The sequence below is a fragment of the Benincasa hispida genome, chromosome 12 (assembly GCF_009727055.1).
Source record: "Benincasa hispida cultivar B227 chromosome 12, ASM972705v1, whole genome shotgun sequence".
Taxonomy (NCBI): Eukaryota; Viridiplantae; Streptophyta; class Magnoliopsida; order Cucurbitales; family Cucurbitaceae; genus Benincasa; species Benincasa hispida.
This window is the reverse complement of record NC_052360.1, coordinates 36,281,240-36,353,328: the sequence shown is the minus strand read 5'-3', so window position 1 is coordinate 36,353,328 and position 72,089 is coordinate 36,281,240. Positions and strand designations below refer to the sequence as shown.

Below are 72,089 nucleotides of genomic sequence, written 5' to 3'. Positions count from 1 at the left end.
AGAAATTTAATATATATCAAATATATAAAACAAAACTTAATTTATTAATTATAACGAAGACAGAAAAATCGATATACCTTTAGGATCTACCTTTAAAGAGGAAAACGATAGGAGCTCATGCTGATAACGTGTTGTGAACTTAAGGAGCGCAGCAGGAATACGAATACCAATAAAATATAATATTAAAATAAAATATGAATTAAGGAATTTCTCTAAAATATCTACTTTCTCTAATTTTTATGGATTTTGTGTTTACATGGATTCTAATAATGTATAATGTTGAGACACATGGACAACACTTTAGGAAATGAAGTCATGACATATGATCAATGGACATTAAGCATGAACATCTAATGGGTATCTATTATCATAATATTTATAATATTCACACTTTTTTTTAAATAAGATTGCAATTTTCTTACACTTTATTTAATTTTTATTTTTGTTTTTGAAAATTAAGCCTATGGATTCTCCTTCTATCTCCAAATTTCTTCTTTTACTATCTACTTTTTATCAATGATATAAAAAACAAAGTCAAAATTAAAAAATTAAAAAATAGGTTTTAAAAATTTGTTTTTATTTAGAATTTGGTTAAGAATTCAACCATTGTTCTTAGGAAGATGCAAATTAGACTTAATTTTCAAAAACAAAAAATAAAAAACAAAATGATTACCAAATAGGACCTTAAAATTTTTAAGTTAAATTGCACATATAAATTTGGGTTACTTTAAATAAAGAAAAATGAGTCAACTTATTTATAAATACAATAAAATGCCACTATCCATCCGTGATAGATCAGACATCTATTAGTGTCGGTGATAAATGTCTATTGTGGTCTATCACTGATAGACTGACATTTTGTTATACTTGAAAATATTTTTAGTACTTTTACCATTTAAAATAATTATCCCTTTAAATTTTTAATTTTTAAAGCATACTTTTTTTTTTTTAAGAAAGTTTTAAAGCGTTCTTCGATTATATTAAGCTATGTTAATAGATATTATAAGAAAAGGTTGGCCAGCAGAAATTAAAATTAAAGTATATTTCGCACAATTGCTCTAAGTTTATTCAATTAGCGCTCTAAAATTTGTATTACACAATTATTTCAAATCATTATTTCTTAATCCAATCAATATTTATGTCAATGTCATAAAAGTAAAGATGTCTGTGGAAAGAATTTTTTAGCATTTAATCAAATATCTCAAAATGTATTTAATTAACACTTCATTTAATTTTTAATCACTTTATTTAATTTGATACAATCTTTAAAATACTATAATTTACATAATTTAAAATTTATGTCAAAATATTCATATATTTAACATATGTATGGTACTTGCAGCTAACTATAATATAAGTTTTAAGAAAGAAGAATCTATTTAACTAATTTTGTTGATGAAAAATACACTCTAATCAATTATAGTTGTTAAAAATGAACATAGTTCAACGGTAATTGATATATACTATTTTCGTTGAGGTTAGAAGTTTAAATTTCAAATGTTGTACTAAAAAAAATCAATCATTAGTCAAAGATCTATATTGCATAATCATGGTCAATCATTGATTATATTAATGTTTATGATTTAAGATATATTTGTTGAGAATTCTACATTGGAAAAATCAAGAGACCTCACCCTCTTTATAAATAGTTATGTTACTTCTTTCATTGTCAATTGATTTCAGGATGGAACAACATAGGGATTATTAGGAGTGAAAATGGTTTGGTTCGGTTCGGTTGAACTAAACCGAATTTTCTAATATGTGAAACCGAACCGTGCAGTTCGGTTCAATTTTAAATTCGATTTTGGAATTTTTTTAAAAATCGATGTTATATTTTTTTTAATTGAAAAACGATTCAGTTCAGTTCGATTTTGTTCTTTAAATTAAAAACGGTTTAATTTTAAATTCAGTTTTACTCTTTTTTAAAATATATAAATAAATAAATAATAATATATAATATATATATATATATATACTATATAACATATATAAAACGGTTCGGTTCGGTTTCAAATTCAATTCAGTTTCAAAATTTCTTCAAACCGGACGGAGCCGTATTTTTCAATTTCATTGAGTTTTTTGTTCGGTTCGGTTTGATTTTTAAAAACGGTTCGATTGTTGTAGTTTGAATAGCCACCTCTAGGGGATTATTATAGATTTAATCCGTAAAACTTATTTTCATAAATATCTAAATATTTAGATATTTTCATATAAGAAATTTAATGCTATTTTCGGACAAAAATACCCCTTGTGGTAGGCACCGGGAGAGATTGGAAAGAGAAATTGCATTTATTTTATATTTTTTTATATTTACCAAGCATTTTTAATGTTGAACAGAGAAAATGCATTTATTATATTCTATTAATTATTTGAGATTTCTTCTCATTTTTAATCAGAGAGAAAAATATATGAAATATATCTTAATTATACATATCAAGCTATTGATTTTTCTGACGAGTTCATGGTTATTTTAAATATATCTTAGAATATTGTTTTAGATGTTCGCAAATATTTTAACCAATATATAAAATATACCACACTATATAAATCAGAAATTGACTCAATGTTCAACATAAATCCAATATATATCATAAATTTCTTTTATATCACAATATATATAATCTCAATAAATCAAAATTTAACAACTCTGTTAACAGAAGTGTAATTTAAAATTAATTTAACAACTTTAATATACCAATGTATATCACAATATGTTATAAATTCCATTTATATCACAGTATATATCATACATTTGATATTTTCAAATAAACAAAGGTATATATAAATACATATATCAAAGTGTGTATATATGTATGTATGTATATATATATATATATATATGTATGTATGTATGTATATGTATGTATGTATGTATGTATATGTATGTACATGTACATGTACATGTATATGTATGTACATGTACATGTACATGTATATGTATATGTATATGTATATATGTACATGTATGTATATATATATGTCTGGAGTCAAACTTGGGACGGAAAATCACATTAATTTTAGATGTGAAGAAATTTCAATTAATTAATAATCCATAATAAATATATTTAAAGCTTAAATAGAATTTATTACTTATTAGGATTTCTGACTAATTAAATGGAATTTATGATATATATTGTGATATAATTAGAATTTACAATTTATACTATGATTTATGTTGAATGTTGAGTGATTTATATATTGTGGTATATTAACATTGTTAAATTAATTATGAATTACACTTCTATTAGGGAGTTGTTTTTAAATTTTGATTTATTGAGATTATACATACTATGATATAAAAAAAATACGCTATATACTGGAATTTATATTGAACATTGAGTCAATTTTTGGTTTATATACTATGGTATTTTCATACATTGTTAGAATATTTGAAAACATCGAAAACAATATTCTAAGATATATTTAAAACAACTACGAATCCTTCAGAAAAACTAATTGTTTGATGTCTAAATATGTTAAAGGAAAAATATAATCATATTAAATACATTTTCTCTTTCTTGAAAATGAGAAGAAATCTCATATAATTAATAGGATATAATAAATGCACTCTCTCCAACATTTAAGATGCTTATAAATATATAAAAGTATATCATAAATGCATTTTCTCTCTCCAACCGACTACATTGGAGACTAAAAGGTAATTGGATCATAATTTTTGTGTAATTAATCAACTCATTCAAACATTTATGAAAATAATAGAAAATGTTAACATAATTGAAATATAGGTCTTTATTAAGGTGTTATATGTTGTTATCTCAACCACATATTATTTGGTAACAGAGCCCATAAAGTCCAAACAAATATTTGGTCCAATAAAAAAAAAAACTGAGATCCGGTAAAAAAAATTGTGAACTAAAAGAGACACCATCTCGAAAGATCAGTATTACTAAATTGGATATGCTCATCAACTCAAAAGAATTCTAATTATTATTAGGAACATTTTTTTTCTTCCTAATAGAAAATGTATGAACTGCTAATTCAAGGGTTCTTCCTTTTTAATTTTAATAATTCAAAGTCTCATTTATTGAGATCTCAAAACATTAATTTTACAAAAGAAAACATTTATATAGACTATCCAATTTTGACCAAACCTTATGACACATCATAAACTATTCATATGGTACATCATAGGTCACATGGCCACAATGCACTATTTATTGGTCATGTGCCCAACCCAACTATTATTGGATTTGGGTAATTTTCTTTTTCTTTGGCATCAATTTTCAGATTATGAGTTCCAATAATTTAAATTTGATTAAGGTTACTTTTACTCTTACTAAAGTTTAATATTGTACTCTCTCATCCACCAGGGTGCGTTTTACATGCAAATAAATAAGATTTAAATTATTATTGCAGTGTGATTGACGTAATCATTACATGAAAAGACTCAACATTTCACACATTTTTAGTATGAGTACAACAGTTGGGTTAAAAATTTATTTTACTCGTATAATTATAACTTAAATAAAACTTTTTTTTAAAGAGAGAATAATGTATTTGTATCAATAAATTGTTACTAATTTCTTTGAAGAGAGAATCAGACAAAAGATTACATGCCTCAAAGTAAAACATGTTTGGATCAGTTACATTTTGCTATAGTCTTAATATGTCAATGAGAGTTGTTGACCGTTCTATTACATATTAGAGAGTCGAATGAATATTTCTAGTTTTGAATAAGATAAATCTTGTTGTGATAAGAGAGATGGTGAGACAACTTGACTAATTATAATATGGACTTGGATTGAAATTCAAATTGTTAGGTGTGTAGATGACAACATTGAGGGCTCATATTAATCCTCAAAGAAACAATATGAGAGCAATTAATGACAATGAGTAGAGTAAATCAAGAACCTCGAGATAGCATCCATGTAGTCAAATTCATTAATATCTCGTATATATTTTCCTCCTAAAGTAAATCTTTATAGGTTGCAAATGGATCTAAAGTAAAAGGAATATAGATCATATTGAAATGCTTCACTCACTTTAAGGTCAAGATTTGTAGCAAAGGATCGTATCCAACAAGAGCGAGTTGTAAAATGACTTGAAAAAGATCCTTGACGATCTAAAATGCATTTTAGATAGGGTTGAATCCTATTGCCCTATAATGATAATAAATTAATAACAACGATGTATTAATTAATTTGAAAAGAGACCTGAAAGCCATAATCTTGAAAAACAAATATTTAGATAGCCTTAAGTAACAAATATGTTGATTTGTTTACAACAAATGCTCTCCAACCAAAGTATTCGAAAGTCATTTGGTCATTAGAGAATAATAATACATAAAAACATGTTTTAAATTGTGAACAAATGTATAAAGGTATATTGTGGGTAGGCAAAAGATCCCATTGACTTTAATACAAGTGAAAGATTACTAGATTTATATATTAAAGTCTAGTAATTTATAAAATCTTTCATTAAATACTGATAAGATCAACTTTTTTTAGTCAAAATGACCAAAATTCAAATGATGTAATGTGTAATACTTGTTGGATTAACTTTGAAGTTTGATTCCTCATCCTATATATCTTAAAAAGAAAACAATTTTCCCATAGCTAAGATACTTTACTTAAATATTCTTTTCATCTTATAAAAATACCCAATATTCAGCCAGAAAAAAACTCCTTGGGCAGTGTGTTTCAAGACTTTTATACTTTCATCACATTCATTTTCTTTAATTAGACAAAGAGAAAGAAATATGTGTGAGGGAGAGGAGACCAATACAGGTAGATACCCTATCAAGAGAAGCTGGAAGAATTAAAAAAAAAAAAAAACAAAAAACAGAACAACAAAAAGGAAGCAAAGAGACACAGTACTGCCTTACTTTGATTTGAAGTTCATTATGAATCAATGGAAGAAAAGAATTATTTTAAAGAGCAAAATAAAAAGAAGAAGAAAAGCTTGATCTTAAAGAAGAAAGGATCCAATGCAATGAAATGGCATTTGATTTGGCAATAGAGCCACCATTCCAAGCAACCAAACTCCAAACCAACTTGGATTCCAGCCTTTCACTTTGTGTTTGTTTGTTCTTTTTTTTTTTCTTTATTTTTTTTTTTCTGACAGTCCTTTTGTTTTTCTGACAGTTTGTGGTCCCCCACACCCCCCATGTGCTTCCCCTTCATTTCTGCCACCCTTTCCACCCTTCACTTTGCCCCATAATCCCATCTCTATCCCCTAAACTAATTATTTGAGAGGATTTAGTAATCTCAAAGGGTTGAATGTAAAAACATTGAACACTTACTTAAAAAAATATGCATTTTTAAGTAGTTAAAACAATGTGATTGACTATTAATAGATTATAATGTAAAAAGGAAGTAGATTGTGAAAGGTGTATCATATCATCCATGAGTTACTTACTATTACTAATGAAACCCATCCATTAATAACTTTTGCTCTGTGTTGCAACTTGAAACTACTCTCTCTCTCTCTCTCTCTCTCTCTCTCCCCCATTGTTTCTTTCTTCTACCTTCTTCTCCACCAGAGCTCCAAGCTATGCTTTAATCCATCTTCTTCCTATTTCCTGTTCTCTCATACTCTGTTTCTCTTTCTCTATGGAGAAGAAACCCCATTTGGGAAACAACCATTTTCTCCTCATTAATCTCTTAGCCCTCTTCTCAATCTTCCTCTCTGCAGAACCTCAAGAACTAAGCCCTGATGCCCCTGCAATGGCGGCTCTGAAAAAGAGCCTTAACCCAACTGAATCCCTTGGCTGGTCCGACCCCAACCCTTGCAAATGGAATCACGTCCTCTGTTCCGACGACAATCGAGTCACTCGAATCCAAATCGGCCGCCAAAATCTTCAAGGTACGCTCCCTTCAAATCTCCAAAATCTCACTGCTCTAGAGCGATTAGAGCTTCAATGGAACAAAATCTCTGGCCCTTTACCAAGCTTGAGTGGATTAACCTCTTTGCAAGTGCTTTTGCTTAGTGGGAATCAGTTCACTTCGATTCCAGTCGATTTCTTCGCCGGAATGAGCTCTCTTCAAGCCGTTGAGATCGACGATAACCCCTTTTCAGCTTGGGAGATTCCGGCGAGTCTTCGAAATGCTTCTACTCTGCAGAACTTCTCAGCCAACTCTGCCAATGTTACCGGACGGATACCGGAGTTTCTCGGCGGCGAAGACATTCCAGGACTGACGAATTTGCATCTGGCTTTTAATAATCTTGAAGGGGGCCTTCCTTCTAGCTTCTCTGGATCTCAATTGGAGTCATTGTGGGTTAATGGACAAAAGAGTATTGATAAGCTTAGTGGGAGTATTGATGTTTTACAGAACATGACTTCTTTGATTGAAGTTTGGTTGCATTCGAATTCGTTTTCGGGTCCTTTACCAGATTTTTCGAGGTTAAAGGATTTGCAGGTGTTGAATTTGAGAGATAACAAGTTTACTGGTCCTGTTCCAAGTTCTTTAGTGAAATCTGAGTCGTTGAAAGTGGTGAATTTGACTAATAATCTGCTTCAGGGTCCAATTCCTCTGTTTAAAACAGGGGTTTCTGTGGATATGACTGATGATTCTAACAGTTTTTGTTTGTCAGTTCCTGGAGAGTGTGATACACGAGTGAATACATTGCTTTCCATTGTGAAATTTATGGGTTATCCTCAAAGATTTGCTGAGAATTGGAAGGGAAATGATCCATGTGCTGAGTGGATTGGAATCTCTTGCAGAAATCAGAACATAACCATCATAAACTTTCAGAAAATGGGGCTTTCTGGTTTGATTTCTCCAGAATTTGCCTCTCTTAAAGGGCTGGAGAGATTGGTTCTTGCTGAAAATAACCTCACAGGTTCAATTCCTGAGGAGCTTACAACCCTTCCTTTTCTAACTGAATTGGATGTTTCGAACAATCGGCTTTCTGGGAAGATTCCTAAGTTTAGGAGTAATGTAATGGTGAAGACCAATGGCAACCCTGATATTGGAAAAGAAAATAGTGATTCTTCTTCCAAGGGTGCTCCATCGTCGGGAAGTTCGAGTGACACAAAGGTAGTGGGTTCTAATGGTGGTGGAAACTCCAGTGATGGGGAGAAGAAACCTAGTTCCATGATTGGAGTCATTGTGCTTTCTGTTGTTGGTGGTGTGTTTGTTCTGTTCTTGATTGGATTGGTGGTTTTGTGTGTGTATAAAATGAAGCAGAAACGATTTAGCCAGGTGCAAAGCCCAAACGCGATGGTTATTCATCCGCGCCATTCAGGTTCCGATAATGAGAGTGTAAAGATCACGGTTGCTGGATCGAGTGTTAGTGTAGGTGCAATTAGTGAAACACAATATGGTGCTAGCAGTGAGACTGGTGATATTCAAATGGTTGAAGCAGGGAACATGGTGATTTCGATTCAGGTGTTGAAAAATGTCACCAATAATTTCAGTGAAGAGAACATTTTGGGACAGGGAGGGTTCGGAACTGTCTACAAAGGAGAGTTGCACGACGGGACGAAGATTGCAGTGAAGAGAATGGAGTCAGGAGTCATTAAAGGCAAGGGACTAACAGAGTTCAAGTCTGAAATCGCTGTTTTGACAAAAGTTCGGCACCGACATCTTGTCGCTCTTCTCGGGTACTGCTTAGACGGAAACGAGAAGCTTCTCGTCTACGAGTATATGCCTCAAGGTACACTTAGCAGACATCTTTTCAACTGGCCGGAGGAAGGATTGAAACCTTTGGAATGGACAAAGAGGCTGACCATTGCATTAGATGTTGCAAGGGGGGTTGAGTATCTTCATGGTTTGGCACATCAAAGCTTTATACATAGGGATTTGAAGCCTTCAAACATTCTTCTTGGAGATGATATGAGAGCTAAGGTTGCAGACTTCGGTCTTGTCCGTCTAGCACCGGAAGGTAAGGGTTCTATTGAGACGAGGATTGCCGGGACCTTCGGATATTTGGCACCAGAATACGCAGGTACTTGCCTTTGAATTTCTACCATTAGCTTTTGTTTACCACTTGCTTTTTGTAGAAATAACTTCACTGCATTTTCAATCAAGGTTAAGAAGCAGTACACTAATATGTGACTGTTTCATGCTCTGCCATCTATGTCAAAACATCTTCAATGTTAGATACAAAGTAAATCTTCTTCCATGGCTTAGTTAGAACTTAGAATGTACTTCGTTGGTGTACGGCAAATGCGTAGCGACAGATAGAAAGGAAGTGAATGGCCAATGGATCAAACTCTTTTGCCTGCAATTAAGTTTGTTCCGTTGGAATATATCTGCCATTGTTGTCTTTCTTCTTGAATCACCTTTTCATGGCAATGCAAATACTATAGACAGTGCAATAAAGTTAGGAAGCATAGAGTTTGTGCCATGCCTTTCATACAGCCATTGGTCCTTCAAGATTCTGAGATTCTCTAATCTTGTTAGGGTTCTTGAGCCCATTTTTGTGATGACTTGATACTAATGTAAAAGTCTTGTTCTGCAGTTACCGGTCGAGTAACAACTAAAGTCGATGTATTCAGCTTCGGTGTGATTCTAATGGAGCTAATCACTGGGAGAAGGGCCCTTGACGAGAGCCAGCCTGAGGAGAGCATGCACCTTGTAACTTGGTTCCGTCGGATGCAAATCAACAAGGATTCCTTCCACAAGGCCATTGATCCGACCATTGATCTTACCGAAGAAACGTTTGCCAGCATCAACACCGTGGCTGAGTTAGCGGGTCATTGTTGTGCTAGGGAGCCATATCAAAGGCCAGATATGGGTCATGCAGTCAATGTTCTATCATCCCTTGTTGAGTTTTGGAAACCAACTGACCAGAACTCCGAAGATATATACGGCATCGACCTTGAGATGTCATTGCCTCAAGCTCTCAAGAAATGGCAGGCTTATGAAGGTAGAAGTCAAATGGAATCGTCTTCGTCGTCCCTCCTTCCTAGCTTTGACAACACGCAGACCAGCATACCGACACGGCCATATGGGTTTGCAGAATCTTTCACTTCTGCAGATGGGAGATGAAACCTATTTCTCGTGTAAAAGGTCATCTTTTTGGCCTTGCAAGTTCTCATTTACTTCTTGCAAAATAGTGTTTATATGTAATTGTTCTCAACACTTCGATTTCCACCTATTTTTCATGTTTTTAGTATGTGTATTAGTATTTTGAAACAGAAGAGTGTGAAGAGATGGGGAAAAGGGATATTTTGATTCATCTCTTTAACTGTATAACACTTCGGGTGCACTTTTTTAGAATTAAAACCTCCATTCTTTTTCTTTAGTCTCCAAGATTAAGTTTGGTTCTAATAAAAATTTCTCGAGAATAAATGACATGAAAGTATCTGTCATGATGTTTAAAAATTAGCTTAAAAACATTCTCACACAAAGTAAATCATAGAATTTGCAGGTCAGTGCATTTTGTGAGTTTCGTCAAAACATTCCAACATAATGGTATTGGAGATTTGGAGCAAGGTTAAAAGATATTGGAAAAAGTATCTTTTTTATCATTAAATTTTATCCGCTTTCTATTTGGATCTTAAGTTTCAAGTTAGATTCGATTTTGGTTTAATCCTTAGATTTCAAAATGTTACAATTATCGAGATTTGAGTTACATTTTAATTTGGTTTCTAGATTTCAAGATTTGCACTTTTAATCTCGATTTTTCACTAAATACTCACTTTTGATTAATTTAAAAGAATGAAAAGAGTTATAATTAATTAAATCTGACTATTTTTTGCATCACTATTAAAATCAATTTAAATTTTCCCTTCATAATTATTTTAATTTAATTAATAGTCATTAATGCAAAAGAAGAAGTGAGTAGTTAGTGAAAGTTGAAGATAAAAGTATAAAAACTTACTAACCAAATTGAAACAAAATTCAAATCTCAAAAGTAAAATCGTAGCATTTTAAAAATTATGGACTAAAAGCTAAAGGTATGACATTTTGAAACTTAGAGGCCAAATGAAAACTAAACTTTTAATCTAGGACCAAAAAAGTATTTTATCCAAAGATATTTGATGAGATTCAACAATCATCAGAGTCAAACTGGCCAACTCAAATACCAAGGGGGTAGATCTCCATCTAAGATTACTTTCAAATTGAGACTATGTTTACTACTTTTAGAATCATCCAAATAATAATGTTGGAATGGCCTAAAAGGGTGCTATTAGGATTCCCCTAACAAAAAATACAATAGAAGAACTACGTTGCAATATCAAGAGAAATTAAAAGATCAAATCTTTCGAGAGGGTTATCTCTCCCAAAGTCCCATACTCCACAATACCCAAAATCGTTCTCCCTTCTAAGGTGCCCAACTTCCCTTATAAGTAACCAAGATACCATTTTCCAATTACTATTATACCCTTAGTACTATCCTACTAATATTTCCAATACATCCCTTACTAGTAATCTCATAGGTCCCCCTAAGTCAGCTAATGCCCAAATTGCATGGTGGACACCTATTACTCCATAATGTACACATACATGCTCAAACTTGATATACAAAGTCAATGCCTTTGCTCACACACATTCATAGTAAACAAGCACAAGCTCAATCATGCAAAACTAATCTCAACAACCAAAGATATTTGCATGCTTAAAAACAAAAGATCTCCTGTAGAATCCACTCAAAAAGATTCTGTCAGCAACCTAATTTCTATTTGGGTCTTCTTCTACAACTTGGATCTAGGACCAAATCATTACTCAACAGTGTAAATCCAACCATTCAATATCACCTTTCTTTGGAGGCAATGATATGATCCAGAAACAAGTACAATCCAACCATTCAATATCACCCACTACAATTAGTTCAAGACATGTTCCTTGGAACTAACTTGACCATCCAACTAATAAGCAAATACTAATGATGATACCTGTCAACTCAACAAACATTCCTTTTCCTTTACAGGCTATCCAACAAGGACCAAAATTTGCTGCATCCAGATAAAGAATGTACCAATTTGATCTAAACTTAACTTCTGCCTATGCTTTGCTCGTTTCGTTTAATGCTGAGTTGGGTTTCAGCATACTTCCTGTTGAGCAAACATAAACAATCTGCAAGATGGGTTAGTGTTAACATTAATGAATTGAGAAAGATTTGTATGTCCCCCGATGGTTTTGGCTGAATAAGGGACAGAATGGGATTCGTGAGTTTCATTCATGAACGTTGGTAGAAAAAAAATGTGTAATATGATAATTTTTCTATCATCCGACTCTATAAACATTTTTTAACTCGGGAGTAAAACGGGAAAATGTCGGTTTGTACCTATTTGATCCAATGGAACCGACTAAAAAAGGAATCAGACATTCTTAACGGCATATAAGATTTTGTTTCGTAAATCAAATGGCCCAATAAATAGAAGAAGACATAATTTATTGGGCTATTTGATTTAACAGAAACAAATTCCTGGACTGTGCCAACATTGACTAGATAAGCACAGTTTAGGAACAGTTATAAGGACTATGTTAGTTATAGAGCTTACATGACAGACAGAAGCATAAAATGACTATAGTATGAAAGGGATAGTCCTCACAACATTCTTCTTTGCATTACAGAATGATCGTAGACTATCTTCATCAACAATGCCGAGGCTCGATAAATGAACTCCATAATTCTCCATTCTTTTAATGTCTCGTGGAATGGGAGATTGCCAAAGTCCATCCCACCATGCCGGAGGGAGAACAGGGGTAAAAGCACACTGATTAGGCTGACTCGGACAGCTTAAAGGACCTGCAAACCTGTTCCAGATATGCCCCCAGCCAACCTGGTTCTTTAAACCTTCTCTCAGCAAATTACTTTGGTAGCTACTCAAGAATGAAAAGTCTGAACCAGTAGAACTGTTCCCTGAGCATATTTGAAATGTTATGTAAGAAACGGTTGAACAGATGTTCCTCAAAGAAATTGTTCTTTTCCTACATTATCCAACATGTAAAATGAATTAGGGATTTTTTCACAATACCGAGATTGTCAAGATTGTGTGCTGCAGCCAATGCCGCAATTAGCTGAGCATAGGTAGTACCAACACGCCGGTGAGCACCAGATATAACAGCATGCTTGGCACGGGATGCAAGAAAGAAATCCACAAAAGCAACCCATCTTGGTGATGGGCCCCAGTCCTTCACTCTGAAGTCCAATTTATGGAATTCATCGTGCGTTCCAGAGATGTTTCCTCGGAAGTGTTCATAATCAAAATGAATAACCTGAAAATAAATTACTAATAAAATTAGACCGAAATTCTATTTACAAGCGTACAAAATATCTGGGAGGCTATGACTGATCAATTATTTGATTGAGCATTGAGCATGTATTCTGAAAGTGGAGCTAACAACAGTTGTCCAGAAGTGATTCCATTCGAAGAAATGAAATTGCGCAATGTGGCAATTACCTCTGCAAATTCGCCTAAGATGAGCATGATACTTTTTACAAAATTTGGGGTATCTGATACTAAAACCAATCTAGGTTTTGAGACTGTGGTTAGATTAAGCATGGCTTTTCTGATGCACTGCACTGCAGCCTGTAAACCTCTGACAGACCTGAAATATGTATGCACGTTACTTAGTTAAAGGATTACAAAAGTGAGGGAAACTTCCCTATACTACGCGGTATTATGGATACAAATACAACTCCCGTTAATTAATTATAATGTCAGCATTCCTTAAGAATGATGTAAGATCTAGCAACATTGAATATTCTTTATGAAAGAAAAAATCCTAGTGCGAATTTAAGATTAAAGAGTAGGTACAATGGGAGCACTAGAAATTTTCCCCAAAGCTGATTGTACTGGATTTCTATCAATTTAAATGGAATCTATTGGAAGATGACATTCAAGATTGAATTCATAGCTAGTGGCAGTAGAGAGAGAAGGAAATAACAGTAGTTTAGTAAGACCACCTATTCATAAGCATCCGCATGTGCAAGGAAATATCAGGATCAGCCCCACTTTTCAGGACTGAGATCACTGCTTCTTCAACATCCTTTGAAGGAGATATAAGAACTCTCATCAGCTCTCCAAATACATTAGGTCTAGATTCTAAAACCTCTGGCCACCCAAATAAATTAGAAGCAGCAGCCCTCATAGCGGGATGTACATTCTTCAAGAAAAATTGAGCAGCCACTGCATCAGTTGTACCTTGGAACCTGATGCACTTCAGTCAGCATAAACAGAGTACAGATTGAGTACCAGTTTAATGTAAACTGAAAGTTAAACATACCATATGATAGGATGCTCCCATTCCTTCCAATTACTGCATAGAACATTTGTTTGAGCAGGTTTTTCAAAATCATCAATTCGCATAATCAAATGCCTATTGAATTTCCTAACACAACCGTTAAGTCTCCACAAATGCTTGATTTCTTTCAAGGTAAACGTGATATCAGAATAAGAAATGTAGTCACCGAAAGGGAACTTCCCCCTGAAAATAGAAGTAATAACATAACTACTGTAAATATAGAGGGGAAAAATAGAGGAAAAAAGGAGGAAAAAAAATCATGAGAATAGGTCAAGTTCACATGCCCAACTACAACCCTATTCCATAGATATAGCACAGTTTCTTCTGATATTTGTCTGATCACTTCTTTGAAGCTATGCCATCCATTTAATAACATTTTTTTTTTTTTTGAAAGGTATTGTAATTAAAGTGTGGGGTGGGGGATCGAACCTCAAACCACGAGATTTGTAATTAGAGTGCTTAACCCAAAAGTGTGGGGTGGGAGAATCGAACCTCAGACCTCGAGGTCGATAGTACAGTTACTATGCTAGTTGAGCTACGCTCTTGTTAAATATGAAATCTGGTTAATTATAATTTATTATTTATAATAATTTTGATTATTGTTTTTTTTTTGGGAAATTAATGTTAGTATTCCCTTCAATAACTAAATCATAGCTAGAATCTTTTTTTTTTTTTTTTGAAGCGGTATTGTAATTAAAGTGTGGGGTGGGGGAATCAAACCTCAAACCACGAGGTTGATAGTATGAACATTATGTCAGTTGAGCTACGCTCTTGTTGGCCATTTAATAACATTTTAATTGAGGAAAGTTAACGAATTTTTATATACTGTACAAGATGCACTACTAGTTTGCCTATAACTTAAAATGTCAGTGAGAAATAGGAACCGTCATAGACACTAGATGCTTCTAACAACTCGATGCAATTATCGTATTCAAAACCAATATTTAAATAGAAATAAAAAGGCTCAATATACAACCAACATGCCTGGTTTGCCCAATAATCAAGGATCTGTTCAGCATTATACTTAAAGCTCCAGCAGTTAGAATCTTGTACATCTCATTCCCAAAGCCTGCCTCGGAGGATTTGCCCATGACAAAACCATGTTTGCAAAACTGCTCAGGAGGAAGTTGTCGCACTCTTGAAGCACCTACAATGAAAGCTATGTGAGCAATTATAGATCACAAAAAGCTAACAAGTTTTCCACCAGAAAACCATTGTGACAAGGTTTGAAAGTGAAGGAAAAGCCAAAATGGTTCATCACATAATTATCCATGGAAACAAATAGAAGATGAGATCATTATTAAGTTCAAGAAACCAAAAGTCAAGAGGTGGCAATCAAGAAGATTAGCTTTAAAATTGTATTTGAATAAAGATTGTGCATAGACTCAAGCAAGTATCCACACCATCAGACGAAAACCAGTACTAACGTTCCAATGACTATTCTAATTCTAAGGAATGAATTATATGGGTTTCCTCCCTTCTGTATTATTTCATCAGAGGGTACACTACAACTTGAAAGATTCAATACGTTCCAATTTGAGGTCTCAGTACAACTGCTTAGCTTCACAAAAAGTCCTTGTGTGAAATCTTTATTCAATTCAAAGGTAGCGGTTCAAAGCCATTTCACTTGTTTTAAGGCTGTCTGTCTCTTTTACTAACACAGTGGACTACTTAAGAATCCAGTAAATAAACTATTAGTTACTACTGACTATACTAGCTGATAAACTAAAATAGTAAACTAGTGGCTGCAATTAACTACTAAGCATTGAACTAAACCAAACCAACCAGCAATTCATTTTCAATTTACTCCATCGAGTCCTCAACCTCAATTTCAATGCAGCTCAAGGAGACCATTCCTGCTGCTCATACCGAACCATAATGTAATCATGATTACTTTTAACCACACAATAATCTATTATTATCATTATGGGATTATTACCCCCCACCAACCAAGTGATGTGGTCTCTTTGACCTGCCAGAGAAAGAATGATAATGATATTCCGCTCTTCTGCTAATTTTTTTTTTAAAAATATATATACATATAGTAAGAAGCTGAATCTATCATTAAGCACAAGAAACAAAAAAACAGCCCAGGGTTGGGATACAGGGAAAAGTTGATTAAAGACTTTCTTTTGCACCAGTCCATTGGCATCTGTCTTCCTATAAACTTCTAGCCAGGTGAAAAAAATATTCTCTTCCGGAACTTTGACTTTCCAAATTACATTTGGGAAGCCCAAGGTCTTCTCAAGTTTCATCCACTGCCCTTTTTCAACTACTTTCCCCCCTTACTCCCTCGTTCTTCCTCATTCCTCCATTTTGATTCTACTTTCGTCTATTTTCACAGTCCATACCAATATGAAATCAAACCTTCATGAAATGTAGGATACCATCTTCATGACGAGAGATTAATGTAATGGAGAGACTTGAGAGTGGCAATGAAGGAAAGCTAATGGGATTGAAAGAAGATGCAAGAAGACAAACAGATTCATAAGGTATTTTCATAAAAGATATGACATTCTTAATTAAATTAGTGAGCATGGACAAAATACCTTAGTTTTTTATCTTGGACATTGTTCTCAACACCTCCAAATCATCAGTATTTTAAATTCAACCGATTCTCCTAATACACTCACTATAGAACGTATCAGAGGACCATTAGAATGGCAAAAAATCGAAAAACGCCCTCGTAGTCATGGAAAATGAAAACAATCAATTCACTAACCTGGCCTAAGAACCAAAAAGGAACTGATTTCCCGCAACTATTAATTACTATTAATTATTCATATAACTATATGACGATCAACAAAGTGAGTGCAAACAATTATCAGAAAAGAATATAAGGAAACATTACCATTCAAATAAAAGTGATTTTGAATAATTGTTCTTACTCTCAGGCTTTCCTTCCAGACACCATCTTTAAAGGACTCTCCCATCTGCTCCACCGTCGCGCAGGAGCTCCGGCTTCCCTCCATTCCACTCTGAGCCGGAGTTTCCTCAACGTCGTCGCCATTACCAAACTGATCAGAGGTCGATTCTGATTCTCGAGCTTCCAGCCTCATAAGAATATTGAGCATCAAAAATCCAATTGCAGCACCGACAGCGCATAGAACAACGACATATCGCACAAAGGATGAGGATCTCTTCCTCCGGGATCCACCATGTCTCATTCTTCCTTTGATTTCACGATCTGCTGCTAGAGATTCAGATTATCATTCCCCAAACGGAAATATGAATTGGAGCTCAGTGTGAACTTTTTTTTGTAATTCGTGGCTTAATACTTCATGTCTAATCCAGCTTAAAGCTAGGGGTTTCCCGACGGCCAAATCGGAGAGAATTAACTAATTACAAACAAATTATCTTATAAGCATAGTATTAAATGATGGGTTAAAAAATATTTTTAGTCCTAGAATTTGATGAAAGTAATAATTAAACTTGAGTTTGTGACAATTTAGTCTCTGAATTTTTAATTTTGTAATAATTTAGTCTCCAAATTTTAGTTTGTAACGATTTTTTCTCTGAACTTTCAATTTTATAATAATTTAATTCATGAACGTAATAATTTAGCCATTATGACTTATACTTTTAAACTCGTAACCATTTAGTCCCTTACATAAACAAATTTATTAAAATTAGATGTTAATTTTTATTATTTTATGATATAGAATTTATATTTTATAAAAAAAATATCAAGTTTCTAATTAGTTTATCATTTTATTTAGACAAGAAATCTCATTATATCTTCACATTAATTTTTATAATAATGACTAAATTGTTACAAATCTTAAAGTACAATGACTAAATAGTTACATAGTAAAGTCCAAAGACTAAATTGTTACAATATTAAAAGTTCAGAGACTAAATTGTTTCAAACCAAATTTCAGGGACTAAATTATAACTTTTATAAAAATTTATGGACTAAAAAGTGATTTTTAACCTTAAATGATATTTCCATCGTATTTTCACGTTTCTATATGTTAAAATCTACATGAAAAGTGAATCAATATTTACATCATGTAGTAGAAAAAATTTACAAAACATAAAACATAAGTAACAAAATATCATTAATGTAAAGATAGTATAAATAATAGACTTGATAACTTGTTTAAAAATCATAAAATATTTCTTTATTAATTTAAAATTATTTTTTGAATTTTGTTTTTAAAAATTTTCTAAAAATATCCATTAAAATTGACATTGTATCGATATTTACATTGACATTTCCGTTAGATTAAGACCTTGATATTTTTGTTAACATCCACATTTTAAACCTTACTTATAAGTTATAAATATTAGTCTGTCACATACGAATTTATACTAATCAAATATCAATTTCATAGCTCAACCTTAATTGTCAATTAAATTAAATGAATCCTATTGAATAGTTTTAATTATAATATAAAAAGGTTTAGTACATCCCACGAAGAGCTTTCATTATAACATAAAGATAAAAGTACTTAAATTTTTAATAATATGAAATAAGTATTCATCAAAATGTATTATTTAACCATCATCCGTATTAAAAAGAACCACCACTCAAACTGTCTCTTATACACATCTAGATGTGTATAAGAGACAGGTCATCGAGAGATAGGGTCTCTCCCGATGACGTAAAAGAAGCATCGGGAGTTAGAACTAACTCCCGACGCCGTATACTAGTCGTCAGGAGATTGGTGGCCACTGCCCGTTGAACTCCTGACGGACTATTTTACTTGTCAGGAGTTTTCGACGGATCTCCCGATGGCTATACTAGTCGTCAGGAGATTGGTGGGCACTGCTCGTTGAACTCCTGACGGACTATTTTACTTGTCAGGAGTTTTCGACGGATCTCCCGATGGCTATACTAGTCGTCAGGAGATTGGTGGGCACTGCTCGTTGAACTCCTGACGGACTATTTTACTTGTCAGGAGTTTTCGACGGATCTCCCGACGGCACACGATAGCCGTCGGGAGATCTATTATATAACATCTTCTTCAAGCCCTAGTCGTCGCACACTCCTTCATCTTCAAATCGATAACACAGCACCGTCGAACGTCTTCTTCTTCTTCTTCCTTTGCGCCTCATGCCAAACGCCGAACGCCTGCGCCTCACGTCAAACACCTCACTAAAAACACCGAACGTCAAACGCCGCTCACAGCTGCTATTGAGCTCGTCGTCGACCAGCTCTGTTGCCCGTTCGACCTGTTCTGCAACTCGTTCGACTTGCTTCGAAGCCACCAACAAATACTTCATTCATTATTTTGTTTATTGAATATATGTGCTTTGATTGTTTTTGTGGCATAATCAAAATCAAAATCTAATATTTGTTTTGTTATTGTTTTGAATATACATATTAATTTTGTTTTTGTTTTTGTTATTGAATATACATATTAATTTTTTTATTGTTATTGTTATTGAATATACTTATTAATTTTGTTATTGATATTGTTATTGAATATACATATTAGTTTTGTTATTGTTATTGTTATTGAACATATATATTAATTTTGTTATTGTTAATTGTTATTGAATATACATATTATGATTGAAAGTTTGCTTTGATTGTTTTGCGCCAGTAGTTGGAGGAAAAATTATGGTGCATTGTTGAACTTTGAAATTGAGTTGAAAATGTTATTATGTGTTTTGATCACAACAAGTTTAACTTAGAGTACAAGGGTCGTTATGATGCGTCGACAGTTCTCAAACAACTCCCGATGCCCTGTTTTATGCGCGAGAGTTCCTCTCCCGACGGATTTTTTCCGACCAAACTCTCGGCGATCCATCTTTTGTCGGAAGAGGATCTCCCAACACATTTTTCACCCTTTCCCGGCGATTTGTGGCATCGGGAGAAGTGTGATTTCTTGTAATGTAATCATCACTTTTTTTTTAAAGAAGGAAACAAAACCACAAGCAAACTAAAGGATTACATCATGAGACAAGCATGAAAAACCACTTTGGATAAAGAGAAATGAAAATAGAAGAATCGGGTTCTTTCACTGCCCTCCTCACAAGGGAATGAGCTAGGAATTTAAGGGATCGCATCACGTACAAGAAGAAAATAGAGTGCAACTCAATTGCAATGGACTTAACCTCCTCAATGAAGAGGGAAACTACGGAAAAATTTAAAGACTATTAGTTGATTAAACTATCAACCTCTAAATAATCAGACTCCACTATGTAACGTTATTTTGATTAATAGAATACTATCCCAAATGTAATGAATAATCAAAGCTTTCGAAACTTTGATCACCTACATATAATATAAGATGTAATTGTATGATAAAAAGAAAGTATATTTAGTTACAATCTTTTCTTGGGCAAAATTCTAAATTTCATTATAAGATGTAATTGTTTTTTTTTTTACTAATTAGGCATGGACGCGAAATTAATTAGTTTTAGATATGTTATGAAATTAATGTGACACTTGTTTTATTTTGTTTTTTTTTTCTGTAATTGTTTTTATTTTACTAATTTGCAATTGTGGCAAGAAATGAAGAAAAATACAAAACTTTTATATGACAAGATTTATCTCTTTTGCCCTTTTTTTGAACTTTCTTTTATTTATTATCTATTGCACTTCACTTGCACAGAAGAAAAATACAACTTGAATCTCTACCCATATTGTACTAAATAATAATAATTAAAAAAACTCATTTCTCTAAGTTGGAGGTTCTTGTACTTAAAACTATTTGGGAAAATTATTCTTTTAATTTTTAAATTTTAAAGAATATGTACATTTGGTCTTTGATGTTTTAAATTCAGAGTTATCAAGAATAAGTTCAAAAGGTCCTTCTATTTATATGTCATTAAATTTGAAAAATATAAATAACTAAATAGCTGATATGACAAGATGATTTGAAAAGAAACGATACATTTAATATTTTAGTTTATTTCTTTCATCTCTCTTATTCTCTCTCCTCTCTCATCATTCTCTCTTTCTCTCTCTATCCACTTAGATAGAGAGAAAGATGAAAGAAATAAGTTAAAATATTAAAACTATCATTTCTTTCTAAATTATCCTACCTCATCAACTATCTAGTCATTTAACATTTTAAATTTATTCTTGATAACTCAAGGTTAAAATAGTCAATTTGAAACATCATAAACAAATTCATAACTTTCCCAAAGTATTACAAAGAGGATGGGTCCAACATGAACGTTGTACATTTATTTGTACTAGGAAAAAATAACTTTTTTTTTTTGTCATATTTCAAAATGGCCAATTTAATCTCGAGTTTTTAAGAATAGAATTAAATGATCTCTCAACTAAAAAAACAATTAAAATAAAAATAGATGGGCTGACATGGCAACTATATCTGAAAAAATTATATATTTTTAAATTTTTTTTCTCTCTCCTTCCTCCCTCCTCTGGTGTTCTCTCTTCCCTCCCCATTCTCTCACTTTCTAACTAAACAGAGAGAAATGCTCAAAATCAATTAGGAGAATCACAGGAGAAGATTTTTGAGAAAAAGAAGAAAAATGGGGAAGAAGATGAAACTGCTTCCATTCTCTTTTCAAGAACAAAGAATCGATGGACTGGCCATGGCAATGGCTGATTTGAGGAAGCTCCGAAACTCCATCATTCTGAGCCGGCGACCAAGAAATTTTCACTACAGTCAACTTCCTATTCATAGACAATTTTCTCTCCGATCGAATCCAAATGCCCGATTCTTCGTTCGCAAACTCTTGACTGTTCGAATCCGCTAGATTTCAACCGATTTCGATGACAATTTGGAGGTGGTGGTTCGAGGCAATTTTGAAAATACTGAAAAAAAAAACTAGATAACAAAATAAGAAATTTAGAAGTAAAATGAGTATTAGTAATCTTAATTTTAAAAACTTAAAACTAAAAAAAATTGTACCTATAAAGACCTAAACTTTCGATTTTGTATTTAATAAGTTATAAGACTTTTAAAGTTATGTCTAACAAGCTTTAAAAAAAAAAAAAAAATTATGTCTAATTGGTCATTCACCTATTCTACATTTTTTAAAAATTCACAAATCTATAAGACACAAAGATAAAATTTTAATTAAATTTTTGGTTTGGTAACCATTTTAATTAGTGTTGAGAGCTAAGTGACTTTTAAAAACTTTTTAAGTTATTTTCAGCGACGAAGTATCACTTAGACACTTTTAAGAAACTTTTTAAGTTATTTTAAGAATCAAAAGAGTCACTTATACACTTTTTAAAAACTTTTTAGGTTGTTTTGAAAATGAAAATGACACTTAATATTTTAAAGTTATTTTAAGAGTTAAAGTGTCACTTGCACACTTTTTAGAAGAGTGAAAGTGACACTTAGACATTTTTCAGATTATTTTTAGAGTTAAAATGTCACTTACACACTTTTAGAAAATTTTTCTTAAGGAACAGAAATAAAAACTCTTATACATCCCTTTTAAAGTTTAAGAATTTATTTGATCCAAACTAATTTAACTGTTTAAAGACTTAAACTTGTAACTTAACTTAAATCCTTATAGATTTCAATGACAAAGTGTTAGGATGATGGGTGGTAGGAGGGAAAATTTAGATTCACATTAAGATTGTTTTTTTTCCTTTCTTTTCTTTTATTTTTTTCTTTTCTTTTTATCATCACTTTAGTTAGTAGCACGAGTGTGTAGCAACAACACGAACATCTAAGTTTTTTTTTGGCCGAGAGTATATATTTTTACCAGTTGAGATATATCCACATCACAAGTTTTCTCAAAGAATCACTTGTGTAGCCAAAGTGAGCATAGTTGAACTACTATGTATTAGTGACCAAGGCATCTGTGGTTCAAATTAACCATGCACATTTACTAAAAAAGTATATAAGTATTATTTTTATATATATATAATATATATATATATATATATATATATATATATATTGTGGAGGCGTTCCCCAAAGCAAGGTTCAAACCCAAAGAGAAATAGAAACTTTCGTTGGAGTCTACTCATCCCAAAAGGGAATGTCAACCCCCCAGGTTATAGATCGACCAACTGAACTCGTGGAGTTTCACCAAAGGGGAAATGAACAAGCCGAGCTAGCCGTTGGAACTCTGCAACCTCGAGAGTCACACCCATTCTAACAATACCGCTAATGCACAAATCTCCAAGAGTGTGTTAAAGGAAGACTATTCTTTCTCTGCTTAGTCGACTACATACTTACTATACTAATTTAGACATCAGAATTGTGCTTAACTTAGCATCACACTACACGTGAGTACTCTTGAACAGGTCAATCGAACTAGAGAAATGAGTCAGAAGAACTCTGAAGGCCCACATACGAGTTTCCCGCACGAATATAAATAATTTTACTCTAGCAAAACCTACATTCGAATTGATAAATAAATACTAAATAAACAACACGTCGTGGGCAATATGAAGTTGTCAACCAAGGAAAAAGATTTAGCCATGTGGCTAGATTTGTGCGTTTCTTTTCTCTCATTTTCATTTTCTTTATGTTTTTCGTGAGCAAATATTTGTCTACTGTCTAACATAATGCACCCTATCCCATTTCGATTTTGATTTTTTTTTCGTTTATTATATTTTAAATCTTAAATTTTCATTTCAATTCTTAAATTTCCAATAATTTTTTTCTTCAAATAAAAAATTATAATAATGTGTTATTTCATTACATGCTATTTTTATTTTTTTAACTAGTAATAATTTAGTATTTAATTTGTTAAATAAAAGACTCTTATTAAATAGCATATACAAATAAAATTTGGTTATATTTTGGAAATGCAAATTTACTTTAATCTTTGTGTTGATGTAGTTTTATTTTAGTTAGTAATTATTTATTGGTACCAAATAAATTATTCAAATAGAATCTAGGAAAATTCTTATAAATAAAAAAATGCTGAAAGTGTTTTGTACTTTTGAAACTTTTTGCTATAAAGTGTAAATATTTTTAAATATTTTTTATATTTAAAAGGCCTCGAGAATCTATTATAATTAAATATCGTTATATTGGTATTTGCTAGTTGTTGTCATTTTATTTTAATTAGTTATTATTCTTATTATTAAACCATTATATATATATATAAAAGAAAGTAATAAAACAAATAAGATTTTTATTAATATTCATTCTTTAAAAAAAAATCTACATTTTGATATTATTTAATAATGCATTTAATTAGTTTAATTAATATGGCATGGGTATTCTAGTAATTGTGTTATGCATAATTCCTATTTCGTTACCTGGCATATAACTTCTAAACAACACCGAGAAAAAAATAATAATAATAAAACACTATGATTTCTAGTAAGTGAACTACTTTTCAACCAATTCACGAGACTAAAAATGAAGTTCACTTCAAGAATCGTTTGATTGGAAGGTTTTTTTTTCATGGCAATTGACACAAATATATAAAATTCATGTTTATTTTATAATTTTCAATACTTACCTAGAAATAACCCTAGACAAGAATTTTCTATTCCCTTAAAAATATTGTGAGTTTTCTCCCTTTTCCCTTTTCATTATATATATAATTTTCTTTTCGAATATAATTAATTAATTTTAATAAAATAAATATAAATATTAATAAATCAATAATAATCTGTTAAAATATTTACTTCCTTTATTTTTACCATAAAAATTTATTAATCAAGTAATTTTTTTTTTTTATAATCAAAACAATTATTTGTTGAGATTACTTTTAGTTTGATCTTTCGATAAAAACATATAATCATTATTTATTATTTATAGTCAGTTAATTATTTATTATAATTAATTTATATTACTTCATTCAATATTAACCTATCATATTATAAAACATTTTAGTATTCTTTATTAATATTATTTATTAACATATCATATTTTTGTCTCATTTTTACTTTTTATATAATACATTGTTTATTAAAATATATTTTCTTATATTATTTAATTAAAATTATAATTACTAATGGAGAACTTAATTAATTATAAAAAGGATTAAACATTAAATTATAATTAACACAATGTTCACTAAATATATTAATCGGAAAATTTGAATTATAAATTACTCAATTTTCAAATATTTATAATTAAAATTATTATTGAATCTTAATTAATTAATTTTTATCAATATATTAAATGACATGTTTTTAATTAATTAACATATTACAATTATATAAGATTGTCAGACTTAATTTCATAAATTAAATACAAAGATAATCTTTGTTCATAAAATTCTAGTAACATTTTTTTATGTATAACCAAATATAGTCCTTTTTAATTCTCAGACATCCTATTCCCATATGTCTATAAAATCTCAAAATCAAACGGTCCGTTAGATATATAAAGCAATGAGTTAAGAAGTAGGAAGTTGCCAATTAGTCTAAGGAGTTTGTGAATCCCACAACTAAAAGATATTAATTTTATACTTTATTAACCCTTTCGATTTCATAACTTCATAAAATTTACAATTCTACCCCTTACCATTCGCGTCACGGCAGATATCTTAGTGCCTAAGGAGTTTAGGCACAAAATTTCACCCCCATTTATTATATTGAAATAATAAAAATAAAATTTCGAGGGCTAAGACAAACCGATGGAAAGTGAAAAGAAAAACTTTGAAACACAAAGTGAAATGAAAAGATTGTGTCTATTTATTAGTAGTTTTAAAAGTATTTAATAAGATTTTTGGAAATTCAGATTGCGTTTCTTGTTAATCCCGATATAACCTTCCCATCGACCCTATTAGTCAATTTAAACGTATCTCAACTAATTTAAATATATATTCTCGAGTAAAGAAATATAGATCCAAATCTTTAAACAATTAAAAAAATAAATATTAAAACAGTCCTACTTAAAAATCGTTATTGAAAAAAAATTATAAAAACTAATTGAAAATTTTTAGAAAATTAGTATTCTAGTCATCGAATTTTGAAAGATGAAAATGTTTGATACTCAAGTTTTATATCTTTTCACCCTCAAATTTTTAAGAATATGTTTAAAAGGTATATAAAGTTTTTTACTTATTTAAATAATTATATAACATTTTAAATTAAAAAAATAGAAAATTGAGTTAAAAATGATCAATTCTCACTATAATTTTTTTTTTCTAATTTAATATGTTATACAATTATTTAAAATAATAATAATAATAAAAACCAATTCAATGGCATTCTAAATTTATTCTTAAAAATTCGAAAACTAAAAAGTTACATTTTAAAAACTTAGAGACCAAAAACACATGTTATTGAAATCTCGTACATTTTAAAAAATTCAAGAACTAAACATGCATATTCTTAAAACTTCGTAGACTAAAAAAATATTTTTTTTATAAATACACTTTTGACCCCTAAACTTTCATATAAACAATAATTTAATCCCCCAACTTTCATTCATAATGGTCTAGTCCTTAAACTTTAGTATGTGACAATTTGGTTCTTATACTTTCAAATTCGTAACGGTTAGTCCCTAATGGAAAAAATTCATCAAAACCAGATAATTTTTAATATTTTTTTATATATACCTTGTATTTTATAAATATATTGAGCCTCTAAATAGTTTATCGAATTTATTTATATAAGAAATATCATTAAATCTTAACACTAATTTGTATGATAGAGAATAAATCGTTACAGATTTTAAATACAAGAACTAAAATATACATAATGAAGTTCAAAGACTAAAACCCTATTTGGTAACCATTTGATTTTTAATTTTTGTTTTTGAAAATTGAACCTATTCCATTTCTATTTTTTTAAAGCTACTTTTTTTAGTTTTCAAAATTTGACTTAGTTTTTTAAATTATTAGTAAAAAGTAGATAATAAATGAAGTAGAAGTAGTGTCCATAAGCTTAATTTTCAAAAACAAAATAAAAAAAATAAAATAGTTGTTATACAATTCAAAGTATATAAACTAATCGATATAACACAAAGTTCAAAGACTAAATTGTCTATATATATATATATATATATATATGTATGTATGTATAGAGTTCTATAAGTAGATAACGAACTAAGGGGAAAAAAAAAAGGAAAATGGGAAGAAAGAAAAAGAGGGGTTTTTTTTAGGGGTAGTAGAAAGTCGGACCACAGAATTGAGGGGGTGGCCTGCAGGGTCCAAATAACTAAATTCCTCTAAACTCCCGCTCTCTCTCGCCTCTCCTCTCCTTCACAACGACCATTTCAAATCCCACCACAAAAAGTCAAATAACACAAAAAAAACTCAAATAAAAAACAATAACACACTTAACAAAATCAAATTTTCCCCTTATCATGGATCTTTTTCTTCACAATTCCCATCTCTTTTCTTGAAACTCTCCTCCTTTTTCGTTCTTCCAATTCCCACTTTCAATTACAATGGAGAACAACCAACCTGAGAATCAACACCCTCTTCACAAAACCACTAGCTTCACCACCACCACCACCAACAACAACGATGATGCCAATCCCATTGTTCCTCTTCCTCATCCCCACCCTGCTGTTCTACAAACCGACGCTGGTGTAAAATCTGCTGAAAAATTGGAAGATCAGGATCAGGACCAGAATCAGGATCAGGAGGAGAAGGAGAAGAAGGCCAAGCAAGAGGAGAAGGAAGAGAAGAAGGATGAGGAGGGAGAAGAAAAGAAGGAGGGGGACGAAAAGACGGAGGAGGAAGAAACCCAGGACGAACCGGATCTTCATTACAATCTGCATTCCATTCTTGAAGATGTTGATCAATTTCTGTCAACTCCTCACGCTTCTCCTGATCGAGAGGAAGATTCTGCTGTTGAAATTCCGAAGTTCATCGACAAATTCTTGGATCTCGTGGATGCAAAGATTGAGCAATACAATAACGAAGAATCAAATGCGAAGGAGAAAGAGTATAGAGTGCCGGAGGACGAGTCCACGTTTCTCGAAGCGGTTGATCGGATATCCAAGCTGAAAACTGCAATTCACGAAATGAAATTGGAAGAGGAGAAGACTGCATTGATCAATCGCATCGGGAGCACTCAACAGCAAGCGATTACTTACTTGGAAGAAGAGTTCAGATTCTTTCTTGAGGAATCTAGAAATGGCGATGCCGATCCTGCTGCCGATACGAAAGGGAAACAAGAACAGGATCGTTGTGCATTATCGGACGCTGAATCCGATCAGTTCCAGTTTCCAGGTTACTCCGAGGAGATCGTTAGCTATTTGAACAAAATCGCTAAACAAATGATTTCAGGTGGATACGAATCGGAATGTTGCCAAGTCTACATGGTTGCGAGAAGAAACATATTCGAAGAAGCCTTACTGAAGCTTGGATTCGAGAAACACAGCATCGATGATATCCAGAAGATGAACTGGGAATCAATGGAGAGGGAGATCGCTACATGGATTAAAACCTTCAAGCAATGCGCCACCATTTTATTCTCCGGCGAACGGAATCTCGCCGAATCTGTATTTTCAGCGTATCCTCCGATTTCCGCCAGTCTGTTTAGCAATCTCACTCGCGGCATTGTGATTCAACTCCTAAATTTCTCAGAAGGTGTCGCAATGACAAAACGCTCCGCCGAGAAATTGTTCAAGCTTCTTGATATGTACGAAACTCTTCGCGATATGGTCCCAAAAATGGAGACCTTATTTCCAGAAGAGTCCGCCAACGAGATCAAAACAGAAACCACAACCGCTCGAACTCGTCTAGGCGAAGCAGCGATTTGCATATTTTGCGATCTCGAAAACTCAATCAAAGCAGACACCGGAAAAACTCCGGTACCAGGCGGCGCCGTTCATCCATTAACACGATACACCATAAACTACTTGAAATACGCTTGTGAGTACAGGAACACACTGGAACAGATTTTCAAAGAACACTCAAAGATCGAACGAGCCGATTCAACAAGTCGACCACACTTCGAAGGCGAACAAGCACCAAATTACAACCCTAGCGCTGACAATCAATCACTATTCTCGGTGGAACTGACGCGAGTAATGGAACTCCTGGACTCAAATCTGGAAGCAAAATCAAAGCTATACAGAGACATAGCACTGAGTTCAATTTTCATGATGAACAACGGACGATACATCTTACAAAAGATCAAAGGATCTGCAGATATCCATGAACTAGTAGGCGATACGTGGTACAGGAAGAGATCTTCAGATCTACGTCAGTACCACAAGAATTACCAGAGAGAAACGTGGGGGAGATTGTTAGGTTGTTTGAACCACGAAGGATTGACGGTGCACGGGAAAGTGGTAAAGCCAGTGCTGAAAGAGAGGTTTAAAGGATTCAACGCGCTGTTCGAAGAGATTCACAAAACACAAAGCTCGTGGATCATAAGCGACGAGCAACTTCAATCGGAGCTCCGAGTATCGATATCGGCGGTGATGATTCCGGCGTACAGATCATTTTTAGCTAGGTTTTCGCAGTACTTGGATCCAGGGAGACAAACAGAGAAATACATAAAGTTTCAGCCTGAAGATATAGAAACTTACATAGATGATCTATTTGATGGAAATCCAAGCTCCATGGCAAGAAGGAGAACATAAAAGCTGGAAGCTCTTGCAACCAATTTGAAAAAAGGCAAGACTCCACTCCATCTCTCTTCTTCTTCATCATCATCATCATCATCTTCTTCTTCTTCTTGTTCTATATGTTGTTTTTTGGGAAGCCCACTGTGTGCTGAGGCTAATTTTGTCATTTCAGCTTATTGCAATTCATCAATTGCAATTGCAGTTGCAAATTCTCTTGTTCCTTGGCTTCAACTTGCTGAATTGCTGCTGGGCTGCTCCATTCCTTTTTTCTTTTTATATTATGTTACATTTTTTTTTTCCTCTCTCTCTCTCTCATTTTTTCAAATGATTGTTTGTAATTGTCACAAATTAACAATGTAATTCATTTGTTTTTGGCCTTCCCTCCATTCTTGGCTCCACCCCCAGTCCCACTACCATTAGATTTTTATTGTTTTTTATTTAATTAATAGATTTTGCCTTTTTCTATTATAGCCAAAGGACATTTGGTACGTAAACTTCAACTTCAAGTTTATCTATGCAACTATGCAGTTACTTAAAGATTTTGAAATTTGGATGGTCGACCAGAAGGGGCTAATTATTATTATTATTATTATTATTATTATTTTATTACAACGAGCAGAAATGGAGATTTGACCGAAAGGTTTGATTTTAAATTTTCAATCAAACTTTAGTTTTTCTTTCCTCGAACTATAAGTTTTAACTCCTCAACTTTCAAATTGAATCTAAAATATCCTTTTAAAAATATCACATATACAGTTGGACTTTTGTGTTTTTTTAAAAGAATCTACCAACTTTCAATTTTGTGAAAAGTTGAGCTTTTCTGTTTGTGTTTTCTTAAAAAAAAAAAGGTTAAACTTTTGTTATAAAGCTTTTAGCATAGAAATATTGTTGGTTTGGGAGTTCGAGGCTAAAGGTCGAACGTTGAGAACTCGACTAATGTGGAGGTCGAACGTTGAGAACTCGACGAACAAAAAAAAACTTGGAAACAATACATAAGCCGAAACTTCAACCCTCGACAAGGGGAATCTTGCTTAGGTTGTCGAAGGTTGAAGTTTCGACACACATCCACCCTCGAGAGATTGCAGGTTTATTACTTTTCTTTTTCCCTCATAGAGGAAATAAAGTAATGAGATGGTATATTAAATATATCTGTGTACTCGAACGGCTTCTAACAACCTATCCATTTTGTTATCATTTCGAATTAGACGAAGGCTTATGAGATTGATGTGAGGGGGTGGGGATGACTATATTTCTGGGAGCGAACTCGCACATGGATACAAGTTATGCCTTAAAATGAAAGACAATTCTGAATTAGCTTTGTCTACAAACAAAATTTTGTATATTAGGTTGTCCAAGGTTACACACATGTCGAAACTTCAAAGCGATTAAGGAGATAAGTGGGCTCAAGGAGAGCGAGATTCAAAGCGAGATAGTAGGAGAGAGCGAGATGTTGAACGAGATTTTAAGAGAGAGCGAGATTCAAAGCGAGAATGTTGGAGAGAGCGAGATTTAGTTTATATTGACTAATCTGACTAACATTAAACTTGGTAAAATGAAATTGTTGAATAATTGAAAAATGAGATTATTCAGGAATACACATTGAATGCTAAGATTATGCATTGAGTTTCTGGTAGTAGATCCATAATCAAAAAAGTGTTTGTGATTGTTCCAGAAGAAATGAAAGCTAGTAATCATTAATGGAAAAATAACAACAATAACAGAGAGAGCGAGAACGAGATCTTAGGAGAGAGCGAAAGTGCGAGAGCGAGATTAGGAGAGAGCAAGATCTTAGGAGAGAGCGAGATTAGGAGAGTCTTCACTTTATTTGAACTTTCCATAGAAATATATATAAAAAAATAAAAAATAAAAAAAGAAGAAGAAATAGCTAATAATCATACTATAATTGAATAATCATTAGACTATAATTGAATATATTATATTATTATACTATAATTGAATAATTATTAGACAACAAATTGAATATATTAGACTATTATACTATAATTGAATAATCATTAGATAACAAATTGAATATATTAGACTATTATACTATAATTGAATAATCATTAGACAATAAATTAAATAAATTGAATACATTAGATTACTATACTATAAATTGAATATATTAGATTATCATAATGTAAAACTTTATTGATTAAAAAAAAAAATTGAATATACAGTAGATTATTATAAAAAAATTGAATATACAATAAATTTTAATAAAAAAAATTGAATATACAATAAAAAAAATTTAATTTATTATTCAATTACCTAACTATTGGAGTCCGTCTTAGTCAAAAGGACGCTTTCCTTCGATTATGTCCTAACTGGTTACAAAACATTCCTTCGATTATGTCCTAACTGGTTACAAAATCCATATCGTTGTCGAGTGACTAGTTCTGTCCAATCCATCTCGTTGTGATAACGGAACTTTTTCGGTCTACCAGGTCTTCTCAACAGGATCAGGATGTAAGACAGACATATTAGGGTGGATGATCCAGTAATCTTCATGCGTACAGGTTGAAATTGAGGAGAGTTACATCTAGCATACGTTGAAAATTTATAGTAGTTCTCAAATAAAATCTTTGTAATTCATGTTAAAATGTGAGCAAACGTCCATAAAATGCGAGCAATGGAATGTCGAATGCTTGCCACTTGTTACATGAACAGTATCGCTCGGTATGATGGTTTGTTCGAAGATCACTAAGTCATTTTGTTCACTTGATGTTCATGCCACTGTTAGCTTAACCTCCATTATGATGCGGGCGGCGGGCGATATTCGTGGGTGGAGCATGCTTGGGCATGGTTGTAATAGACAACTATGCAACAGCAACAAGACCTGAGGTTCGAGAGAAGCTGGGACCTAGTATTCGTGGGTGGAGCATGCTTGGCATGGTTGTATAGACAAATAATGCAGAAGGCAACTAAGACCTGAGGTTCGAAGAGAGTAGCTGGAACCTATCATACCTTTTGCAATATGGGCTTGGGAGCATTTCAAACGCTCAATGCTTAGTGGACATCCTACGGTTCTCAATATGTATGTTTATTTCAATATTAATATTTTATTATCATCAACAATTAGTAATTTAAATTCACTAAATTGATCAATTTAAAAATTTAGGTGGAAGAAACAAATTTTGTGTGACTAGAGAAGCACACACATGTAGTCAAACCAGAGTATAGATACATGTTTGATCTACTTTACTTTCGAATACAGGTACATTGCACTAAACCAATTGATGTTATTTTATTTATAGTTTTTATTGTATTTGTCTTTAATATTCTCTAATATAATATTTTGTGTTTCAGGTTATTTGGGAGTCGTATAAAATTATTGTGCATACTTTGCCTAATTTTTGTACGAATGGTCAAAACATATGGCGGACGATAAGTCATCTCATATGTTTTCACATTGGTGAGTGGCATCTTCCTAATAGGGTGATGGCATCTTCCTAATAGGGTGATGAAACAATTCAGTTTTCAGCAGGATGTCCCATCGCCTTGTAATATTGAACCCGTACTGCATGATATTGACCTAAGGACTGGAGATTGGTCCGAAAAAGTTGCACATTTGGTAGTTCGATAGCACTATCATGCAAGGTTTATTATCTTGCAATGGGGGTTTCTCTTGAAGAGTACACATATTCACTCCAGAATATATTCATTAGTATAATAATATCACAAGGCGCTATGTCACTCGTCCGGGAGCAATTGTGGGTCATCGGGTAAATGAATGAATATTATCTATTTTTTTAATTTAAATTTATTTTAAATGTTGTCTAATTGTTTTATAATTCATAGAGATCGATCCGAACCAGGTTATTGCTATATGTAGTGACAACCAAAGCTATATGGAGGAAATTCATTATATGTACGATATACCTATTGTTCCTCCACCAGCTCCTAGATGTAGAGGACCTGTTCGGAAAGAGGATGAGTTTGATGAGGTTGCACATAATGTGGAAGAGTTGCCCCCTATGATGCAGACGTAAAGAAACTGATTATGTTAGTCCAATGATGATGATGCCAATATTTGGTTCAGGACATTATGACTCAAAGGCTGGTCCTTCGTCTTCATACGTGCAGTCGGGGTCATGAAGAGCATAATGAATATTTATATTATGAAGCGCCTGCAGAGCTACCAGAGCAACATCAAGAAGAACCCGAGCAACCTTAAGTTCGAAGTCGACACAACGACAACTAACTCGAAATCGATGACGTCCGCCTTGTGAGACACATTGATTTTTGTAATTATTTTTATATAAATGAGATATTTAATTTAATTTTTTTTTTATTTTTATGAGTTATTATTATTTTTAATTTATTCTTTTTAGAATTTAAATAAAATAATAAAATATTTTTAGAAATTGTTTTTATAAAATAGAAAATTAAAAAAAAAAAAAAAGAAGATTAGAATGAAGAAGGTAGAATGTGTAATAATTAAAAAGGAAAAAAAAAAAAGAAATTTGTACGGTATTCTCGCTCTCTATCAAAATCTCGCTATTTCGCTCTCGCTCAAAATCCCGCAATGGTAAAAAGGAGATTCATTAGCCCGTTATTTAGTGAATTCCAGAGGACCTTTTGAAAATTTAGAAATACGATCTTTTGATAGAGGAAGGTCTCCAGAATGATAATTAAACAGGCTCAATAATAATGTTAGGACAAGGCCGATGGTTCAAAGTTCAACGTATAAATGAAATGAAGGTCGAGAATTATAAATTCGACCTATCTAGATCGAATTTTCAACCCTCGACTTATTTTTTTAAAAAAAAAACAATATTTTTACAAATAGTTTGAAAACAACAATATTTTCCTAAATAGTTTCTAAAAGAACAATATCCTTTTAACTTTTCCGTTTATGAGCCAAATAGATACAAACATTGAAATTCATAAATCAAATTTGTATTTAATTCTTTTTTCTCTTTTGGAACTTCTTGATCCTTACTTTTATTAACTAGAACCAACAATAAAACCTCAAAATTTCTATATATTTTTAAAAAAATGTAAAAATACTATTTTTACTATGTACTTTAAAGTTTATTCCATTAGTCTTTTTACTGTCAAATATCTAATTTTAATTGTATACAAATACGTAACAATTTAATTTTCAAACATGATAAACCAAATCTCACCAAAATGATCGATTTTTATTACCTAATGATTAAGTGATTATATAATTTATAAACAAATTTAAATAATTCTCACTGATTCATCGATAGTACTTTTTGACTCAAATCATATAGAAACTTTGGTTATTTATCAAAGTTACAGAATTAAATTGTTACAGTTTTAAAAGGACTAAATTATTAGAAATTAAATGTTTTGGAACTATTCAGAGACCAAAATAGTGTTTTCAAACTCTCCCAAAAAGAGAAGAAAATCTAAGACCAACAAAATTCAGGAGCAATCTATACCATTTACCTATATGTTATGAAAAGTGTATCTAAAACACAGTTGAAAACAACTAAAAAAAAACAGCCCATTATTTATGTTACACACAGGAACAACACATCATTGATGGCATTGTATTCTAACTCCAAAAGCTTAAGCATTGATGAACTCTTATTAGTTTCACATCTTAAAGCTTGCTAATAATGTTGATTTTCCTGACCTTTGATGGCCTTGGGGCTGTATCTTTGGGGACAACAATGGTGAGAAGTCCATTTTCAAGCTGAGCTTTAATCTGATCCAACTTAACATTTTCAGGCAGTTCAATCTCCCTGGAAAAACTTCTCTTCCCTGTTTGTCTTTCACCCAAATGCCAAATGGCCTCTTTCCCAACACCTTCCTCTTTACCACTGATTCCTGTTATGTGCATAACATTTCCCTCTTCAACCTCTACCTTTAACTCATCTTTACTAAATCCTGAACAAATTTCAAATAGCAACAACCAGTTAATATTCTATCAAATAGATAACACAGGATGAATGTCGTGTTTTTAGCAGATGTGTGGAGAAGAAAAACAAGGAGAATCAAGTATTTGAGTTTAAAGGGAAGGGTTGAGTAGTAGTAGTCCTAACGACACAATTGTTTAGAGCTTTAATAGCACAACCATTTCATTCAATCCTTAGCGGCCCAAGTCATGTATTCCGTTACCAAATGAAACATCTTTACAAGCTATGAAATGTGGCAAATCCAGTGTTTGTTAAAGATAAGTGCAATACAACGCAATAGTCTTCTAGGACTTACACATAAGAAAGCTCATGAAGCAATGCTACGTAAAGAAAAGAAAGCATAGTTGAAGTAGAACATCATCCTAAATACAAGGGATTTCGCTTAATAAATTTAATTTCATTATGATGAATATAGAAGGAAGAACCTATAAATTATTGTTTTTGTTTTAATAATGAAAAAGCTCCAAGGCCTGAGGCGTGCTTTCTTGTGCACCATGTGCCAAGCGCGCCTGTGAGGATTTTTTAAAACATTGTTCAGGGGTACGTCCAAACTTCATACTATTTTCAATTGTCTGATACAAACTTGAGCATCATAGAGTGTGACTTGACCCCCACACCGGTGCACAGTTCTTTGTGTTTTGCTGGCTAAGTTCGATTCCTGTTATACAAATTTATTCTTGATTCATGTTTCGGTATCAATAAAACTCCCTATGAACATTTAATCCACCTTAAAATAAACAAAATACATAAACACTCAATTAAGCACTGTGTTTATCTAAAACTCAAACCGTGTTCAATATTTCTTAATTTTCAACAAATTTCGCAGGCGACAGCCAATTCAATAATCCAAGACAGAAAGCACTTTCCAAAACTCGAACTCATTAAACTGACTGCTCGATTTCGCATCGAATCTAAGCTACAAACAATAATACGATTCCTTATAATCACTCCGACTGAGCCGAACAAGTCAAGAATCCAGGATAAATAACAAAAAAAAAAAAAAAAAACTTGGACAAACAATTCAATCCACAAAACCTAGAGGAACTCCACTCCGCAGAGACATTACAAACAGAAATTTCACATACCTCGAGTAAAATTAAATCGGCATTCAAGGCCAAGCGGCAATAAAAGAAAAAAAAAAAAAAAAAAAAAAAAAAAAGAATCAGAAAAGGTACCTGGAACGTCAACCTTAAAGATGTGAGCATTGGATGTTTCGAGCCAATCCAAAAGCGCAACGGCGCCGGACGGCTGCCGGAACACGGCGGGGCTCCAAAGGAAACGCCGGAGAGGATGTTCAAACAAATCATTCGCCATTAAAAGCAGACTTGGGATGAAGTTTCAGAGAAAGGCAGCGATAATTGTATTTATGGAGGGAATCGATTAATCTCTAGAAATTGAAATGATCTCTAGACTCTTCTTAGCCTCGTCTCTTTCAATCAATTTATACGGCACTCGTTTCTAGAGACTTCTTCTACATTTTTAAAACCTCATAATCGTCCATCACGTGTCATCTTCGTGCAATATGGGCTCTCAGTTTTAAAACAAATGATATTTTCTATTTTCTACACTAAACTTCGGTGAGTTTTTGGGATTAAGTATTAAAATAGGTCTCTTTTGAAAAGTATTAGCAAAATTCTTGTAGGGTTCATACTAAAAAAAACAACTTATCAGAAAAATAGTAAATTTTAAAGTTATTATTAAATGATAAAACTATCATAAAATAATAAAATAAGTATAAATGATAATGTAAAGAAACACTGTTTCAAAAATAACTCAAATACCACAAATACACTTTACCTAAACATTCTAGAACCATATTGAAAATGTGATTGTGTTTGACACCAAACTAGTTGTAGGGAGTTTCATTGCCTTCATTTCATGTGACCATTTTTCTCATAGGATATTGAAAGCTAACTTTAAACACTATCAATCTCAGAATGTCATTATCGAAAGTAGAAACAAAAGTAGGAAACATATGTGCGAGTGAAAAAAGTTGATGACCTAGCAAAGGTGGTTAGTCAAGACGATGAAATTCAAGAAAAGTTGTTGAGATTGATAATGAGAAAAAGAGATTTTGAGGACGACTAAGTGAATAAGATGAAGAATGTGAGATTTAGGGTTTTTTAATCTTATTTTAATAATGATAATGATAATAATAACATTAATATTAATAATAAATCGAACAATATATATATGTGCACATGTTTCAAACATTTAAAATTTAATTCTCATTTATATGTTTCTTTTTAAGTACAACAACTTATTTTTACATGTTTCTATATGAAAAATTTAAAACATCGAAAATATGAAAAAAAAAATCAAATTATTTTGATAGCAATATGTATAAAATAATGAAAAAATATTTAGATACAATTGAATTTGTAACAAACATTTGAACAAATAGAAAGTTAGATAAAATCAAATTTGATAATAAAAAGATAAATTCAAATATAAATTGGAGAGAAAATCATAAAGCTTTTGTTTATTGTGATTAATTCGATAAGTAACTAAATAAAATATAAATTCAAATATAATTTGAGAGAGAAAAATCAAGAAGAGAGTTCGTTTATTTATAATTACACTATATTTATAAATCCATCAACCACAATATATGAAGGAAGCCTAACTCGTTGTAGAGACGTAGCAAAAACAGCAAGTCTGCAAAAGTGAATATTTATTTGTTTGTCAAAAAGACAAATTAATCGTATAATAACATAATAAAATGACAATGAATAAAAGGTGATTAAAAAAATGATAAAATTTAAATGAAATATATATTTTGTTAAAAGATAATATATATAAAAATATTAAATAAAATCCTAATCAAGATAAAAAAAAATATTTTGAATTTAAAATAATATAAAATCTAAAGATATATTATAAAATAAAATCAAAATTGTGATAAACAAATTAAAGATGGATTAATTCTGAATATTTTCGAAAAGTTATTAAATCAAATCAAAACAAATATTAAACTATCCATTCAAATTTTAAATTGAGAGAAAAAGTTGACACCTTTATCTCTTTATCTCTTGAACCCGTTAGGTTGAAGTTTCGTAACCAACAATTTCATTTACACTATATTTCTATTGAGAATTGATACATGGTCTCATAACAGACGATTCTATTTACACCGTATTTTTATTGAGAATTTATACACAATATAGAAATTATATAGTACTTGAAAAAACTGTTAAATCGACCATACCAGGGGCAATTTGGGGATTAAAAAAATATATGAAAAACTACCATTAATAGCACGTTATTGATGGTAGAAACTACCACTGATAACATGTTATTGGTGATAGAGATCTATCACTGGTAACATGATATCAATGATATTATTGATAGCATGAAATCAGTGAGATCATTGATAACATGATATCAGTGAGATCATTGATAGCATCTTATTAACGATGTTATCAGTGAAAGAAGCTATCACTGATAACCACGATATGAGTGATATGAGTGATATTAGTGATATCGGTGATAGAATTTAGGTGAAATCTATATATCGAGTTTCTTTGAAAGTTCACAACTAGTTATAGAAGTCTATCATTGCTAGTCTTAAATCTTAATATTTCAAGGTTGATTCTAATTGATGAAAGTCTATCAGTGATAGCGACCGATAGCTGTTATCAGTAATGGTCATAATAGAAGATTATTAGTAATAGTTACTGTGTTAATCTTTCAAAGTTGTTAGTCATTTATGAAAGTCTATAAGTGATAGACACTAATAGTTTTCCATCATTGGTATGACTCAATCTTTCAAAGTTGTTGGTTTTCTTTCAATATCGATAATTATTTATAAAAGTCCATCATTGATAGCACTGATAGTCTTAACTGTTAATATTTCAAGGTTGATTCCAATTGATGAAAGTGTGTCAATGATAGCCACTGATAACTGTTTGCAAACTAAAAGCTAATATTTAAAGATTGTATTAATATTTCTCAAATTGAAAGCTATCACTGAAAGCAACTATCAGTGATAGTCACTCATAGCTCAGTGATAGCAACTATCAGTGGCTATCATCAATAGTTGTTATTAGCGATAGCTTTCCATTTGAGAAAATTGGAAAGAAGCGAGCAAAATGGTGGCTAGGCATGAGCTTTTTAGTCTTTTACCAATTTTTGTTCTATATATGCAATTATTTTATCATTATATTACATATTTTATATTTTGGGTTTGAATTCCATTTATGCAACTAGCTTTGTTTTTTTGTCATTGGTTTTTGAAAAATTAAGTGTATTTCCTTCACATTTCTTACAATCATTTCATCTTTATTAAGTACAATGGTTGAATTCTTAACCAATTTCCAAAAACAAAAATAAGTTTTTAAAAGCTACTTTTTTTAGTTTTCAAATTTATTTATTTATTTATTTTTTTTTAAACAATCGTTAAAACATAGAAAATAAAGGAATAAATTTAGAGGTGACAGTAGTGTCTATAGCCTTAGTTTCTGAAAACAAAAACAAAAAAATCAAATGGTTATCAAACGGGGATGACTTTTTTTAACTTATTTTTATTTATGAAATTTGACTAAGAATATAACACTCTTATACTTAATAAGTTGCAACTCATTGTAAAAAAAATTGAGAAAAAATAAGCTTAAATGTTAAAAACAAAGAACTAAGAACGAAATGGTTACCAAATGAGCTTTATTAATTGGATAAAGAATGTAATCTCTATTCTGTTAATGATTAACTTTTCAATACATATCATCTCATACTTGAAATATTGTGATATAGATAGAATATTGATGAAATACAATTTTTTTAAGAATAAATGATTAAATTCTTAGTCAAATTTTAAAAAGAAAATTTATTTTTTTAAAATTACTTTTTTAGGTCTCGCTTGGTAACCATTTTATTTTTTGTTTTTGAAAACAGTTCTATTTTCTCCCCATTTCTTACAATGATTTGCATCTCTCTTTAAGTATAATGGTTGAATTCTTTGCCAAATTTCAAAAACAAAAACAAAATTTTAAAAGCTACTTTTTTTTAGTTTTTAAAATTTGACTTGATTTTTTAAACCATTGAAGTAGATAATAAATAAAGAAATTTAGAGGTAGAAGTAGTGTCTATAGGCGTAATTTTTAAAAACAAAAACTCAAAAACCAAATCGTTATCAAATGGGGACTTAGTTTCTATAATTTAACTTAGGTTTTAGAGAATGTTGGTGGAAAGTGTATTAACAAAACAAAAAAACATATAAATAGGTGTAATGTTTATACACTTAATTTAAAAAACATATCAAATGGTTATTAAATGAGTCTTATTATTATTATTTTTTTAGTCTTAAAAATTTGGTTAATTAGATATGACTTTTTCAGTCTCTTTAAACGGGCTGCAATATAATATCTATAATTTATCATGTGTCATCTTTTCTTTTCTTTCTTCTTTTTTGTCAAGGATTGTATCAAATTATATAGCTTAAAACTAATATTTGAATCAATTTAAATTTTATATTTTTATAAGTGAATCAATTTAGACGTTTTGTTAGCTATTTCACTTGATTTTATTTAAAATTGTTGGTGACAATTTATATATATTTTTTTAAATGAAGGAAACGGAAAGTGGAGAATCCACATTGGTTAAATCAATAAAGAATACCTCCTAATTTGTCTCTACCTTTCTTTGTGGGTTTGGATTTGAAGGGATACCTAGGTTTTAGAAGGGGTGAAAATGTAAGTAAATATGGGTTTGATGGTCATTCCACATGCCGCTTCCATCTAGTCAGGCGGGCGAGGAATGTGTGTAGAATATTTTTTTATTTAAAAAAGTTTTATTTATTAAATAATAATAATAATAATAATAATATTCTTTAAGTCATCCGTTCTTTTCAGTCGTCCGAATTTTCCATGGTCTTTCGGGTTTGCCGTTCCATATGAACGGTCCGCTCTGTGCGTACGTATGTACGTTACGACTTATTTGTACACTCAAAAGGCCTATAAATTGACTTTAGTGCTTCAGAAGAAAGGCAGAATCCAGAAATCGTATTCTTTCCCTCCCTGCTTTTCTTCTCCTTTCTCTTCACGTTTTTCGAGCATAGTCAGTCTAGAGGAGTGTGAGAATTTTGATCGACTTTTGGTGCAGTTCCGATCGAGTCAAGTTTTAATTTGGGCTGTTTTATGCTGGAGACGACGTGACATCCTTTATGAACTACTTGCACATCAGGCAAAACCGCAAAATGTCTTAAAGATAGCAAGACCTGCGACTCAGCCTTCTTTTCACGAGTTTCTGTTTTGCATATTTTTTCGTTCACTGCTACCGATTCCATCGCCTCCGTTCTTGTCGCAGTTCATTGGACCCTTCGTTCCTATCACGGTTCACTGGAGCCTCCGTTCTTGTTATGGTTCTACGAGTAGTTGTTTGATAAAAAATCAACTCAAAATCACCTAAATAAATTTATACAAAAATCAAATTTTTAGTCCCTGAGTTTTTAGGATTTTCATAAATCAAAATCAAAATCAATTTTGACAGTAACATGGACTAAAAAGGTAATTTTTACTAAAATTATTATTTTTCAAAAACTCTGACCAAAATACCAAGAAAAATTATTACGTAATTCCTCATAAATAAGTAAAGAAAAATAGAGGAAGACAAGCAAATATAAAATGACTAAACGTTAATGAAAAACTGCTTCTACATCCCACCTATTTTGTTCTTGTATTTTTCTCTAGTTAGATGGAAAAAAAAATTATGATGAAAATGATACAACTTGACAAGTTTAGAGATGAAAAGTAACATTTTTTTCTAAAAATTTTTAACGAGTGAAATGATTGTTTATTAGTTTAGATATTTTTAACACACTTTTGTTGATATCCGACGTTTAAAACATTGGGTCATATGCTTTTATAATAGATTGCTAAAGTTAGCATTTTTTTTTTTATAATCCTAAAGTTAGCATTTGAATGTTGAATATAATTTGCTTATCTAACACATCTGTTTGAAAAACAGTAGAAAAATGTCGTATTAGTGGTTGATATTACATATTGGTCCATTAAGAGAGGTTAAAAATATATAGCCAAACTGGTTCCAATTCTAAGACCACAAAAAACAACAATTATAAGAGAAAAGAGTTCCCACCTCCATTTAAATTCTTCCTTGCAAAATTCCTTATTTAATTTATTCTTCCTTGCAACAACAATTATACATACACTACACATAATATAAAAATAAAAATAAAAATAAAATAATAGGGTTAATTTCCATTTCTGACCTAATTTAGTCAACAGAGAGAAAATCCTCCCTACTCCCTCCCCATTCTCCGTATAAATGAGGATTTTCGAGTGATTCCCATAGGACAAATGGACATCTCTAGCTGAGAAGTTGCTAATCATGTTATGGAAGATTTGAAAGTAGAGGAACAAATGCGTCTTTCAAGGAGATCACCTAAATATTCACATGCATAAGGAGTTGATTCACTGCCATATTTCCTAAACCAGGAACATTTCAAATAGAAGCATGGTTTCTACATCACTTGCTATACAAGTCAACTATTCAACTTCTTTGGATAATGACTCGCATGCCTCATGGATCTTGCTTCGGTTTGAGAAATTGAATACCGATGCTTTTTGAAGTGACAATAATCAGATGAGAGGTTTCGGGAGGATAATTTTCTAACTATGAGGGAAACGCTATTGAAGTAGGATTTAGGGCTAATTTCTAGGAACCTAGTTATTAAAGTTCTTGAATTGCAAGTCATTGCGAAAGGTTTGAAGATGGTCATTCTGAAGAGACATTGCCATATTATTGTAGAATCTAATTGTCTAAGAGTTATTCTGCTTCAAAGAAGTCGAACAATATTGTCGAATTTGTACACACCAAGCAGGGGAAAGGAATTCAATTGTTGATGGGTGGCTCACAAAGTGGATGATGAACTTTTGAGTTTTGGAAAGCCAATATTCTTGAATGGTTGCATAACTCTATTTGTTCTAATCTGATCTATTGTTGTTTGATGATATGTATTGTCTTAGAAAAAAGCAAAAAGATTTTATAAATGATTAAATTTAGGAAGGAAAAAAAAGGGTGAAATGTGTCTTCAGAAACTAAGAAGGTATAGTTTTTAATCATAAAAAAACAAAAAAAAAAAACAAAAAAACAAATGCATCTCTTTTAAGAGAACCCGTCTTATAATGATAAAAAAAAAAATGTGGCTTATTTTCTAATCAACTTCAAACCAACCATTTCTTACCCTTTGTCTTAATAGCAATGCTGATGATTAAATGGTAAAATAGGGTTCTTAGGCAAAATATTAGCAAAAATTAAGGTATTTCAAAAACTATTTGCAAAGGTAAGGTGATTGTTTTTGTTTTCATTGGATTGGAATGACACAACATATAAAAAAACGAACGACTTTTTTGGTAAACTAATGTGCTAATGCGGATTTGGTTGCATCTCTTGAAAAGACACAATCCATGTGACATTAATCTTTTTTTATTTATTATTTTTTTTAGTTCTTCTCTCATCTTTTAACTCGTTTTTTTAAAAGTTAATTTGACATCATATTTTTAATTTGCTTCTCGTTTTCTTTAATTATTTTTTCTCAAAGTTAACACGCTATCATTTTTCTTTTACTAAATGCTAAAACATTACATTTTATAAAATTAGAAAAAGCTAGGGTACTTAAAAATCTATTTGCTTCTTTATTGGGTATGAACAATCAGTGGTATTGAAAATTTAAAATAAAAAGATTTAGGAACATAAATGATATTTTAATCAAAGACATTCAAATTAGACAATGATCCAACTTTTTCAACTCAATAAAATCTCTAAGATTTTCTACGATGAAAATGACTTATTATTTTATGTCTTTAAAATAAAAGTAAAGAATAATTTGGGTGTTTTTTTAAAGAAAAAATAGGATTTAACAATTGTATAGTCTTAAGGCCATTTTGAACCTAAAATAAAATACTTTCTAAAAAAATAATTAAAGCTAATTATACCAAGATTTTAAGGAGTTGTACGAACAAAATATTCTTGTTCATTACTAAAAGATGATCTACTTTGATGATGCTTAGATCATCCCTACTAAGTCATGTATTGTCCACAATTATTGCATCTTCGTATAGACGATGATTGACCTTCGTCCCAACTCTCATTATCGACTCATATTGGGCATGTAAGGAATGACCTATATCCATAGTAATTATATTTAGTTTGTCAAATGACGGGATTTTCGTTGAGGACAAAAAAATTCACCTTATTTTTTCAAATAGTTTTCGAAGTATCCTTCTAATTGCTAATATTTTGTCAAAGAATTCTAGTTTAGCATTTAACACTCGAGATGACCTCATTTATCAACTAAAGATTTTAATATTATCTACTTAATAAGCCAACAATTAACAAATAAAATAAACTAATTAACTAACATTTATTATTATTATTATTATTGTAAAAGTTGAGCTAAAAATAAAATATTGGGGGACCATTGATTTTGGCCTAAAACTATAATTAAAAATAAAGATATGGTCCCAGAATTAGGGGAGGATTATACATAGAAAGCATAGATAGTGTTAGCCATGTTGTAAAGAAAATCTTTGTACTGTAACCAGCTCATCATTTGGTTTTCATTTTCAATCACCCTTTTGGATATTTAATTAAATTTTTGTCTTTTTCTTATTTTATATTTGGAAATTCCCCATTTAATTAAATTAATATTTTCTTTCCATATCAAACAGAATTACCAAAAATTCTAACAAATCATTCCAGATTGGAAAACTGACCACATTCAAGCTAATTTCTTAATAAGTTTTTGTTTTTATTTTTATTTTTTTAAAAGTTAAACCTAAACATCCAACCAACATGTGTATTAAAATTTTTGGATGTGTTTGATTTTTTCCCTCTAAAAAAATCATTTTAGAAAAAGAAAAATGAAATATTTGATAACCATTTAAAATAACTATATTTTAAACTCTTTTTATCAAAAGAGTTTAAATAAAAATAACTTTTTCAAAAAACATTTTCTCTCGTTAATCTAAATAGGTTTTTCATCTTATTCATTCTCATAGTTAAAATTTTAATTTTTCAATTTAAACACTAAATTCCGTGGGAATGTAAGGGGTTTTTTTATTGGCGGGACGAGTAGGAAAGTGGTTTTTTTATTGGTTCGACGGGACGAGTAGGACCTTCCCTNAGTGGTTTTTTTATTGGTTCGACGGGACGAGTAGGACCTTCCCTTGAACCTAATTCAACTGTTGGGTGTAGGGGCTTTCTTGTACCGCCATACGCACCCAGACATTACACCAATTGTGGCGAGTTATATCAATTCAAATAGAATCCATAATTGTATCAATTTGAACTTAAACTTTTATAGATGTGTTAATTTGTACCATCTTCTAAATTTGAAAAATATTGTGAGACTTAAAATTGTTTCAATTAATGTGATAAATTAGCATAAGTGAATCAATTTAGAATATTAATTAAATTTGACAAACCTTTTCAAATGTTGAACAATTAGAATTGAAACATGAACAATTTTCAAAAAGAAATTTTAATTGAGTTGAAATTGATTAGTTTAGAAAAATTTAGAAGTTCAATAGATAAAATTGATTAAATTAGTACAATTACTAGTTCATAATTTATATTTATACAACCTCAAATATAAATTGATATTTTTACATCTCTGTGAGAAAATATATGAAACTACATGTTAATATATTAGGTTAAATTTTTAAGATTTTTCACATTAGATTTTTATTATATATTAAAACTAAAAGTAAACATTTGATAAATTTACATACAAAAATAGACTAAAAAGAAAATACAAAATGAGATGAAAGAGAGTTTAAAATGTAGGCCAAAGAATAATCTTAGACACAGCCAAAGTCAATAAACAATACACAAACAATGACTTGGTGAATCTTTGAAACACGACCAATAACATGGTTTTAAATTACGAAGAAAATGTAAAAATGTGATGAAAAAACCAAGGTTTATAACAAAAGAGACATAAATCCAAAGAATCAACAAACAATTTTATGTTCAATTAGTTCTATAACTTGCTAGATTGAAGGTGGAAGAGGAACCATGATCGAATCAGCTGAGTAAAATTGCTGAGAAACAGTACTACCCACGTCATAAAACTTGTCGTTGCTCATATCTTGTTCTTTCAGTAAGACCGAATGATATATTTCATCGATTCGACTCGTCACCTTCACCATCGAAGGGCGACTGTCCGGGTGTGGTGCTGTACATAACATGGCAAGATGCAGAAGTTGAACCATTTCATCCAAGCCATTACTGTATTCTAACAGCTCCTCATCGAACAATTCAGCAGTTTTCTTCTCTTCGACTTTCGAGTGCACCCATCGCGGGAGGTCTATGCCATCGTCATTGAGCATTGCGGAGTTCGGAGCCTTCCCTGTTAGAAGCTCTAGAATTACCACACCAAAACTGTAAACATCTGCTTTCAGGGATACCTTTCGAGGATCGGTGACTTCGGGGGCGCGGTAGGTTGCAACATGGTTTGGAGTGGATGTAGGACTTGCAATTTGAATGAGACCAAAGTCAGAGACACAAGCTGTATGGGATCTGTGGAGGAGAATGTTTGAAGACTTTATATTGCCATGAGAGGTGGGAGGTCGTCGAGAATGTAGATACGTAATCCCCCGAGCGGCTGAAAGTGCAATGCCAGCCCTTGCTTCCCATTTCAATGGAGTCCTACTAGGATCTCTGTTACCTGTACCCATAATATAACCATATAGACGTTATGGTCCAACTTATCCAATGGCACAGCAAAATACTAATGATTGAACACGTGATTGTTATAAACAAGTTCTTAACCAGAAGCATAAAGTTGCATCAGAAAGAAAGCCAGCAAAAGATAATCAGCAGAAATGCAAAAAGAAATGCAAAAACTATCTAAGTGATTGTTACAATCACACTCTTCAACTCTGGGTTCGAGTAATTGCCACAGCCTTACAAATTTGTTACTGTTGTTTATAATTCTGTTAATTGTAACCAAAAAGACTGAAAACTACTCCTATATAGTTTAGGCATCCCAATTCAATCCTCTAGATCACTAATTACTCAAAAGTTTATCCACACCTGGAAATGGTTGCTACCAAACTTCTTTACTAACAGAGTTCATAATTTCGGTCCCCTATGATGACCACTACATTATTTACGTTTATAAACTTTCAAGTTCCAGGTATCTTTATTTTGTTACCTATTCTCTAAAAACGTTTTCAAAAACAGCCGTGATCCTAAACTTGTATGAAGGTAACAATTTAGTCCCCAAAACTTTAGTTGTTAATGATATAAGTCCCTATACTCTCAAATTTGTAACAAGTTAATCCCTGAATTTTGATAAATAATGATTTAGTTCCCACCCTATACAATTCATAACGATTTAGTCCCTATTATGAAAAATATTAATATGATTTAATGAAATTTTTTACACGTCTATTGATAAATTGATTTGGAATCAACTTTATTTATAAACTATAAAGCCTAAGTCTTTACTTAATAAAAATTAACACTTAATTTTGATGAAAAATTTCACCATAGGAATTAAGGGAACATTTGGGGCAAGAAGTTGGTCATTATAGTCCTAGGTTATTATAGTTGGGTTATAATAGTTTGTGTTTGAGGTGTAGATTATTTTAGTTTAAAAAATGATGAATGTAAAATAGCAAAAACTATAGTAAATAGTAAATACGGCCCTTAAATCATTACAAATTATAAAGTAAGACTAAATCATTACTTATAAAAGTTGAGAGACTAAATTGTTACGAATTTGAAAGTACAACAACAAAATCATTACAAAAGTTTTAAGGACTACATTGTTAGGAAGCTTTTCAAAATTCAACTTTTGAAAACTAAAGCAATAGTTAATGTGTAATTGCCTAAATGAAAGCCAATGTTTTGAAATTTCCCTGAGATAATGAAAGGAAAGAAACTCACCATGTAAATGTACAGATAAGCTTCCCATGGAGACATGATCACACAGCAGAAGCTTCTCATCTCTGCCATAATAGTAACCCTTAATAGGAACTAAGTTCTGATGATTCATCATCCCCAAGTTTTCAATCTTCTCCTTAAATTCCTCCTCTGAAACTTTAACATCTCTCAATCTCTTAACCACAACAGTTATCCCCACATCAAGAGCTGCCTTGTAAGTTGACCCAAAACTTCCTTTCCCCAATACCTCTGCAGAAGCTTTCAACAGTTCCTCCAAATCAAACACATTCTCTCCTTTCCTACAGAACACCAAATTCCTCTCATTCCCAGCTACTTGACTTCCGCCGACCACATTCTCAACCTCTGACGACAATCTCCCGGAGGTCGTCGCCGTCGTCTGAGCATCAGTCGGCCGATTAATCCTGATCGTCTTTCGACACAGAAAGATCAAAATCAGAATGATGATCAAGAATGCAATCAAACTTCCAATGACAATTCCGGCGATTGTTCCAGCGGATAATTTTTTCTCCTTGCCGTCGCAAGGGCTCAGTGGCTTCCCGCAGAGTGAGTTGCCGTTAAAGGCACTGGCTGGTTGATTGGAAAATTGAGAAGGGATTGAGCCGTTGAGACGATTGAAAGAAACATTGAGAACATTGAGCGAGGGAATGTTTAAATCAGGAATAAATCCATCGAGTTGATTCTCTTCCAAATTGAGAACCTGTAAGTTCGTGAGATTATTGAAACCTAATGAAATCGGACCGATGAACTTGTTGTGCGCCAAATTCAGGCGAACAAGACTCTGAATACTGAACAGAACCGGCGGAATCTCGCCGGAAAACGAGTTCCGTTGCAAGTAGAGGTTCCGAAGGGAACGGAGGTTTGCAAAATCAGACGGAATAGAACCTGAAAGCATGTTAGAACGAAGAGATAGGGTTTGAAGTTGAGTCAAATTTCCAAGCCCTAAAGGAAGTTGGCCGACGAGACCAACGCCGGGAAGCCGCAGTTCAGTAACCCTCCCGCCGCCGCAAGTAACGCCAAGCCACAAACATGGAGTATTCTCGGAGAGGTTCCAATAGCGAGTCCGGCTCAAAACGCCCATGGCCTTCTGAAGCGCCACCAGCGCCGCCGTGTCCGACGCAAGATCAGCCTCTGCCTCTCCTGTCGGAAAGAAGATCAAAACAAGAAACAGGATAGATGGAAAACACAGCCGGAGGAGATTCCGGCACGCCATTGGCGGCGAAGAAGAAGAAGAAGAAGAAGAAAATAGATGGTAATCCGAAAAGGGGAAGAGGGTTTTGTAAAATCCAGATAATGAATAGGATTGTGGAAGTCAACAGAGGAATCAGAGAGAAGAGGGCTCACCATTGTACAAAAACGTGTTGAAGATGAAGTCGAAGGGTACAAAGACATCGGTTGACTGAGTAAAAATGGAAATTCAGAGAGAAAGATGACGAAGAAGATTCTCAAGGCATTTATGGGAAGTTAGACGGACTTCTTTCCAAAAGTGGGCCTCGCCGATCACCAACATCGCCGTCTAATATATAACCTACGGGTTTAGCACCTCTAGGCCAACCGAATCAAAACAAACCAAATGTCCATTTTTAACTGTTTTATAAATTTAAATCCAAAGCTTTTATGTAATTTCACAGATAATGCAGTTTTTTTCAAATTATAAAAATAGGGTGTTGACAAAAAAAAAAAAAAAAAAAAAATCCGAAAATAACGTTATTTAAAAAACAAATGTTTCATTCACGAGTATCCTAGATTCCCATAGAATGTATTTGTTTTGTAGTATTATATGTTCTAACATATGAAGATTCCCTTTGTCCGAGCATCCCGTTTTACTTTCTTTTTTGTCCTTCATTTTTATTTTATTTTACATATATATATATTAATCTTCATTTGCATTATATAATTAAAATAAATACGATCAACCATGTATATCATATATTTTTAGTTATATCGTAATTCTTATCCAACATATTTAATTTTAAATTTAAATTAATATTTATTTTGTAAAAAATCTTAAATTATGATATGTTATTTTGTTGAGAAAAATAATATATAAAATAATATAAATTGTATTGATTTTAAAAGAAATTTAAATTGAAAAAATAAATATGTTATATAAGTTCAAATTATATCAAATTAATTATAAAATAATAAATAGTTGTAAGGGTATTCTTGAAATTTTATGTAAATTTAAATTATTCCTATAAATCTTATAAAACAAACATAATTATCAAAATATTTCCAAATATCTGTAAAAATATTCCTACAAAACAATCCTTGTAATCTAAAATGTCGGACATCTATAATTCCTAATATATATAATTCGAGACATCTAAGATTCCGATTATCTACATTCCAAAAAACAATCAGCTTCTTAAGGTGCAGCTGGAAAGAATCGATAAAATTAGGATAAGAAAATCTGTATGTCACATTTAGATTTATTTATTATTATTTTTTTTAAAGAAATGGAGTTAATTATTATTATTTTTTTGTTTACGTTTATAAAATATTAAAACATGTAGTTTGACATATAATATGAAAAATGTGTAATGAAATTATATATAAATAAAAATACATATATAAAGTAAAAAAAAAAATCAATTATAAATCAACAAAAAAATCACGTGTCACATAGTGGCTGTCTTCTCTGACACTAGCCACGACGTGGTATAAGAACCTCAAAGTGTTATAATAAATTACATCATCAATATATTGTTGGGTGACAACATACAAGAATTCATTGTGTGCATAATACTTGTGTTGATGGCTGGAACTTGATGCGATGTCTGCTTGAACTCCTAGTGAGTGTTTAGGAGAAACTAGGATAAGATCATTAGGTACATGAGATTCTAGATCAACGTGTTGCTTTGGAATATTCTCGACTTGTTGTTATTGGCGTCTACGACCAACAAGTCTCTTATGAGTGCCAGCTACGTTAAGTTTTCGTGTATGTTGAATAATGTCTTCTACACATATAATACATCGGTCACACATTAAACTAGCTTTGGTAAATTATGTTGTATTGAATACTGGTATACATCTTGAACAAAATTACTCTGTATGAAGAAAAAAATTAATATAAAATAATATTCATACAATATAATTGGAAAAAATAAATAATAAAATTCTTACCATATAATAATAATAAGTGCCTTCACATTTGATATATCTTCTTGTACTTGAGTCATACCAGGCTAAATAATCATCTAATATGACAAGCCCATATGATCTACTATATCTCCTCCTGCACAATGATCATGATGTGCATGCCACAACGATATGTAGTCTGCATGAAGTCGTTGTTAGCCTTGGTCGTGCTTGCCTCTTAAGTCAATTTGGTGAAGTGGGGGTTTGTATAACACATTAGTGTCACTGTTTGTCACAATTCAAATTGTCTTAACACTCATTTTGATTGATGCCACACTACGATATGGAAGAATATAAGAGGGCTCACTGGTAACGAAATGTCTTGATCATTGTGACATTAATTAGATAACAATGCCATAAATTTTGGTATGTATGATGTTCAATTGATCTAAAATTTCATAAATGAATAAATAGGACCCAAAAAAATACGTCATTCCATACGAAAGATATAAAATTACCTGATTATGCATTAGTCGATGGTATGCAATTACCATATTTATCGAATACTCATATACAACTAAATAACGCTCTATTTACATATACATGTAATATAAATAAAACTTTTCATTATATAAAATTCTAACGAAATGAAATTGTGAAAAAAAAAATACATGACACTAAGTGGACAATCAATAAAATGATTGGGAGTCTACAATATTTAAAACCTTCAATTGTAGAACCAAATGACCAGAAAATTTGTCAAAAAATCGTCTTATTTGACACATCAAACGAAATAAAATGTCCATCTACTCGTGTTTCAAGATTGCAGTACACGACAACACTCAAACCAATATGACAGCTCTGCATATGTTCTCAATCATATAAAATTTTAACTAATGTTTTTCTCTTTACTTGCCATACACATCTATAATTGACATTATATTCATATATTTTTTTAACTGTTTCTTGAAGTACTACCACAAGAACACTAAGATCAACTCGAATAATATTTTAAATTTTCATACTCGTAAAGTTAGAATCAAGTTGTGACTGATCATGTGTCAATTTTGAGTATAAAGACGAGTGTTCCACTTCAAGTTTAATATTGCACAAAGCTCATGAGTTTTATGCCGACAAGCACGGAATCTCCAATCGCAACCCTCATTCCACAACTTGCATTTCACACCACATATGGTTAGATTCTACAACAAAAATCTAATAATATTGTGTCACACAATATTTTTGTACATCCATATGTAAATCTTCTTTGGTGTCGAATAATATTCTTTTTTGTATTAGACTTGAGTTTTTTTACAAATCTTTCCCTTTCATCCGATGTTGATCCATCTTCACAAATTGGATTAGATTACTAACTTCCCAATCTACTTGTGTGAATATCTTTGAAGGTACTAACTTATTTCCATTTTATACATCTAAATTCAAATAATTAATCAATTTCTGCCTCAATATCATTGTCTCCACCATTTGCAGATTCAAAGAGGACTAAATCTTTTAGACGTATAGACATATTTAATCAACTTACAACTATCCAAAATTAAAAAAATAATAAATTAATTAAAATTTTGATTCATAGTATTTTACTTAACAACTAAATATCAGTCCAAATCCAGAAAAATAAACCCTAATAGCCCAATCCAACATTGGTTCAAAAAAAAAAAAAAAAAAAAAAAAAATCATTCACACTAGTTTAGTAACAATTAAATATCAGTCCAAATCCAAAAAAACAAGTCCTAATAGCCCAACATCAATCTAAATAATAATCCAACATCAATCTAAATAATAATCCAAATAACATTCCATAAATCAGTGAATAAAAAAAAATAATCCATAAATCTAAATCCAACATCAATCTAAATAATAATCCAAAATAAATCAAATCAGTCCAATTTTTTTTTTACAAAGAAGTCCAATTTTTTTTTTAAAAAAAAATCCAAATAAAAAGTTGAAAATCAAACCATAAATCAGAGCAAAAATCAATACAAAATCGAAAATCTAAACAACAACCCAAAAACTAATAGATCGCAACAAACAACGTTCCATAAATCAGTGAATAAAAAAAATCAAACAAAACTAAATAGATCTAAAACAATTTACAAAACTATGAAATATCTTATAAAAAATCTGGACCACAAAAAATAACACTCTAGATCTAGATATATTAAAGTGAAAAATACCTTTTTAATTTATGAGTTTTGAGGAATAGGTGTGTTTAACTGATTTTAAATTGGTTATTTTAGTCATGAGTTTTCAAAAATAAGTTTAAAATGTTATTGTAATAAAAAAAAATCATTAAATTTGAACAAAAATGATGACTAGATGCTGGAGTGGCAAGATAAGTTAGAAAAAAAGATATATTTTAATCTTTCATTCATCTAGGAAGATTAAAAAATAGTTTTTTTCCAACTCATCTTGTCACTTTAGCATTTAGTCATCATTTTTATTCAAATTTAATGATTTTTTATTGGAGGGACACATCAAACCTATTCTTGAAAATCTAGGGACTAAAATCTCTTTTATTTTATTTTATTTTCATTTTTTTAAAAAAAAAACTAAAATAAAATTGGCGGTAGAAGGTGGAGACTGAAATTACAAACCTCTTGATCACTAACATGAAAGTTGAGCTATGCTTCCTTAGCAAACGAGCTGTTTTTTAATTGTTTTTCTTTTCATTCACATATTTAGCCCTCGAGTTTTTAAAAATATGTGCATTTGGTCACTAAATTATTTTCAATTTGACCAATTTAACTTTGATCAATCTTACTTTTAGAGAGGTCGTTTGTTTTTTTTTTTTTTTGAGAATGTAGACAATAGAAAGCTTCAGATTCTCAAAATTATATAAATGCCTTTACGAAATTAAAAATGTCTGACATCTTTTGATAATAATATTTGTTTTGTAGGAACATTTTTGTAGATATTTAAGAATATTTTAATAATTGTATTTGTTTCATATAATTTCTATTTAATAATGTCTTAAATTTACCTAATATTCTAAAAATGCCGTTACGACTATTTATTAATTTATAATTAATTTAATTTAATTTGAACTTATATAACATATTTACTTTTATTAATTTGATTTTTTAATTAATATAGTTCTTATTATTTTATATGTTATTTCTCAACAAAATAATACATATTAATTCGTGATCTTTCATCAAATAAATATTAATTTGATTGACTTTCTAAAAAAACAAAAACAACTACCATATAACCAAAATGAGTGAATATATTTGATTCTTAGTATTTATTTTAATTATAAAATACAAATAAAGAAAAGTGATATATACATATAGAAAAGGATAAAAGAGTAAAATGATACCCTTAACATAGGAATCTGTTAAACCCATATTTCAAGAAGGCATCCAACATTCTATAAAGATATCCTAACTTGCTCGAAAATCTAAGGCATCTTACATTATTGTAAAAAAAAAAAAAGTGGTAATCTCGACTATATGAGAATCTTGAATTCCTACAAAACAAACTATCTTTTAGTATTTTATTTTCAGCTAGGTTATTTAGTACAAATTAAACTCCATACGACTAAAATGTATGTCATGTGTGTATATATGTTTGTTGGAGAAGAAATTTAAGTCAATCAAATTTTGTCACGTGATCACAACAAATGTCGATTTTATTTGTGATAGGGTTGAAATGAATTTTGTTATTTGTATTCAATAAATATTACATGACTGAATAATTCAAGGAGCGGAACCTTGCGAGGAGGGTTCTTTTAGTTAGATGATTTGTCAGGTTGTCCGAGACGGACTTCTTTGGGGAAAAACTTGAATAACTTCGTTTTTCTATTTTTTTCTAAAGGAGTCATCATTTTCTATTAGGAATGCTATGTTATATTTCAAATGCTTGAAGGCTCCACTGACGCAGAGTAATTTAGGCCAATTAAGAATTGTTGTGTCTTAAATTAAAATTTGGAGACCAATTAATGGAAAACTAAAAAAAAAAAAAAGCCATGCATCTCATTTCTAGTAAATTCAACCGTGATTAAGCTTGGACCATGATTGATAAATTTGGCTAAAGGTCCGAGGCATGGAATTATAAATCGGATCATGTCAAGTAATTAAAGTTGCTAAAGTCCAAAATCTAAGTTCAAGCCCATAGTGGACATTTGGGTAAAAAAAAAGATTGGGCCTAGTGATGTAAGCACACAAGCACACGTGGTCAAGTTATAGTAACTAAAACAACATAAGAGGTAGAGTATCGTCCTCAGGGATCAAATTAATAAATTTTGCTCATATAGTTTAGAATCATGTCTATTTTAGCGAAGGATTGGAAATCAGGTTTGAGTTTGTAAAAATTTAAAGTAAAGAAAGCAATAAACGGGTTTTAAAAATTCAAGAGTTAAGGTGTTATAGGGTGTTGAATCCATTAATTACTTCAGTAACTCTATTTTAGCCAATTCATGAATTATGTATAAACAATATGCTTAAATCTAGAAATTTAAATCAAGATGACTTTGTATAGAAAATAACCTATTTTCATGTAACTTAAATGGTAACTAAATTCTTGATATCAAACTAAGAAACAAGGAATTAAGTAATGTCATAATCAACTTTTACTATTAATCTAACTATTTTCATGAGAGATTAATAGTGATTCAATGATATAATTCCCGTTAAATATTCAATCTATCAATTTAAACATTCAGCCTAACATTCATTGAAGGCCTATCAATAAGAATTAAATACAATATCATTGAAAAGACTTCAACAATCATCCACGAAAGCAAGAAAACTTAACCAAAATTCATAACTAACTTCTTTAACACCCTAAAACTAAGGAGTTTAGCTACACTTATCTCTCAACAACATATTTGGATATATAATTTAAAGCCTTAGGCAATAAAGAAAGAAAAGGAAAGGAAGAAAAACTACTAATAGGGCTCCCTTCTTCTTGAATCATTTAAGAACACCTTGATCTTCACCTTGGGAACTCGAATGACCTCCAAAACTATCCCTCACACTCTCTACACTTTTTTGCAGTAAAAACACACTTTCGGGCTTTGGGATTTCATGATGGAGGCTGCTGAGAAACCCTAGGATTTATAGAGGAAACTTTCTAAAAATGCAAAAATTTTTGAAAAAGGAAACCTGACGCAGCGACGTTGTCTCTTTTTGCCGCAACGCATCGTTGCGCCTCGATAAGCGCCACGACACTTGCTACAACAAATCAAAATTGTGGCCTCTCGTGTTTTTGCATCGATGGCAGTACCAACTGATTGTTGCGGCGCTGCCTTGCATTTTTGCATTTATTTTATTTTTCTTATATTTTTCTTGTAGATTTAGTCCAATTTGGTTCTTTTGACTTCTAATATTCATTTTCTTGATAATTCACTAAAAAACCACTAGCAAACACATTAAATTAAATCTAATAAAAAAATATTCCTAAATAAGAAGTAAATAAAACATTTTTGGAATGCTTTTCACCCAAGCCCAAGCCCATGCAAGGCCCATGAAAACTTCTACAAATAAAGGTCTCCCTTTTCATTTTTGGAGAGAGTGAAAGAATTGAAGACAAAGTGTTGAAAATGGAAGCTCTAAAGCTTTCAAGACTCTGAAGTTAGATCAATCTCAATATTATAACTTTCTCAAAACTAAAACCTCATTGGATTCTAGAAGATTGAAGCGCTAATCGAACTCAAGATTATAACCTTTTGAAGATTGAATACTTGAGACATTAAGACTTCATTCAACGTTCGAAAGAAAACATCAAAGGAACATATACTAGAGACTATATCTACTATACTAAAATCAATATAAATACAAAGTTCATTCAACGAACGAAATTTCTTCGAAAATCTCATCAAATAGATTGGCACGCCCGATGAGACATCTATATCTTTCATCATTCTCTATCAAACAAGATTTATCTAAAAGAAGTCATGGCATCTAAAGGCAACGTTTCCAAATCTACGAATGATGCTTACATGAGACCAATTACTCATTGTCGCTCCAAGGAAGTCCATAAAGGGAAACTGGCGTAGGTTTCACAGTGGAAGGGGGGATCGTTCCTAATTTAGTTTTTATAGAATTCATAAATTTTATAGATCAGAAAAATATGCATTAAGAAACATTAAATTACAGTATGCTTTTGTGGGAGAATTAGGGAAGAAATGACTTGGAAGAAAGTTTACGAAATGACTTGGAAGAAAGTTTACTTACCCTTGAAGCCAATTTTCTTCACGTATTCCCACTTGATCCAAATCATGTACTGATCTCCAAATCGAAACCCCAATTGGGCACCACCACTTGAAACCCTCTGTATTCTCTTGGGATTAAGAATTCAAGTAAGAGTTGTGGGCTTTGCTTGAATTCTTGGAAGAAGGAAAAGAGTTTAAGAAGGCAAGGGGAGTTTTTCACAGAGAACTCTTCTCTGACATTTAGAGGAAGAAGATGAAAAAGGAATGAACCATTTTTCTGTTCCCCACCCATTATACGTTTTCTTGAGAGAATTAGGGGGAGGGTGTTAACTCCCTCCTTTTAATTAAATAAAAAAAAAATAATTGAATTTAATTTAACCTATATATATATATTAAATATAGCACATAACCTATAATTTTATATTGTATCAAATATAATATAATATATAGTTTTATTTTTTCTCAGCAATGCATAACATTTAATATAAATCATATTTATATTAAATTCAATTATATGAATCACATCCATATAATTAATATTTGAATCATATTCAAATATTTTAATTCCTCTCAACTATATATGGTATTTAACATAAATAGTGTTTATATTAAATTTAATTGTATGAATCTCATTCATATAATTAGTATTTGAATTATATTCAAATTCCTCTCAAAATACTTTATATTGTAATGTATCAAATACATTATATTAATTATATCACATACAATTAATTAATTTAATTAATTAAATCATATATAATTAATTCACTCAATTAATTTGAATAATTCAAATTAATCAAAAATTAATTCTCAATTTAATCCCTGTTGAGCTACAGAAGGGACCTTATGGACCTATAGATTGAAACTCCAATGGTACTTAGATAATTAATTAAATTCTTTAATTAAATTACCCAACATCCATTAACTATCGGTCACTCCACTAAAGACTGATAGCTACACTATTTGCACTATAGATATATTTATGTGTCCATTGGATATAACCAATCAACAGTACGATGATTCTTCACAAATTACTCATAAGTACAATTAGACCAAATTACCGTTTTGCCCCTATAGTTACATCTAACTCCTTAAGTATCACTGATTCCTCTAATGAACAATAAGTCATAGTCCAACTATAACTAAGTCCCTCTCGAGCCAAGAGAGGATGTGACCACATTGTTCAAGCCTCGAAATTAGCCCTTAAGAGAGCAATTTATCTACTTACCCTGACATCATGCAATGAGTGAATTTCGTCTTATGTAGCTGTGTTCCCAACTCCCCAATTAGACGAATCCCAAAATGGTAGACAAGTTGAGTTGGTAGTCTGGCCACTCTCACTCATACAAATCAAAGGACTGCTTTCATGAGCAGAAGTTTACAACTTACTCAGGATTTAGGTCATGTCACCTATGGTCATTCAGGTGAAATGTAAGTCTCTATTATTAATGGTGTTATATAATGAGACTAACAATTTTGTGATCTGATCTTATACAAACTCTTTGTATAAGATATCTCACATGTCTCCACATGAATGATCAGGATCAGATCATTTGTAGCACTTTACAACACTTGTAACATTTACTAAGCGTGTCGTATCCGTAGTATCACCAGGACAAGGTACCCAACCTTATCCATCTACTACAAACCGTTTAGGTTATTATTTAAACAAGATCCATCTGTATGTCTCCACATACTTGTTTAAATTACATACAATAACCTAGGATCTTAGTTTATTGGATTGAGTGTATGCTCATAAAATAACATATTTTATTAATAAGGATTTTTTTATACAATGTTTACAAACTATGAGAACACAAGAGAGATTTAGGACACCAATCCCAACATTCCAATGATCTTAAGAGCAACTAACCTTTAAGATTACAAGGAATATATGGGAAGAGATGACAAAACAAGCTTGTGGGGTTGTCATCAAGGAGAATCTCTTATTCAATAAATATACTTCATCTTCTAAACAATCAAGCGAGAAGGCGTCAGACCCAAATATAATGTCAGTCATGATGGTCGATGTCAGAACAAGTGAAGAAAGGATGGTTGAACTTGAAAAGAAGGATAACATGTTGATGAAAGCAGTCTAAGAAAGAGATTATGAAATCGTATCTATGAAGAATTATATAAAAAATTGTAATGCTACTGAATTAAGTAACACACTCGGAGTCAAGAATAATGAAAAAGGGAAGATCGTCTTGCAAGAAAGCTAACCATAAAATTCAACTTCAGTTGCTTCGTTTTCTGTTCATCAATTGTAAAATATGATTGCATACTCCATCAAAGCTCAATATGTTGGAACTACTTAGAACTTCTTATATTCCTAGTCTTAAACAAAAAGGATTGACAACCTAAAAATGTCGAATGGGTACCAACCACCCAAGTTCCAACAATATGATGGAAAAGGCAGCCAAAAGTAACATGCCGCTCATTTCAATGAAACATGGGAAAACGTTAGTACACAAGGAGATTTAATGGCCAAGTAGCTCATTCGAAGGCTGAAGGAAAACACCTTTGACTAGTACGTTGATCTTGAGCTTAAAACTATTGATAGTTGAGAGTAGCTTGAAAGAGAATTCTTCAACCGCTTCTATAGCGCAAAGTGTATCGTTAATATGATAGAACTTACCGCCACGGCCAAACCAAGCATAGCTTAATTGGCATCCAAGTGTGCTAGAAATCATGAGATCTGTGGTTCGAATTTCTCTACCCCCAATTATACTAAAAAAAAGCTTATCACCACCGAACAATGAAAAGGAGAATAAGTCACCGATTACATCAATCGTTGGAGAGTCATGAGCCTTGATTGGAAAGATAGGTTGATTAAACTATCAGTGGTGGAAATGTGCACTCAAAGAATGCATTAGGGACTTATATATATTCTGTCTGGGATAAAATACCGCACCTTTGAAGAGTCAAAAACTCGAGTTCATGATATGGAATTAAGCATTACCAATAGAGGGAGTAACGATTTATTGGTCCTAAAAGTCAAGAAAGAAAAGAAATAAGTAAAAAATATCTAGATAATTTTGAAAGGTGTTATCAATGAAGCTATGGTCGTTAATATGACCCATTTAAAGTTCATCTCTAAAGAAAATGAGATCGAGAGAGGTCAAGATGAGGGTGAGACGTAGCCTAACATTGAAAGAGAGACAAAAGAAAGTATTTCCTTTTCCAAACTCTGACCTACTTGATATATTGAGCAATCGTTAGAAAAGCAACTCATTGAACTCCCTGAATGCAAACAACCTATAGAAATGGGTAGAGTAAACGATCCCAACTACTCCAGTTATCATCGAGTTGTTAGCCATCTAGTGGAGAAGTATTTTGTATTGAAAGAAGTGATCCCAAAGTTAGTTGATCGATAAGATGTATATGAATGATAATATGCAATTTTGATGTGGTTTAAGTTTAAGCATACACTGTCAATAAGTAATAACTTAGGAGAAATTCAAGTACTGTATCCTATGAGACTATATTTAATTTAAATTTTGTTAAAGAAATGCACACAACGAAACCAATGGTAATTCAGTTAAAATGAATGATGATTGATTGGACGTTGAATAAAAATAGTAAATAACAATTGATAAACGAGAATTACAGTCTAGCTTCAACTTAAAGAGACTTATGTTGAATCTCCCCTAGCTCAAGTGAATAGGCCCATTGCCTCGCTTCATCTTTAAGAAATAATGGAAACAATGATAACCTAATTCCATCAGCCATGATTCTAAGAATCACGAAGGTATTGATCTCTATAAAACTCTTCAAGTGTGCATGTGGATCTTCACCTACTATGCCACCAAATTGACCAGCTGTTTGAATCATTTGTAGCATAAGCAACTTCATCTTAGACCTTGTACCCTCAAAATCCAGATGCAGGATTCTTGGTGAGGAATCGTAGGTGATGCATACTACATAATCGATCTGTTTCATTCATGCACTAGCAAGATGGGATTGGCTTATGCGATGGCCTATGCATCTGGGTTGTTGGTGGCTAGATTTGGTGCATCGGGTTGGTCTTGCTGGTCAGCCATATTTTTGTTCCTCTGTCTTCTGCACTGGTTAGCTCTGACTCTCTATCAAAGAGTCCGCTCGATTTTAGGGTTAATATCAAACTTCGGTTGTGTACCGTCACTCATATAATATTTGTAGTTTGCGACAAAATTATACAATACACCTTACATCGAGAGTTCCTGTAAGACCAAAGCCAAAAAGCAAAAACAAATTTAATTAAACTTAATCTAATCCCTGGTAATGATGCCAAAAACTCGTTGTGATATTTGTGCTCTATACATAATCGTGCTCAAATGCTCTAAATAATCAGATTAAGTTTAATTAATTTTGTTTTCTCCTAAAAAGTCCAAGTATAAACCGATCGAACATGGGGATTAGTTAAGTCAAATAAAATTTTGTAAATGGTTCTCTACTTAAAATCTAACAGAAGAGATATCAAACAAATGGAATGATTGTTGTATTGGAAAGCATAAAACTAACAGTAAATAGCAATGAAAGAATAGATTCAGTGATGAGAGTATGAGACGAACACACAACATAATAGTGATTAAAAAAAGAATAGACGAGAAGATGGAGTTTAGATAAGCAACCCTTAATCCTTTGAACTTAATGACAAGATTTCATTCATGTTCATAACCTTTAAGGACTCCACCTCTCGCTGAGTTAGCCACATAAATCATATTTCTATGATGCATGCATACATTACTTGGAACATAAGGTTGCATTTATATCTAAATACACTTCTTACTTGATTTAGCGAGATCCATAATCCCTTTTCCTCTCGAGTATTTAATTGTTACCACTTGATTCAATTAGCTAAATGGAATCAAGAATCGGATTGAAGCACACACTAATTAAAATGAACTTTTACTTATCATTAAGCTCGCTGGAATGAGGATTAACTCATCCCAACTCACTAATGATTTAGCTACTCATGGAGACAAACAAAAATGGAAAGAAGAGAGAATGGAATAATGGAATCCACGATATATGTGTTAAATAAGATGATGAATCTGTTACAATATGAAGAAAAGCAAAGTGCAGAATGAAAATAAGATAGAGTAAAAATGATGAATGGAGAAGATGATGATCGCTGACAACACTCTTGTACTTTTTGTGATCTATTTGGATATCTTTGCTTTATGAAATTCTTGGTTGCATGATTTATCTTTGGATCCAACACATAGCTCATTTTCTTTTGTTTTTGTCTGTATTATTCCATATTTAGCTCATTAGTGATGTAAGTTTAATCAAGCCTTTCATTTGAATTCATTGAACGCATTGAAAGTAACTTTGCTCATATTTTCCTATGATTTCAATGCATTTCTTCTCAATTACTTCTAAGTATTCTAACTTTAAGAGAGAATAACTTGTATAAATACAAGTTATCACATAGACAAAAAACTTCTCCTATTCGGTCTTATATCAAGTTCCTTTAGGAGTCTAAGTAGCTAATCCTATATCTCTATGGTTAGCACAATCTTAAGTCATTTTCATGCAATTTCTATATCCTATGGTGGTTGGGTTGTATGTCATAAAACTCGTAGTTTTGTAAACAGTAAACGCATATGAAGTTTATTCAGACAAGTGTTGTTGATTGTTTAATAAGTCTAAATCTAATAAACTACGAACCTTTTACTATTGTCATGAATACTTGGACTTTATGTGGAGACATAAACTTGATCAAGTTTGAGTAAAATAGCCTAAACCGTTTATAGTACTTGGATTAGGTTGGGTACCTATTTCTGGATATACTATTGAATACAGCCCGCTTTGTGATTGTTACAAATATTGTAAAGTGTCATAAACGATGTGATCAGTTCGTTCATATGAGACATGTGAACGGGAGTGTTCTACACGATGAGATTGTGTGAAACAGACCACGAAATAATCACTGTTGTGTATTAACACTGTTTACTGTTAACACTGATTAATTTCACTTCTTGATGATCTAGATAACTTGATCTAAATCTTGAGCAACCTATGAACTCCTATTTATTCGTGATTGTCCCTTGATCTGCATAGGTAAAGGTAAGTCCAATGTCGCTGCTCAATATGCCTCTCATTTCAAGGATAAGACCGGGTAGATGGCTGGGGACAGAGAATTTGCAAGATGGAATTCATTCCTACCCATTTTAGGGATAGCAGAAAGGTTGTTCTCTTAAAGGCTGATCCCGAGTCTTGAACAAGGGGTCCAATCCTCTCGTTGGCCTGAGAAGGAATGGATTTAGTGATTATGATCCTAAATCAATTGTTCATTAAAGGGACAGTGGTACTTAAGGAGAAAAGATGTAACTCAGGGGTATTTCGGTGTTTGACCTAGTTGAAGTTACGAACAACCTGTGAAGGATCAACTTATTGATGATGGTTATATCAAATGGATACATAATATATCTACAGTGAGGAAAGTACAACTACAAACTATAGTGCACAGTCATGTTAGTTAACGAGTGTTGATTAACTAGGTTAAAGAGTTTGATCGGTTAGTCTCAGATCGTTGGAGCTCATGATCTGTAGGTCCATCGGGTCTTCTTGCTAGCTTAATACGGACAAAATTGAAGAACTAGGTGAAGTGAGAAGTTGAAATATTCAAATTCGAGTTTTAGGAAAAAATATATTTTATATGAGATATAATTTATAATTAAATAATTAATTTATTAATTAATTATTTTTTAGAGTATGATTGATCATTAGCATGAATGTGTTTTCTAAAACTTGATTGATGTGATTAATCAAAGCTAGGTGTCAAAGAAAATTTAATATGTGATATTAAATTTGTTTATTTTATTTAATTGGAATGGTTTTAATTAAATAATTTTCAAAATTTAAAAATTGTATTTCATTTTTTTAATAAAAAAATAGTTAGTGAAAAAATCCAATTGTTGGATTTTCCCACTAATTAAGTGGACTTTGAATTGACATTTCCCAAGCTTGACACCTAGAGATTACATGCTAGTGGAGTTTGAGGTGGAAGATATGCAAAATGGGATTTGCATGTGTTTTCTCTACAAAAGGCTTTGTTTTTTAAATTTGCAAGACTAATGCTTCCACAACTTTTGACCTAAACTCTTCCACCTCAACTCTCCTTTACTCTCCTTCTTTCTATAGTGAAAATTCCCTTATTTTCACTAACAAAACAGTCCCACAACCGTGTTCTTTAATCGGAGAATAGCAGGGATTTACTGTTAGTGGTGTCATTCGTGCACGGGAGAGGAAGCTTGCGGTGGAGTCTTCAAAGGTTGTATTTTCTATCCCTTTTACATGCATATTCTTGTTTTTATTGCAATTATTCTTGGAGAGGAAGATTGGTGGAGTCTACAAAAGAACGTTGTTGATTTCATCACTTCTGATGTGCATGCGTTCTTTATGTTCCATCAACGGTGTACCTTATCTCTTAGGTTACATGACAATCCTATCTCTAGACTTTTAGTCTCATATTTCTTTGTGAAATCAGTTTGTAACTTAACCTTCTTAACATTAAGACTCCACTAGTATGTTAAAGTAAGTGGCCAATTTAGCTTAACAAATTAACATTAAACTCAATAAAGAAAATGTAAGAGCCAAAATGACATGATGAGTTAGTATTTGCTCAAGTCATAAGATCTTAGGGTATCCACATGACTGAATCCCTTAGAAATTTAGCTCATAACTAAGAAAGAATAAATAAATTCCATTGATTCAAAATTCATGTTTACAATATCAAGGTTCAAAGAATAAAGGAAATAGAAATAAAAAAGTGCAAAAGTAAGCTAAAATTATGTTGGAAATTACACGAAAATGACTCCTTAAAGCAATCTCACACACTTTGGGACTCTCTATGACGAATTAACCTTTCTCAAGGATGAATCCTCTCTATTCACACGTTCTCACGAGTTAAGGATGACCTAGACCTAACATTCTTTAAAGAAACTCTCGTTCTTGAAGGAATTATGGATGAAATTGTGAGATTTCTCCTTAGGATTGTTGATTGTTGAAGAATAAGGTTACCCATCCTTTATATAGGCCCAAAGTTGTTGAAGGGTGGCTAGCTATGGTGCTCTAAACATTTATTAGGCTTTTTCGGTGTTGAATAATGGTTGTGTGATTTCTTACGAAATTAAGAAGTTGATGCCCTTAAATCATAAATCTTTATTATTCTATAGCATGTTTTAAGACAAATAAAAATTTAAATCTCATTAAAAATGTATAAGATAAGAAATATAAGGTGTTGATAAAAAAACATGCTATAAGAATATATAAAAGATGATATAGAAATAAAACCAACATTGTGTAAATTCAGAGTAACAACATGGTGGAATGCCTTTATACTCTGAACTAATATATGGCCTCACCTTATCCTGACACGCTGTTAAGCACGTCAAATCACCCATATGCTAAAAAGACTTAAAGGAAAAATTGGTGCTACAACATTGATAAAAACAAAGCTAGAACAATGTGGAAAGTCCTCATGTTTTGAATTGACAAATTGGTCATCATTACCCTGAGAAGTTAGCTTATCATATGAGCACATCAAACCAGCTAAGTATGGTAGAAGTGCATGAAGCTATAAAATCCCCTACATGTTATAGTTGAAAGAACCCTAAGGTGTCGGAAGCAGGGATCATTCCCAATTTCCAATTTTCATAGAAGCATAAAATTACAGAGAACAAAGAATTATGCATAATATAGAAAATTAAAATATGTCAAGAAGAGGGAATTAGGGTTTGAAGCCAAAACCTCTTCACGAAAATCCTTTTCAATCGGTCATGAACAATCATGATCACGAACACCCAAAAAAATGCAGCAACTCAACTTTGGATACCACCACAAGTTGAACCTTCTATATTCTCTTTTGGGTAGAGAATTGGCAAGAGGTGTAAGCTCTACTATTTTTGGGGGAGGGAGGAAGAAATTTGAGAGGATTTTGCAGGGATCTGGAAGAACACGTTGGGAGAGTTCTAAAAAAAATACAGAAAGTTAGTCAATCTTCTGTGAAGAAGATGAATAATGTAAATACTGAATTCCCTTTCCACTTCCACGGTCTGAGAGAATTAAGGGGGAGGGAGTTACAACTCCCTCCTAATATTTAATTCAAATAAAAAATTTAATAAATTATTTAATATATATATAAATATATGATAACAACCTTATCATATATTAAACTATATGTTATATCAAATATAACATATAATCTATAGTTTTTATATTGTATCAAATACAATATAACCTATAGTTTTTAATTCTCTCATTCATTTGTGGTATTTAATATAAATCACATTTATACTAAATTTAATTATATGAATCCAATCCATATAATTAATATTTGAATCATATTCAAATATTTAATTCCTCTCAACATAAACTTTATATTATAATATATCAAATACATTATATTAATGGTTGTTTTTAAATATAGAAAAATAAACTAAAATATTTTAGAACTATCAATGTTATACACTGATAGATTTCTATCAGTGATATTAATAGACACTGATAGAAGTCTATCGGTTTCTATCAGTGTCTATCATTGATAGTTTTAAAATTTTGTTATATCTTGTAAATATTTTCAACAGTTTTACCATTTGAAATAATTTCCCTTATATTAATTATATCATAAATAATTAATTTGAACAATTCAAATTAATCCAGAATTAATTCTCAATAATCGGAGTTGAGCTACAGAGGGGACCTTATGGACCTATAAATTGAAGCTCCAATTATACTCGAATAATTAATTAAACTCCTTTAATTAAGTTATTCAACATCCATTAACTGTCGGTCACTTCACTAAAGACTAACAGTTGCACTTTTTGCACTATAGATATCTTTTTGTGTCCATTAGATATAACTTGTCAATAGTGCAATGACCCTCCACAAATTGCTCGGAAGTACAACTGGGCCAAAATTACCATTTTACCCCTGTAGTTACATCTAACTCCTTAAGTATCGCTAATCTCTCTAATGAGTAATAAGTCACAATCCAACTATAACCAAATCCCTCTTGAGGCAAGAGAGGGTGTGGTGCCACATTGCAACCCTTAAAGGAGCAATTTATCTACTTATCTCGACAGTAGGGAAGAAATGAATTTCGTCTTGTGTAGTTGTGTTCCCAGCTCTCCAATCAGACGAATCTCTAAAATGGTAGGCTCATTGAGTTGGTGATCTGGCCATTCTCACCCATACAAATCAAATGACTGCCTTCATAGGCAGAAGTTTACAACTCACTAAAGATTCAGGTTATGTCATATATGGTCATCATAGTGAAATGTAAGTTTCTATTATTAATGGTGTTATATAATGAGACCATTCATTTCGTGATTTGGTCTTATACAAACTCATTTGTATAAAATACCCCCACTCACATGTCTCTACGTAAATGATCAGAATTAGATCATTTGTAGCACTTTACAACAACTGTAACATCTACAAAGCGGGTTGTATTCATAGTGTCACTAGGATAAGGTACCCAATCTTATCCATCTACTACAGACCATTTAGGTTATCACTTAAACATGATCCACCCATATGTCTCTACATACATGTTTAAGCTATAAAAGATAACCTTGGATGTTAGTTTATTGGTTTGAGGGTTAATGTTACTAGATATCGAATAAAATATCTCATATTTTATTAAATAAATAAAATTATTTTTACATTACAATTATAAACTACTGGACCCATGAGATTTAGGGCATCAACCTCAATAGTACCATCTTCAAACATTGAACTAACAATATCATGAAGTACCGTTAAATTAATCTGAAGTTGTCATATCACTTACATGTTGTAGCATTTTCATACATTGAACAAATATTATCTTGAAGCAATACCAAATCAACCTGATGCTACAGAGATAAGAGGAATTGTTGTCACATTTGTCTGTCAATTTGCAACTTCGAAACCTACAGAATAATAATTGGTTCCCAAGTGGGATCCATATTTTCTTTATAAAAGAACCCACGCTTTTCACCATGGAGGGTAGAATTGAAGTACAAGAAGAAAAATTATATATATATAAAAAAATGGGAGCCTTGTGTAGAACCTTGGAGATCGCTGGAAGACCTTCTAACTTGAATTCGAAGTTGTAGCATTACAGATAGATGTTGCACATCTAGTTTTCTTTAAAATCTCATCTATTAATTTTTTGTTTGTTAATGATATTTGAAGGAACTCTTAACAAAGAGACCTGTGAGCGGAAGCGAGATCGTTCCAAATCCCATTGTGACAGAACATACACATTTACAATCAAACAGCAATAGTTATGCAAAATTCTAAATTACAACATGCTTCAAATAGAAAATACTAAGGTTCGAGAGAACTTACCCTTGAATAACAATTCTTCTTGTTCCCTCGAACTTACTGCATGATCGTTTACCAACATGAATGAATCTACACTCGAACAACAATCTCCTTAGCAATCTCCTCGAATAAGCATAAACAATACTCAACCCTCGAATAGGAAGAAGACACCACCAGAAGGCTACCTTGGTATTCTCGGTGTGAGAATCCAGGAGTTGTGAGCTCTGTAGGATTTGGTAGAGAGTAGGAGGAATTTGACAGATCGTGTAGACGATCGAGTAAGTGGGAGATGAGTTTAGTCTATCGTATAGACAGTGTACTCGATCGTTTAGAAAACAAGCGACTATCGTATAGAAAACTTGTTACACGATCGTGTATTCTCTCAAGCTATCGTATAGCTAATACTTTTCATCGCACGATTCTCAATCGCTTAATGATCTCTCTCTCGTAAAAATGGAAACCATTTTCATTTTATCCATCAGTTATCATAACTGATCACAACTTCCCACTTGCATGGTTAATGGTGAAAAGTAAATAACCAACTAAAATAATTATCTCATAATTGTTTTTATTATAAATAAATATAATAACTAACTTATCATATTATATTTACAACCTATAGTTTTAATATCACATCATTTGTAATATTTAAACCATAGTTCTTTTCTTCTTTATTTAATGTAAATTATATTTATATCAATTCCTCCAATTAATGTATCTAGTATATCAAATCAATTATATCACATATAATTGAACCAATTTAATTATATCATATATAATCAAATTCCCTCTTGTTAATTTGAACATTTCAATCTAACCCAAAAATTGATTCTCAACTTGAATCCATTGAGCTACCAAGGGGACCTTATAGACCTGTAGCTTGAAGCTCCAACAGTACGTGAATTACTGACTAAACTCTTTAATCACAATATCCACCATCCGTTAACTATCGGGCACTTCACTAAAGACCGACAACTACACTCTTCTCACTACAAATATGTTTCTGTGTCCATTGGAACCAATCAATAGTATGATAACCCTTCACAGATCACTCGTAAGTACAGCTGGGCCAATTTACCATTTTGCCCCTGTAGTTACATCTAACTTCTTAAGTACCACTGATTCCTCTAATGAATAATACATCATAGTCCTACTATGAGTGACACTTCTTGGGCCATGAGAAGGTGTGCCACCACATTATTCAAGCCCCGAAATCAGCTCTTAAGAGAGTAATATCTACTTACCCCTACTTCGAAAAAGGAGTGAATTTCATCTTGTGTAGCTAAGTTCCCAGCTTCCTAATCAGACGAATCCCCAAGGTAGGAGGTTTGAGTTGGCGATCTGGTCACTTACACCCATGCAAATTAAAGAACCGCCCTCATAGGCAAGAGTTCCTAACTCACTTAGGATTAAGATCATGTTACCTATGGTCATCCTAGTGAAATGAAAGTCTCTGTCATCAACGACGTTATATAACAAGACTAAATATTTCGTGGTCCGGTCTTATACAAACTCCTTTGTATAGGATACCCCCGTTCACATGTCTCCACATGAATGATCAGGATCAGACCATCTGTAGCACTTTACAACACTTATAATATCTACAAATCGGGTCATATCCGTAGTGTCACTAGGATAAGGTTTCCCTGCTTTATCCATATACTACAGACCATTTAGATTATCACTTAAGACATGATCCACTTGTATGTCTCTACATACATGCTTAAATTACAACGATAACCAAAGATCTTAGTTTATTGGTTTGTGGTTAGTGCAACTAATATATCTCATATTTCATAAACAATAGTGAAGAAAATATCTCATATTATTACATCACAAATGTTTATTCATACACGTATGTACAAACTACAGCACCCTACAAGATTTAGGGCATCAACCCCAACAATATTAACATCATGACTTAGTGTAAGGCGCAATAAAATTCCTATGTTGTAGCAGTTTATTAGTATTAATCGTATGTTTCTTTGAATCGTATGTGCATTTTTTTTTCTTTAAAAGCTCTTCAATTGAAAAAAAAAATGTTTTTCTCCATCTTGCCAATATGAACCTTTGAAAAAAGTAAGCTTGTGAAAATATTTAAAGCAATTGAATGTGTATAAATAAGACATTAGTTTTTATTAGGGATAATAAGAACACCCATAAGCTATTGAGCAGACGGGTATGAACATATTAAGTTTGCATAGATGACCTTCAACTAGCTTGATGTTCTATGCCACAGCAAAAGGTGGGTGTAACAGGTTTCTTGCTTAAAGAACACATTGTGATTTAGGAACATTCTGATTAATGCTATAGCTATGAAAGTATTGGGAGTCTAATAGTTAAGTTCGCACATTACTTTTTGATATTTTTACAGCTATTATTCACAATCATTTGCATAACATTAGTTCTATAATTAGATCAAATTTATATTTCTTAAAGTTGTAGCATTAACACTTCATCATCAAAGGATATTTGTAATAACTTTTTTACAACATTGAAAGAAGCTTTATGAGTAGTTTAAGATTTATTTTATTCATACTATGTCCTAAGGAATTGACCTTAGAATACTTCATATACTACTTGCTGTTGCATTGATTTATACTTGAGTTGATGCAATAGGTGATATGGCTTGTGCAAATTAAAGCTTTACAAACCATCAATTAACCCTATGACACAAGACTTATTTTTGTAGTAAAAAATTAGTTATCATTGTGGATCAAAAATTAACAACCATGAAGGGCACGATTCTGGAAATTAAGGTTTTGATGCAACTACATCACTCTGATGATTAGGGTTGGTAATAGGGTCGGAACGGGACAAGGAGAGGGAAGGAGGGGGGAGGGTTCCTTGTTCTCGCCCCTGATAGGGGATTTTACCCTCATCCCCACCCCGTCCCTGCCATTTGAATGCGGGGATGGGGGTAACAATTCCTCGTCGGGAAAACGGGTTCTTTCTCCAAAATCTCCATGAGGATTCTCCTGTTAATACCTAATATGGGCTAAACTAGGGTTGGGTTTGGGCTTGGACACTTTAGTTGGGCTAGATTGGGCTAAATTAAATTTTGAGCTAAATGAAGAAAGTTATATATATTTATATATATCTTAAAAATATATTTTAAAACTGGGGTCAGGGCGAGGATACCCTCCCCATGCTCACCTCGTCCCTG

At 31.8% G+C, this 72,089-nt stretch overlaps 5 protein-coding genes across 6 annotated transcripts; 2 read left to right on the top strand and 3 right to left on the bottom strand.

The window, feature by feature from the left end:
• Positions 1–6,387: 6,387 nt before the first annotated feature.
• Positions 6,388–10,220, top strand: LOC120067042 (receptor protein kinase TMK1). Its single transcript, XM_039018418.1, has 2 exons — positions 6,388–8,910; positions 9,427–10,220. The coding sequence occupies exons 1-2, from the start codon at positions 6,573–6,575 to the stop codon at positions 9,954–9,956; spliced, it is 2,868 nt and encodes a 955-aa protein (XP_038874346.1). The 5' UTR covers positions 6,388–6,572; the 3' UTR covers positions 9,957–10,220.
• Positions 10,221–12,099: 1,879 nt separating this feature from the next.
• Positions 12,100–17,474, bottom strand: LOC120092597. Of its 2 annotated transcripts, none has more exons than XM_039050732.1 (7): positions 17,014–17,474; positions 15,147–15,309; positions 14,145–14,345; positions 13,825–14,070; positions 13,319–13,466; positions 12,893–13,133; positions 12,100–12,777 (listed from the first exon to the last, which is right to left on the bottom strand). In XM_039050732.1, exons 1-7 carry the CDS (start codon positions 17,327–17,329, stop codon positions 12,440–12,442), a joined length of 1,653 nt encoding a protein of 550 aa, XP_038906660.1. In that variant the 5' UTR covers positions 17,330–17,474; the 3' UTR covers positions 12,100–12,439. The 2 variants fall into 2 exon arrangements, with proteins under 2 accessions (XP_038906660.1, XP_038906661.1); XM_039050733.1 differs by having other exon boundaries at positions 17,051–17,186.
• A 9,440-nt stretch (positions 17,475–26,914) lies between these two features.
• Positions 26,915–29,903, top strand: LOC120067124 (exocyst complex component EXO70B1). Its single transcript, XM_039018552.1, has one exon. The coding sequence runs from the start codon at positions 27,413–27,415 to the stop codon at positions 29,561–29,563; it is 2,151 nt and encodes a 716-aa protein (XP_038874480.1). The 5' UTR covers positions 26,915–27,412; the 3' UTR covers positions 29,564–29,903.
• Positions 29,904–34,930: 5,027 nt separating this feature from the next.
• On the bottom strand, positions 34,931–36,860 carry LOC120092784 (15.7 kDa heat shock protein, peroxisomal). The gene is made up of 2 exons (XM_039050988.1): positions 36,618–36,860; positions 34,931–35,413 (listed from the first exon to the last, which is right to left on the bottom strand). The coding sequence occupies exons 1-2, from the start codon at positions 36,754–36,756 to the stop codon at positions 35,127–35,129; spliced, it is 426 nt and encodes a 141-aa protein (XP_038906916.1). The 5' UTR covers positions 36,757–36,860; the 3' UTR covers positions 34,931–35,126.
• A 9,379-nt stretch (positions 36,861–46,239) lies between these two features.
• Positions 46,240–49,861, bottom strand: LOC120068341 (probable inactive receptor kinase At3g02880). The gene is made up of 2 exons (XM_039020079.1): positions 48,352–49,861; positions 46,240–47,125 (listed from the first exon to the last, which is right to left on the bottom strand). Exons 1-2 carry the CDS (start codon positions 49,577–49,579, stop codon positions 46,449–46,451), a joined length of 1,905 nt encoding a protein of 634 aa, XP_038876007.1. The 5' UTR covers positions 49,580–49,861; the 3' UTR covers positions 46,240–46,448.
• Between the last annotated feature and the right edge of the window lie 22,228 nt (positions 49,862–72,089).

Coding starts and splice junctions, on each gene's coding strand:
- LOC120067042 (XM_039018418.1), top strand. CDS start 6,573: ATGGAGAAGAAACCCCATTTGGGAAACAACCATTTTCTCCTCATTAAT. Junction 8,911..9,426: donor TTTGGCACCAGAATACGCAG/GTACTTGCCTTT, acceptor CTTGTTCTGCAG/TTACCGGTCGAGTAACAACT.
- LOC120092597 (XM_039050732.1), bottom strand. CDS start 17,329: ATGAGACATGGTGGATCCCGGAGGAAGAGATCCTCATCCTTTGTGCGA. Junction 14,071..14,144: donor TGGGAGCATCCTATCATATG/GTATGTTTAACT, acceptor GAAGTGCATCAG/GTTCCAAGGTACAACTGATG. Junction 12,778..12,892: donor ACACAATCTTGACAATCTCG/GTATTGTGAAAA, acceptor AAATATGCTCAG/GGAACAGTTCTACTGGTTCA.
- LOC120067124 (XM_039018552.1), top strand. CDS start 27,413: ATGGAGAACAACCAACCTGAGAATCAACACCCTCTTCACAAAACCACT.
- LOC120092784 (XM_039050988.1), bottom strand. CDS start 36,756: ATGGCGAATGATTTGTTTGAACATCCTCTCCGGCGTTTCCTTTGGAGC. Junction 35,414..36,617: donor CTTTAAGGTTGACGTTCCAG/GTACCTTTTCTG, acceptor AAATTTGTTCAG/GATTTAGTAAAGATGAGTTA.
- LOC120068341 (XM_039020079.1), bottom strand. CDS start 49,579: ATGGCGTGCCGGAATCTCCTCCGGCTGTGTTTTCCATCTATCCTGTTT. Junction 47,126..48,351: donor CTTATCTGTACATTTACATG/GTGAGTTTCTTT, acceptor TTATGGGTACAG/GTAACAGAGATCCTAGTAGG.